This window comes from Thamnophis elegans, chromosome 11, assembly GCF_009769535.1.
Source record: "Thamnophis elegans isolate rThaEle1 chromosome 11, rThaEle1.pri, whole genome shotgun sequence".
In the NCBI taxonomy this organism is placed as follows: domain Eukaryota; kingdom Metazoa; phylum Chordata; class Lepidosauria; order Squamata; family Colubridae; genus Thamnophis; species Thamnophis elegans.
In genome coordinates this window covers 41107280-41179368 of record NC_045551.1, presented here as the reverse complement: position 1 = coordinate 41179368, position 72089 = coordinate 41107280, and the positions used below count along the sequence as shown (strand labels likewise).

The 72089-nt window shown below is 39.9% G+C and overlaps 1 protein-coding gene across 1 annotated transcript; it reads left to right on the top strand.

Annotated features, from left to right (window-relative positions):
* Positions 1-43088: 43088 nt before the first annotated feature.
* On the top strand, positions 43089-47207 carry LOC116514636 (uncharacterized protein K02A2.6-like). Its single transcript, XM_032226253.1, is given in 2 exon segments — positions 43089-43484; positions 44037-47207. Coding segments are annotated over 2 exon segments (3567 nt in total).
* The last annotated feature ends 24882 nt before the right edge of the window (positions 47208-72089 follow it).

Below are 72089 nucleotides of genomic sequence, written 5' to 3'. Positions count from 1 at the left end.
ACTCTGTGCATGTGTGCTCCCGGTTCCCAGCTAGTAGTGAAGGTAAGAGAAAACTATTACTGAACTGGATGTCTTGAATTGAATTGAATTTATTATATTTCTATGCTGCCCTTTTCCCAGAAGGGACTCAGGGCGGCTCACAACCCAAGTCGGCGGGGGGGGGGGGGATAGGGGATACAAATAGGGAAAAAAAGACAGACAAACAATACCACAATTTTAAAAACAACTCAACAGACACACCATTCAAGCGGGGACAGGAACTCATCAGCCCCAGGCCTGTCAGAACAGCCAGGTTTTAAGGACTTTGCGGAAAGCATGGAGGGTGGTGAGGGTCCGAATCTCCACGGGGAGCTCTTTCCAGAGAGCCAGAGCAGCCACAGAGAAGGCCCTCCTCCGGGTGGTCGCCAGTCGGCATTAGCCAGTGGATGGAATCTGTGGGATCTAATCGGTCTGTTGGAGGTAATTGGCAGCAGGCGGTCTCTCAAGTACCCAGGTCCAATACCATGAAGATGGATTATATTAACAGAAGGCAATAGTGTGATGTAGTTTCAACAAAATCAAATACAGTCATAATCTACATCAACAGAGATATGATGTCATGGTTAAGAGGAGTCATTTTCCTTCTCTGTTGTAACATGATCAGCCCATACCTAGAAGATTGCAAAAATGCAGAATCTAAAACTGGAGACAAAGTCATTGACATTGATAACTAGAGTATTTTTGTTGTTGTTGTTAGATGTGTCAACTCATTGTCATCCCATGGACAACATTCTCCCATGCCTTTCTGTCCTCTACCACCCCCAGGAGTCCATTTAAGCTCACACCAACTGTTTCAGTGACTCCATCCAGCCACCTCGTTCTCTGCCATCCCCTTCTTCTTTTGAGTATGTTCAGAGGAAAGCAAATGAAATAAGAGGCCTGGAAGAAAGAACCTATGAGAAAAGGTTCAAAGTGTGATGTACTATAGTAGTAGTGCTTAGCCCATAGGATGAAAGGTAGAAGTTTCCACCTCCCTTTCCCAAAAGTCTTCTGGTTTTTACAAAACTAGTATTGCCCTTCCGCCTTGCTGTAGCACTTGATTGTTAACATCATCATAAATTATCTTCTTGGGTGATATTTAGGTCTCCTCCAGTACTACTCCTGTGAGAGATAGAAATCTCACAGCCTCACTGCCTTCTGGCAATTACCATGGATTTTTAATAAATAAATAAACCCTATAGCACTACTGCATAATCTACATAGCTTTGAAGCAAGTAATCAGGCAATTCCTTTGAGGAATTAGGCTTAGATCAGAAGTGATAATTTTTTTACAAAAAATATTTTATTAGGAATAAAGGAGGGAAATAAAAATTAATCTTGCTTTACCAACCAAGCATTCTGGTGCAAAGGACATAAAATATATAGTGCTACAAAAATCACAAAGAGGAGATAAAAGACTTGGGTAGGTCATAAGAGGATATTGATTTATTAATATTCTTCAAGCAATATTTTTTGCTGAAAAAGAAATGCCAATTTGTATCAGAGTTATTAGGACACATAAAGGTTTTAACTAGTATAAACGCCTGGCATATACATGTGGCACCTCTGTATCACAATCCATGCCTGGTACCTTTTCAGTATGTGTTGAGATGTTGCAAGGAAGTCCGAAGGATCAGAGCTAACATCATGAAGCCATTCCTTCATTCTGATTAAAGTGGTGGCTTCCTTCAGATACCAATGTTCCTGCTTGCTTCTCTTAAACCTGTAACCCATAAGAAATCTGGAAATTATATTACTTAGCTATTTTTCTTGCATCAGCCTCCCAACTTCTGAGGTATAGATTTTACATACAAAGACTTTTCCTCTCTAGAAAGAAAAAGTGCTGAATTGACTTTCACGACCTGGATAAAGGTAAAAGGTAAAGGTTCCCCTCACACATATGTGCTAGTTGTTCCCAACTCTAAGGGGTGGTGCTCATCTCTGTTTCAAAGCCGAAGAGCCAACGCTGTCCGAAGACATCTCCATGGTCAGGGGGCTGGCATAACTAAATGCCAAAGGCACACAGAATGCTGTTACTTTCCCACCAAAGGTGGTTCCTATTTTTCTACTTGAATTTTTACATGCTTTTGAACTGCTAGGTTGGCAAAAGCTGGGACAAGTAACGGGAGCTCACTCCATTATGCAGCGCTAGGGATCAAAACTGCCGAACTGCTGACCTTTTGATTGACAAGTTCAGCATAATAGCCCCCAAGCCACTGCGTCCCTTCATGGCCTACATACATGTAAATATTAACTGTCTTTCTTGAGAGAAAGGCACAGTGAAGCTGTTCCAGAAGGTAGAATAAGAAGTAAAGGGAAAGGAAATAAAATGAATGAGATAAGAGAGAAAAATCTCTAATGGTAAGAGCAACTGAAGAGTGGAACAGGCTATCTTGAAACTCAGCTTTGTTGGAGATGTTTAAACAGAAACTAGATGACCATCTGTTAGAGATTTTCTGCATGTGGGTTCTTGCACTGGGCAAGCCTTTAGACTCAATGATCTAAGGCAGCAGCCCCCAACTTTTGGACACCAGAGACAGGTTCCATGGAGAGATGTTTTTCTGCAGACCTGAGGGGGCATGGTTTTGTGTGCTGCCTGCATCCTGAGGAAGGGGTTTCATTTGTCTGAGTGGATCAGTTTCTGGTGTTGATCCATGGACCAGGGGTTTGGGACCTCTAATCTAAGGTCCTTTCCAATCCTTATGTTCTGTTAATATGCTCATAGGGAAGGAAACATTGGACATGCTTGTGGACTGAGCATATTGCTTACGAATCGCCTGGTTTATGCATAAGGCTATACCAAGTTTGTTTGAACCATGTTTTGTTGGACACAGTATAGCAACCTGGTTTATTACAGTTGGAATAATATTCACATTAATCTAAAGCCACATGCATAATGCTATGACTTAGAACTATGTGAAGAATCAAGCTATTTATAAGACAGTGACATAAAAATCAATTGCCTTTGTAAGTTGGCCATTGCTGCTTCTTAGAAATAATATAATGTATCATTCCATGGTGATGATTAAACCACTGACAGTGACCAATTTAATTGCTTAAAATGGATGAATCAGAGCACCCAGCTAATAATTGGTTCAGCTCTTTACCATTGGCTTGTCCCTTTGAACTTTGAGTGGAATCAAAGCCAGAGGTTTTTAGAAAGAACTATTTTAAGGAAATGAGGAAGAGAAGAAAAGATGCAAAAGAGAGAGAAAAAGAAACCGGAGAGAGAAGAGATGAACATGGCTCAAAGGTCAATCATATTCTGTGGTTTTAATTACAAAACAAATTACCCATAGTTTACATAAATAGTGCATGTGTTTACACAACATACTAACTCAAAACTTGAAAATTACTAGTGCAGTAATCAATTCTTTAAGTTCACATAATTATCTATGTTTGTTGAATCTGAACAACATGCTGAAGCCCAAAGTAACAACTGTATTTTAGTCTAATGTGTTGTTGAGACCAGCCATGACTTTATGCAATCTTCTAAACTTTTCTGCTCTAGAACTAAGGCCCTCTTACAGTCCATATTTACATCATGTTAGATTGTTCTGTATTACTAAGTTACATTGCAATTTCTATCTAGATCCTGAGTAAGCAAGCAAGACTTAATGGGCAAAATAAAGTTCTGCAGAAGTGAGTTAGGCCAAACTGCAAATTGATATGAAATAAAGAAATATTTGGCTAAGGTCCTCTCCTTTAAAACCAGCCAGAACAATAAACATGCAACTGACCTATCAGCCAAGTATTCCACTGTGCTTTTGAACTTCTGTTTATTCACCACAGGATCTCTTCCCTCATCTAACTCTTTGAATTCCTCCTTCATTTTGCACTTGCATAGTTTTTCATAATACATCTCCGAACAGACTCTCAGCTGTGTCAGCCTTCAGGTAACAGCTCATGATAGGCTGGAACAGACCCATAAAAATACAATGTGTAATCTTGAGAACTTCCTGCACAGGAAGGCATACGTTCAGACCAAATGGCACCAGGCAAACAATGTGTCCTACAATGACTTAATGAGAACAAACAAATCAGGTGAAGAGTTAACATTCTACTAAAAATGTTCTCATCGGTTCTGAATGGATTAAGAGTTAGGTCTGCAGAAAATGAAAAAAAGTTTTCTTTTTTCTTCCCCATAAATTAAATTCACAGGGGTGTTAAAGAAAGTGTTGGATTTCCTTCCCAAGGTTAGAGAAACACTGAAATAATGTCCTTATACCGTCACTTTGAAATGGGTAATTGCAGCATTGCTGTCAGCCTTGATTTCAAAGCTTAAAGTTTCTAACTTTTCTAAGCACTGGAGTTTCCTTTTTTGTCAAGTAGTAGTCACCCTGAACTTTTAGCAAGATATTTAAGGACTGTTGTACTGTGCTATGCGTTGTACATGAGTTGTGTTACTTTGTTTGGAAACTGCTGGTGTGGGAAAGTCCTGCAGTCAGTTCATTTGCAACTCCGAATTTACTCTCACTACCCAGTGGATCACCAGGGAAAGTGTATGATCCAAAAATAGGTTTTTCTGAAAGGTTTTTTTTTGGGGGGGGGGGGATGTAGCAAAGTCTTTCTAATACCAACAGAAACTCAGGGCTGAATTTCAGAGAGAAATAGTTATACTTTGTCACGTTAATGATATATCTGATCTGTACTTAGACTCAGAGAACAGTCTGATCTTTCAAGGTACTAAAAGTAAATTATAAAGTGAGATACTGATGTTTGACATTATAGGCAGCCTTTCCTTTTCTAGTTTAGTTGGGTGTCTTCTCATGATAGCTCCTGAGTGGTCTGTACCCCCACGCCACTCCTCAAGATCTGCACTGACTTTTATCTTGCCGATTTTTCAAAAATTGTTAAAAACCAAGTTCCATGCCTAGGTTTATAATTTTGGTCTAGTCGCTTCAGCTTTTATTTATATTTATTTTAATAGGATGACCAGAGTCACTGTGTGGTTCAAATAAGAATTAAACTACCATAATCTGCAATCAGCATAGTTTAAGGGCATAATAACTAAATATTATACTATATGTTGTATGTACACATCTGAAAGGAACTACATTGGAAAAGGGGTGGAAAAACTATTAAGGGTGCCTATATGGATGCTGTGGCTCAGTGGCTAAGACACTGAGCTTGTTGATCAGAAAGGTCAGCAGTTCAGCAGTTTGAATCCCTAGTGCCGCATAATGAAGTAAGCTCCCATTACTTGTGCCAGCTTCTGCCAACCTAGCAGTTCGAAAGCATGTAAAAAATGCAAGTAGAAAAATAGGAACCACCTTTGGTGAGAAGGTAACAGCGTTCCGCACTCCTTCAGTGTTTATTCATGTCAGCCACATCATCACAGAGACATCTCCAGACAGCACTGGCTCTTTGGCTTTGAAACAGAGATGAGCACCACCCCCTAGAGTCAGGAATTACTAGCACATAAGTACAAAGGGAATCTTTACCTTTACCTATAAAATAATGCAAAGTTATTTCTATGGGTCCTACACTTACACTTGAAAGTGTTCAGACTAAAACAAAATGATCTTGTGGGATCAGGATTTCTCATGCTTGAGCCATTTTGAATGGCAGTCCATTCAGCTGCCCTCTGGGATTACACATACTGTACCAGAAGCAGGTTTCTTAAAAATAATTCATGTTCAATTACGTACAACTGTTTTGGCAGAAATGGTCATGAGTAATAAAACATTATTACTGGTTGTGCAACATTCCTTTAACTCCTAAAGCTGCACTTCTTGAATGTTTGGGGAGGAGGAAGGGGAGAAGAGAATTGTTTTTGAAATGGTTTGGAATTAGATATTGCATTAGAAAAACTACACCATCATTTTTCTAAGGTTTCCTTTGATCTTCGGTTGATAAAATCATGTTGAGCCTTTCAGAATAAACTACTCCCAAATCTCCTTCTAATCTTGGCATTTTGTCAAATTGCAAATTAAACTTTTCAATTCTTTTTCTCTCAACTTGCTCCCAATTTTATATATTTCAATCATTTTTCTTCTTTATTAACTTTTATTTAAGACTCTTAATATCTTTCCCATCTAAAGGGCAATGACATTCCACTAAACTAATCAAAATATGTTTTTAAAAAACCCCATATGAGCAGCATTCTTCCTCTAGAGTGCCTGTATATCCAAATTAGGAATGTATTTGTGTTATTAATTTTCAGGGCTTGTAAACTGCTGTAAACATACCAATTCTGAGCTGCAAACAATTTCTCAAATATATATTGTGGGTATAAGCCAGACAAGATAATATAATATCAATAATGTATTTAAAATCAAATGAACAACAATGCAATTGTGCATAAACTAGGAATAAAGTAAAGGTTCCCTTGCACATATCTGCTAGTCGTTCCTGTCTCTAGGGGGCCGTGCTCATCTCCTTTTCAAAGTCGAAGAGCCAGCGCTGTCCGAATACATCTCTGTGGTCATGTGGCAGGCATGACTAAATGCTGAAGGCACACGGAACACTGTTACCTTCCCACCAAAGTGGTCTCTATTTTTCTACTTTCATTATTACATGCTTTCAAACTGCTATGTTGGCAGAAGCTGGGACAAGTAACGGGAGCTCACTCCATTATGTGGCACTAGGAATTTGAATCACCAAACTGACGACCTTTCTGATCGACAAGCTCAGCGTCCTAGCCACTGAGCCACTGCATTCCATAATAAACTAGGAATATGAACATCCCAAATCAAATAATCAACTCACTGATTAGGTAGAACAATACTGTCTCGTCAAATCTTTACAGACTTCCTTGAATGGAAAATATGACATAAAATAATAAGGTCAAGATCTTAATTACTTAGTCTATGTATATTTATCCACGTTTTTGAAGATATTTTCTGTACAAATTAAAATTTGCAATTTGTTCCAAGAAATTTTTCATTTTTAAAAATCCCTCTTCAGTGGTAGTGAATGTAACTAGATAGAAAAGTACAATTCTAAGTATATTAGTGAATACCTGTGATCCAGTCTTTGTTTTCAATTATATTTGGTTTCTTCCATGTGGTAAGATTATTTTTCTTTTCCCACAGAAGCATTCCACAACTGACTAACCTCCCCTCCACCTCCTTTTAATTTTGTCACTGTCAGCTCCTGGGGCTATCTTATTAAATAACATTTCCAGTCCAAAACAATCAAGGTTCTACAATATCAAGTCACAGTGATCTAATTTCAGCTATTTACTGATAAGTAGAGATAAACTGAAAAAGGTAGCAGGCAAGTTACTGCAATTGTCTTGATTTGTCATCTGCTTGATATTGTTGAATCTAAACTTAATTAGAGTTGTCTAAATTGATATAATGTATATCAATGTTCCTACCCAGCATTTGAAGGATAAAGTAATACAGAACAAAAGGCAAAATGAGTCACTACATCTTATAAAATAACATAGAAATTATAAAATTGACGTTGGACTAATGTAGATGCTGCTTTTATTTGAATTTGATATGATGGAGCTATGTCATTTGATTCTTAATAGAGTCCTGATGCTATAGCTTGTACATGGAGGCAATTATTACTATGGATCATTATACAGTCAGCCAGATGTTCAGACTAGATTTGGCATTTTTTTTCACCTATCCAGTGCTTCTCAAGGATTGGGATAGGCAGATCTGGATGTTTGGGGTGTCACAGATAGTGTCGCAGGATGTAAGCTGTTCTGAATAAAACTGCCTTTTGTAAAAAATATCTAAAGATAGTCATGTAACCCATCATCCTTTCAATGAACAAATGAAATATAATGAAAATATACTGGGCAATTGAAAATTTCCTGGGGTTGTGATCAACTAGATGAGGCCAGTAAACTTAAACACAGTTCAAGACAAGTCAGAAAGTTTGTTAGGTTCTGCAGCTAAATGGTTGACAGTTGTTGCAGGTGGTTCCATTCCCCAATAAATGGCATAATGGTTATGATTCTGAGAAGTTTTCTTCGATAGAGTCAAGCATCTTGGCCTAAAGTGTTTTTTATTAGCCTGGGGATAATATATCAACTGCAGTTCTTGACTTTAGAAGTACTTCTCTATCTTCTAATAAGTTCTTCTTCAGAATACAGAATAAGCAGGAGACTCTATACCATTCCAGACAAATGGCTGTCCAACGTCTGGTAAATTGGTAAATGCATAAGACTCTACCTCTGCAGCATCATAGCCTCTGAGAGTTTGCTTATACATATATTTCATTTTCCCAGCTGAAAGAATCATTTGCTTCCAAGTTAAAAGGATTTGGGAGGGCACAAAGGAGGAAATTGCCAGAAGTCTTACTAGATGGACCAAGATTAGGCGATTCTGCTCAAGACAACAGCATATGTTTCAGTGACCAAACAAAGTCTGGAGAACACTTAGCTCTACTGAGCTCGGTAGGAGGAAATCAAAACTTGAGTCAACCTTGGTCCTCCAAGAAGATGAGAAAAATACTGTTATTATTATTAATAAAAACAAGACTTCAGAAACCCAAATTATATTTTTCCAAGTCAAGCAACGTAAATCTGCCCCACCTCACTTCTGTTATAGAATCCAGGTTTAATCTGTTCTCAGGGCTTAAAACTAATTATTGGTTAAAATTCCAATTCTATAGGGTCTTCATTGTTGAATAATGATGATATCAGCAATATTTGTATTTGGGCCATAATCTGCATAAATTTAATTCAAGGGTTATCATTCTGAATCATGACTGGCCTTCAATGGAGACTGCCCCAAAATTAACAAGTGGGGACCAAGTCGATAAATCAGATTTAATTTGCTTTGGAATAAATAGTTAACATTATTGAACTGTTGGGCATTGTATTACTGAAAAATACAAAATGGTAATAAGCTTTGGAAAAGTTGAGAAGGTTGTCTTCAAGCATTTTGTGAACTTGGATTTCTAGATTATATACCACTTCTTCAAGATATGACAAGTCCCTACTTTATCAACCACTTGAATCAGATTACCATAATCCTTTCCTGAGGTCACAATGAAGAAAACCAGTGGCAGGGTTTCCCCTCATGGCAAAGGAACCATGCAACAAAATCAAAGCTATGATTTATTTGCTCATTAAGGTTACTTAAAAATACAAGATGAATACCTTTTTATTTTAGGCTATTTTGGAAAAAAGCACCAAGGCTTCATTTTGTAACTTATACCCAGGAAACAGGAAAGAATCCAATTTATCTTGCCATCAATTACTACAACTTTGCCTCTAGTTTAATACAGTCCTTAAGCAAGTATGATACAAGCTGGCAAACAATAATACAAGTCTCATTCTGCGCCCCAGAAATTGGTGCCCCTTTCAAACATGCTGCCTCTGTGGTATCCCTGCCAAAGTTTGGATACCCATAGCTTGGATATCTATTTTTGATGTGCTTGTGGCAAAGAAAAATCAGGGTCTTACCAACAATCTGTATTTTAAATTATTAATCTTAAGAACATGGGACTTTCAAGTTACAGTGAAATTTCCCTTGATACATTGACTTCCTCTTAAGTAGATAGTTTACTTTCCCAAGCTATCTAAATAAAGTTAAGTTGCCGGTTTTCCTGTTAGTACTTTTTCCTCCCTTTTTGTGCATGAAATGGTGTAAACAAGACCTGGCTGCAAAATCCTATTAGTTTTAAAGAAGAAAAATTACTTAGACCTTACCATGATGTATGGTGTGTCAAACAAATCAACTTTAAAATTAAGTCTTCAGAAGGAATGGGGTTTTTTTAAAACCAAGGAGAGGTTTCCTTTCGATCTCTTCACTGTTGTGAACCAGCATGGCAGTGATTCAGAAGAATAGGAAATAGTTTTCCCCATTCATTTAGGCAACTAGTAAGATGCAAAATAGGCTAAATCAAAACCTGGACCTCTTTTCTATTATCTAGTCACTGACTTTACATAAAGCCCTTTTAGTAGGATTAGCACAGTCACATAGCCAATTCATAGAGAAATACCATTCCTAAATTCCCATTCTTCTTTCATCATATTTTGAGAAATACAAGAGAAAGAAATCAGTATTAGGAATATTCTTGTCTTGTTTTCCTTCCCCTCCTCTTCTCCATGAGAACTTTAATTAATGTCTTCTGTAGAAGGAGGCTGTTTTTGTTCTTGATTCTTTTGTTCTTGAAGAAGATAATGTTTCTCTGGACTACTGTCAATCTATACCTAAGATCAGAGGTGGTTACCACTGTGACATACAGAAAGGGACTGTAACTGCATAATTTTCCTGACCTTACATCTTAACAAATGGAATGTTGCAATAGAATGGAAGTTGTAGGTTTAATTGTGAATGGAATAACTAAATGTAGTTAAAAAGTGTGAAATGATATTGTGTAGTTTGTTGCTGGTATATACTGTATAAGTAGGGAATCCATCATATAGTGATAGTTACATGTTATGCTCATGAATAATTAACATTATAACTAAATAAAATGAGATCAGATCAGAGAAAAATTCTGCAACATGAAGTAGTCCAGGGGAGAAAGTTATTCTATTAAATGAATTGAGGGAATAAGTGTGAACAATGTGGAAAAGTTGAAAAAAATATTTGACTGATATGGAGACACCCCCCTCCCCCCCCCACACACAAATGCATGATAATGATTGTATAGTGAATATTTATTTAGTAAAACATAAGCTTTTTCTGAGTATGGTATTTAAGCCAAGGTCTACTCATGCATACAAACGTAATCTATAGAAGCATATGATTCATTTTATATGCCATAAAAAATAAGGAACAAATGTGGGACAATATTTTTTTAAAAAAAATGCTAACAGCAGAACTTGGGGAAAATAACTTGATATGGAAGGGAAAAATGGAAATATGAATACAGGGGTTGTGTAAAAATATACTGAAAGATACATTTCCCTCCATATATGAGTGAAAAGCAAAGGGAAGGAAAGGGGGTCTGGAAGCTGCTTGGAACAGAGTAAAAAAACACTATGTTACAGAGTGCCAGAGAGCACAAATGTAGAGCAGGAATGTCAAACTCACGGCCCAGGGGCCGGGTGCATCACACGCTGGCCATGCCCCCGCCCAGTTTAGTGAAGGGAGAAAAAGTCCCAATATATCATGCCTTTGTGATGCCACAAGTTTGACACCCCAGATAGAGTCACACTAACTGGAAATATAAGACCCAGAACATTAAGCCTGCTGTGCATCAAAAGTTAAATAGGGAATGGAAGCTTATTATATTGCTTGGGGTGGAAGTATCATTTTATTTGTAGACCATTTTGTCAACTCTAAGGACCATGGTCATTGTCACTCACAACCACTACCACCATTCTTTTGCAGCCCATGTTCAGAATGGAAATAGCTGTTTATTAGTCACTCCTTCCTGCTTCACCCCTCAATTATTTTCCATATCTGCTGGCTAATTAACAGGTTGCAGGTATGGAAAAGTCAATCAGACTGAAGCAGGCTGATGAACACCCCATTCTTTGTGCAACTCTTCCTCCATACTTTTTTCCCATTTGCAAGGCTAGTTTTACTACTAAAAGAATAAAGCCAATTGGTCTGATACATTGCAGGTGCAAAGAATCAGTGGTTGGTTCTGGATCCTGTCGCAATTGGTACGGTGCAACGGGGCAGGGCATCCACCGCGGGCATGCATGCTGTGCACACATGTGCATACCACCGCCCTACGATGCCCCAGCTGCTTGGCGAGGTCACACAGATGCCATACACTGTGAGCACATGTGCAAGTGGCCCGTTTCTCTCAAATAGAAGTAAGGAATGCTGGCGGGTGGGTGGGCCCACCAAAACACCATTCTGGTACAGTGGCCGCTGCTCCCACCTGCCACTGGTACGCCCGTACTGAGCCATACCGCCCAGAACCCACCACTGCAAATGATGGATGAGGACGAAGTTGAGAAGAGTTCTCCCTGTGCCATATGCCCCTCCTCTATGCATACAACCTATTGATGAATGCTTTCAAAAATCTGCTAGACCTATCTGAGAAATAGTCTGACTGACAGATCACAGAACACATCTTCCTTTATATCCTGTCACTGGGACAGTTTGAAAAGCGGCTAAACCTTCCATCTCATATAACTGCCTACACCATATTAAAGAGGTTGATTAGAAGCTATTTTCCTGCTGTAAGTAATGGAAGAGAAACAAAGCCAAGAATCTACCAACTGTTTTGCTTAAGTTGTCCCACATTAAAACAATAAGGGCATTACTGCTTATTGACCTCATTCCTGAGATAGAATAGAGCATGACAGATCAGGCATTGTGATATATGTCAGCATACTTTCCTGCTGACTCATGCATTGGAAGAAAGCATGTTAAAGTAGCCATGAGAAAGAGCCAAAGACAGCAAGGACCTGTTTGGATTAAAGAAGATGGAGACAATGCAGAGCAATGTTCATGCTAATCAAAAACTGATTTGGTGATGGGTGAAAGGGTTAAACAAGAATTAGTACACACTTAACACTGCTGGCCCAAATACACTTAATGGTAACTTCTTTGAATTGAGCTTGACTTCTGGTCTAGGCTAGATCTCAGTTATTGTGATCATATAAGAATGAGTAGTAAGATTGCCATTGTCACACACAAGATGTTTTCATATTGATAACAAGCCAGTTGCTATCCTGATTAACAAGTATTATCAGTAAAGCTACTGAAAGATGGTAAAATTGCTTTGAAGGCTTCATGCAGTTGATAGCTGGGATCTCATACCTTGCTTTAATCTGATCTAAAGATGTTAGACAGGCATTCATTATCTTCCTCTCTCTTTGCTTCCAAGGCTACTTTTTCTTTCCAGACACATTTCTAGAATTGGTAGATAATACCTCCGTTTGGGTCCATTGTTCCCCCTCATCCTTCCCCGCTGAAGGAATTTGACTGGCAGCCTCTTGACAAAAACAGAAAACACATTTCAAAGACAACCTTTAGAATAAATGTTTCCCCTTCTCACACTTGTTGCTTCAGGTGTTGTCAGAAAAACAAACCTTGGGCTTGTTCTTAATAAAGATTGTTATTAAGATCCCCAAAGCAGATCTGAGATTGCCCTTCCCTACTGAGCAAAGAGCCTCAGCCATTTATTGATGCACTCTCCACAAAGGGATTGCATTTCACTTTGTTTGAAGGACCGAAGAGCCATTATTATTTTGTTTGCAGGAAACAGTGTGGAGCACATGAAAGGGGAAAGGAGGGGAAAGGACAAACCTCAGGTCCATTGCTTTCCTAACTATTGACTATCTTCGAATAACCAGAAATATTGATTCAATTCTGATGCAACTTGGCCATATATTAATTTTGCTTCTTCCTCCCTTTTTCTAAAAAAAACCCCACCTCTCAATCAGATGACATTCAGAGACAGTAGAAGATGGGCAATATTTTACAAATGTTCTTCCACTCCTCTTCCTATTACAAGGATTTTAATAACATTTCTGGCTCCAGTACATTCTCCTCTACTCACAGTCCATTAGCCAGAACAGATACTTAGACACATAATAAAATTAAAACAAGTCTAATATCTTCCTCTTATTTCAACTCCTCCAGTGTTGGTTTCTGAGTCTTCTGCCACTATTTAGTACCTTCCACATATGTTATCCACCAACCACAAATCAACATTCCCACCAGCTTATGAATCAATTCCTTTTTTCCCCTTGATCCTCTCACAGTCTTTTAAGGAGGGCTATTACAGTCTTGGGGGGGGGGGGGCATGGCACATTTATGTCCATTTACAAACACTGCAGCTGTTATTGTCACTGCCAATTCCTTGAAAAACCTAAGGACTGTAGAGTTCTCTCAGTGCTTAAAATCAGAGCATCCAACATTCTGGCTTTTGCACTGAAAGGTCTGTATATACAGTACTTACTGAAAGAAGATCTTTCAGGAAACTGAACTGCTCTCCTGCAAGACCAGTGTCTGTAAACCTTCTCTCTATTATAGGTACAACTTGCCTTCCTCCCATTCCCAAAAAATCCACACTAGCTACAAAACTGAGTTTTTAGACCCAGATTTTTTATGTACGTGATCAGCCTCATAGCTACATGCATGAGTTGATGTGGATATCACAGTCTCCCTGCCTTACTTACTGCCTTACAAACCATATTCCCATGCTCTCCATCTAAACTTTAAATGACAATGGGATATTCAAACACCCAATTTTTAGTGACAGAATCAGAATCAGATAACTGGGCCTTAAAATCAGAATTTTTTTCAAGGGTTTTGAAAAAAAAAGAGAAGTAAGTAAGCTAAGACAGTAGGTAAGATACAATTATATCAGTTTCTAGCAATTCTAGACACGGCATGGTATCAAGTAGTGTTGAGTGCCATTTTTTGAAATTTCCCCTACAATATTAAGATGCCCTGGAAATTTTTTTGCTGCCATGTCCCAATGGCATGCCTTAATACCATCCTGTCCATGAGTGACAGATGCTTAAGTTATTCTTAGTTTTAAAATAGCCTCTTCCCTTATTCTCAGCATGCTGACAGATGAATGGCACATAACCGTGATGTCGAACCTATGCCACGTGGTTAGGTTAGGTTTATTGGATTTATATCCCACCCTTCTCCCAAGGACTCAGGGCAGCGTACAACATAAAAGAAAATACATATTACAAAAATTAAAAGGGACATTAAATAAAGTATCCAAAAAATTTTACAATAAAATTTTAAAAATTAAATTAAAATTAACAACCAAATTAATCCTATATTTTATTTTATTCAGGCCAGGCTGGCTTGCTGGAAAAGCCAACTTTTTAGGGTGCGTCGGAAGGACCGGAGGTCGGGGATTATGCGAAGCTCTGGGAGCAACTCATTCCAGAGAGAAGGCACTCCCACAGAGAAGGCTCTCCCCCTGGGGATCGCTAGCCAACACTGTCTGGCCAATGGCACTCTGAGGAGGCCAACTCTGTGGGTTCGCACTGGATGGTGGGAGGCTACTGGTGGCAGTAGGTGGTCTCGCAGGCACCCTGGGCCTAAACCATGGAGTGCTTTAAAGGTCATAATTAGTAACTTGAATCGCACCCGGAAGACAACCGGCAACCAGTGCAGGCCATCTAAAAGGGGTGTAACCTCCCGGGAAGCCAAAACTAACCAAGAGGGACACAGGTCCAGAACACAAGTGGCAGCACTGAGTCTCCCCATAATCCTGTCCATGCCCTTGGGGGTCACAGGGTCAAACTCATCCCAGATAGTCTCTACAAGATTCATCCCCGTCGACTCGCCTGAATCTACACAAAGTCCAAGCCTGTCCAAATCTGAGCAATTTTATCCTGCAGATATTGAACAAATTCTTCAGCCCTACCCTGCAAGGGGTCATTCCCAGTTCCTTGGTTAAGTAAGGAGCGAGTCACCCTAAACAGGGCAGCTGGGCAGTTATCTGCAGATGCGATAAAAGAAGAAAAATGTTGCCGCTTTGCTCCTTTTATCACCACTAAATAGGATTTAATATGAATTCTTACTAGGGTTCGATTGGATTTGGACTGGCTGGCCCTCCAACCATTCTGTAGGCATCTTTTCCAGTATTTCATCTCCCGGAGCTCCTCGATAAACCAGGGAGCTACCCGGGATCAACACAGGGTCAGAGGCTGCAAAGGCAAAATATGATCCAAGGCCCCAGTGGCCGCCCTATCCCAGGCTTCCACTAGGGTTTCGGTCGAGCTGTGAGAAAGGGATTCAGGAAAAGTCCCAAGCTCCATCATGAACCGTTCAGGGTCCATCAGCCACCTGGGCAGAACCATCTAGTGGGTTCCGCCTCCCTGTGGCGAGGGGTAGCAGTATGGAAGTCAAGCCTGATGAGGAAATGATCAGACCATGACAAGGGTTGGATAGAAATATCCCCTAAGTCTAAATCCTAATCCACTGCCCAGAGACAAAAATCAGGTCGAGCATGTGTCCCTTGTTATGGGTGGCGTCTTGAATTAACTGAGTTAGGTCCATAGCTGTCATGGAAGCCATGAACTCTTGAGCTGACTCGGATGTCTCGCCAATGGAAGGCAGATTGAAATCCCCCAGGATCATAAGCCAGGGGAAATCAACCACCAATCTGGCTAACACATCCAGCAGCTCCGGCAGGGCTGATGAAACGTAGCAGGGAGATAGGTGCGTATGTAACAAAAAGGGCCACCTGAACTCCAAGGCCCCATTTCACAAAAAGGGACTCACACCCACCTATCTGAGGCACAGTGACCTCCTGAGGTCTGAGACTTTCCCTAATAACCACCGCTACTCCCCCCTCATCCCTGCCCTGGGCTCTCGGCTGGTGAAACGCCTGGAAACCTGGTGGGCATAATTCACTAAGGAAACCACCTCCCTCATGGCCCAACCAGGTCTCCATAATGCACGCCAGGTCCGCTCTACCCTCTTGTATAAGGTTGTAAATGAGTGGAGCCTTATGTACCACGGACTTGGTGTTAAACGACACCAGCCGGAGACCAGGTTCCTGTAATCCAAAGCACCCAGGGGTGCGACAAGGATGATGAGGGTCAGAACGCGCAATCGCTCTTAAACAGCGAACCTGTGTCCCCCGAACATAATTTGGCCCTCCGGTCCCACCATATCTGCCTCTCCCACAAACAGTAGAGATGGTAAATCCCCCAATGGAATGGCTTAATGTTTTCCCCGGAATCCCAACCCTTCCCAGCACTCTCGACCTGCACCCATTAGTTAGCTCTGGCCTGTAACCTGGCAGACTCCCCCCCCCAAGCCTGTATGAGCCATCCGGATCAACCCCCCACTCCCCTTAAAATTTGATTTAACAACCCCTGTAAGAAACCCCTAAGAAATCCCTTCTTCGCATGCCATCTTTCGGGATCCCAAGATACGTCATTAAGGAAGTGTCTTGATAGGCAAGAAGGCCATCCCTGGGAAAGGGGGAATTCTCTAAGGGAGTAAAGTTCTGTCTCAGTATAATGTAGAGGAGAGTGTGGCATCAACCAAATGGGATGATATCACTGTGAGATGGAACGGGGAGATGACATGTCCACGGTGGGGGGGAGCCGACAGTGTTCAAGGGGGTAACGGGAAGCTTATGTCCATCATAGCATTATGTCCATCACGTGTGCCAGAGGTGGCACGATGATCCCTCTCTATGGGCACGAGTGCCATCGCCAGCTGCTCTTCCAGGTTTCATTGCGGGCATGCATGATGGAACCTGGATGAGACAGTGCATGTGCACTATAGAACCTGGAAGAGCAGCTGGCCACCACGCGCATGCCAGCTGCTCTCTTCTGGGTCCCAGTGCTGTGGTGCTCTGGCATACACACGGGCCAGTTTCAGTAGTTGGTCCTGGAAAGATTAACCATCCCTGGCATATAATATCCATTAGGCTTCATCATCATTATCTTGGAGCAAAGTCAGATGACTACAATGATTGAAAAGACAGGCTGACAAGGTTTGGCAATAGGAACAGCAGGTTTCAGGGCAATACATTTTTTTGTAAGTTCAAAGTTGATAGATCTTCATTATAGTAGCTGGTAAGAGAGAGCCAGTTTGATGTAGTGGTTATCGCCCCAGACTAGAAGCCAGAGACAGTGAGTTTTAGGCCCATCTTAGACACAAAGCTGGGTGACCTTGAACCACTCCTTCTTGTTCAATCCTAGGAAGAAAAAAGCAATGGGAAACCATCTCTGTAAAATTATAAGTTATGAGGGACAACGTTGTCCTAAGGTTGAAATTGAAGTTTGCTCCTGAGATTCTAAAACTTTCCTATTAGCCTGAAAGCAAAATAGCATTCAAAATCAAATCCTAAGAAACACAAATGAGAAAGAAGTGCTTTTCCTCTGCATTCTTTTCTGGGGACTTTTATTTATGGCAATCTGTCATTTTCCCCTTATGATAGCACAGCTTCTTCAGAGGGTATAATTTCGAGAGCAGGGGATGGCTCAAGAGAAACTCTTCAAATAAGAGGAGAGCAAGCAGAGGAGTAAGAGCAATAGGGGGTCCCCTTTTCCTCATTGCTTTTTTCTACAAGTCAGGCTAACTTTGTTTTCAAAATGTCACTTTTATTAACTTCTAACCCATCACACCTTCTTCCACACTAGATTTATCCAGTGAAGCGGGGTGCATTCTTTGGTCCTCCCCTCCACCTCTTGTTTTAGTAAGCTGAATGCCTCACAGAAAGTTCACAGGGGAAGCAGTTGGAGAGATGGTGTTAGTGGATAGGGTCAGAAAGAGCTTTTAACTTATTTTAACATCGCAGCCCTTTTCAATTTTGACTTTTATCTGCTCATCTGGACTTTTTGTTTGCTCATTCATCCATTGGTTTGAAAGGGAGGGGGAGAACTAAATGGTGTGGAAAGAGATTGGTACACCCTGTGCCTCAACCCACAGCACTGCACTGAAGATACACACATTCAACCCCACCTACTCCCAGTGTGATTCTCTCTCCCTGGTGGCTAAAAAAATGTTCTTGTAGCATTTATAATCAACGAGAATTTATTGAAATACAATTCTGGCAAAAGCAGGAGTTTCTTCCCTGAAACCATGGGGCTTATTTCAAAGCAAAGAGAAGTCTGACTGGGCTAACTTGTAAGTACACTTAAAGATCATATTTCACATCTGGCAGTGAGATTGATGAGAACTTGACTGTCAGAAGAAGGGTGTAATATAAGTCCAAATAACTGGCTAATCTAACTTCAGGAAATCTCAAGGTTAATAATCAACACTTCATAGAATCCAGGATCTCTTTTTTTTTGCCATAGATAGAACTTATTTATTACTTTGTTCATTCTTCATAGATCCCTTTTATTGCAACTGGTGCCAAGGCAGCTTATTCAGTTACAGAATCAAAACAATAAATGGCCTAATAAAGAAAGCTATGAGAGCTCAGCTGACAGCAAGATTTAAATTTCCTGAAACTTGAGTTCAACTAATGTCTAACTTAAAATCACCCAAGGCATCCTCCACTGCCTCAATTACAATGAAATTAGGCAAAATTATGAATGTGGGTGAATTAAAGAGCCCGAATCTCAAAAATCTGAACTGACTACTAACAAATATGTTTCCAACATATAGTAGTCAGGTGCTATTTTTGTTTGTCATCATTTAAACTCAGAAAGGAATGCTTAAGTTCTTAACTGTAGTTCTCATCTGATCTTGTTTTGACTTCTTTGTATTCTATTTTATGGTGGTTTTGTTTCACTGTATTTTAAGCTATGTCACATTATGTCCTATTTTTGCAAACATAAGCATATTCACTTACTTAGCTAATAGTTAAAAGAGGGTAAGAGTGACAAGATGAATAACAGAATAATAGAGATGAAAAGGACCTTGGAGGTTTTCTAGTCCCACCCCCTGCTCAGGCAGGAAACCCTATATCAGACCAATGGTTGTCCAATCTCTTCTTTAAAATTTGCACCCACAACTTCTGGAGGCAAGTTGTTCCACTGATTAATTTTTTTAACTGTCAAGCAATTTCTTGCTTCTTTCCTTGATTAGTTTCCATCCACTGTTTCTTGACCTGCCTTCAGGTGCTTTGGAGAATAGCTTGACTCCCTCTTCTTTGAGGCAGCCCCTTAGATCTGGGGTGTCAAACTTGCAACAACACATCATCACATGACATATTGCAACTTTTCCCCCTTCACTAAGCGTGGGCATGGCCAGTGCATGACACATGTGGCCCGCAGACCCCGAGTTTGATACCCTTGTCCTAGATGATATTGGAACACTGCTATCATGTCCTCCTTAGTCCTTCTTTTCATTAAACCAGACATACCCAATTCCAGAAACTGTTGTTTATGTTTTAGCTTCCGATTACCCAATCATCTTTGTTGCTCTTCTCTGTACTCTTCTAGAGTCTCAACATCTTTTTTACCTCATGGTGACTAAAATTGAATGCAGTGCTCCAAGTGTGGCCTTACAAAGGCATTATAAAGTAGTATTAGCATTTCATGTGAACTTGATTCTATCCCTCTGTTAATGCAGCCTAGGACTGTGTTGACTTTTTTGGCAGCTGTAGCACACTACTGGCTCATATTTAAGTGACTGTCCACTAGGACTCCAAGATCTCTTTCACAATTAGTACTATTAAGCCAGCTACCACCTATAGCTGTGCATTTGGTTTTTCTTGCCTAAATGCAGAACCTTACTCTTTTCACCATTGAATTTCATTTTATTAGATAGTGCCCAATGTTCAAGTCTGTCAAGATCCTTCGGTATCTTAAGCCTACCTTTTGGACTTTTGGCTATTCCTGCCAGCTTGGTGTCATCTGCAAATCTGATGAGTTCTCCATCTATCCTTTCATCTAAATCATTGATGAATTGGGGAGCTTTCTTGGAGTAGGTTTGTGTTCATGGATTTATTTATTTACATTTAATTTTCTGGGATGCCCAACTCCAGCAATTATTAGTTTTTAGTGTTTGGATCATGTTAAGGCTTAACATGATACAAATAGTAACAATCAATAATTAAATCCATCTACCCCTCTCTTCTCATCCATCCTGCTCCCTTAGGCAAATTAATCTCTCTCCCTATTATCATAACTCTACTAAATTTGCAGCTGACTATAATCTGCATTTATTCAATTTAGTTATTTATTTATACTGTGGCTCCCAAAGAAGCTGGTTTCCTGCCTTCGTTGTGTTCACTGCCTAGAAGAACATTAAATCTCAGCCAATGATTTCACCCCAGTCCACAGAAGGAGTGTGTGGCCAAAAAAGGCACCTCACTTTATTTGTAATTCATTGCAGTGCAAATAAAATATGCTCCAGGCTGACAATCTAAGTACAGTGTTCTACTGCGTACAAATTGAAAATGCACTGCTGTGCAACAACTTGAATCTTATATGGCCATATGGGGAGTATTTTCTATCAGAGGGGAAAAGAAAGAAACTTCTGTGGATCAAACCTTCCCCCCAATTGTCAGGTTCAAAAACTTACACACACACACAGACACACACATTTTTATAATTGTAGTTTTGCATTATACTACCATAATACCACAGTGACTCTTGGTGGTTTCAAACAATAAATTATTATCATTACTTTTTATTAATCTTCTAGTCGCAGCCTGGGACTGGAAAAACTTAACAGTTCAATCCTTACCAAGGACCTAAAATCTGTTAAGATAGCATCTGAATATTATTATTATTCATCACACAGTCAGCCAGATGTTCAGGCTGGGTTTGGCATTTTGATCTACTTATTAAATCCTTTCCAAGGACCTGGGATAGGCAGATGTGAATGTTTGATGGTGTTACTGATATCATTGCAGGATGGAAGCTGTTCTGGTTACTGTTGTTGTTGTTGATGATGATCTTCAGTTTGATTCACGGTCATTTGCACAGCCACAGTGCAAATCATGATATTTTGTTATTTTTTTCTAGTTATTTCTCTTCAAGTCATGTATCACCCAGTATTGCAATATCAGTGAACCAGTTTTTTTTCCCCACCACAGTGATATTGGATGTGTTGTGGGTCAAATGCCTGCCTGTTTTGATCTCAAAGTTCCACCGGATTTTGACCTGTTTATTTTCAAAAACTTTGTCAATTTGGTATTCCCAGTATTTTTTTTCTACATTCAAACCCAAGCTTCTGGCAAGGCTTCCAATGTATGTTTTTGACAACTAGATCATGATGTTGTAGACAATCAGTCTATGAAATTTTCTGCAGCCACTGATAAGGTGCTCCTCTGTTTCATCATTAAAACTATTTCTTTCCACCAATCCTGTCATTTTCAGAAATGCAACATCTGGCAAGTACATATGCATATACATATACCTTATTTTTTGGAGTATAAGACACACCAAGTTTTGACAAGGCAAATTTTTTTTAAAAAGTTTTTGTACTCTGCAAACTCTCAAAAAATGACCTGTTTTTTCACAAAAATGGAGCCTTTTCCCCAAAAAAGGCATGAATGGCCTTTAGGGGGCTTTCAGAATGCTCCTGGGGGGGGGGGGGCAAAACTGAGAAAAAAACAGCCAGTTTTTCACTCATTTCTGCCTTCCCCGGCCCACAGGAGATCTCTGAAAGCCTTCTAAAAGCTTCTAAACAGCCACTTTGGTGAAGGGGGCAGAGTTTGGGGAGGCAAAAAAATGCTGTATTCAGTCTATAAGACACACCCAGATTTTTAGCCTCTTCTTTGAGGGAAAAGAAAAATACAGTACTATATAGATATATATATATTCTATATCTATAGAAGCATGCAACAGGCAAACATTTGGTGTAGGAGAGAATCTTCATAATTTATTTTAGACAAGCCATGATCCATTGGGTCACAGTTTTAGACCACCCCTCACCTAAACAGAGAAGTAGAATGACCATGGATGGGCAAAAAAACAAGCAAACAGGAGCAACAGGAGCAACTTCTGTCTTCCTGCTGGCTTTCCCCTTGACTTTCCTTGTAAGAAGCAGTCAGGCAGCATTTGAAATGACAGTCACTTGACTGAAGCACCATGACAGCACTGAACCATCCATAACTTTGTCAAATTTCAATGCTGTAAAAGACACGGGTACTGGAGTTTAGTAAATTAGTCCATTGCTAGGGGTATCTCCGTTGGGAGACAGAAAGTAGTGCAGCGGAACGTACAGCGAGAGAGAAGGAACGTTGCTAGTAGAAGAAAAAACACACGAATAGAGTCTCAGATACTGCTAGTAAAAACAAGTAGCTTTACTGCTAACAATAGCTTCACAAGCAGTGATAGTAGATGTGTGTCCAAACACAATTCAAAGTACAAACATTTGCTTACAGTTGCAGTTCACGTTCCAGTCATCAAGCGAGTAAGTAGTCATCAAGCATAGGACAAGCATTGATTCAAAAACTGTTGCCCTGTGATGCCTCAATTGAAGGTTACAAACAGGCACAAGAATTTTAGTCGTATGTATAGTAAATGAATTTGGCAACCAGTGTGATAAGTTAAAGAAGCTTGACAAGATGGATGTCAGACTCAATGTGGAACTAAGCTCTTTCCTATCTAATTTCTATGTATCACGTTAACTACAGGAGCATCTTCTCTTCAAATAACAATAGCATCACAAAAGTAGAGATTGTAATATAAGAATTATATTACAGAAGATATTGTAATATAAGAATTGAGTTGTGAAATAAAGGTTACATGTTACTAACTACATAACTCTAAGTATGAAAACTCAGCATAAGACAACTAGCACTTTCTATAGCAACTATCTGAACATAATCTGTGTTCATTTCACATGGGTATAATAGTTCTTTCAATTTTTGCTATGTTCTTTTCAGGTAGTTCCTGATTATGTACTTGGAAAGACAAGTAAAAACATTCCCTAAATGAGACTTATTTTATTTTTCAAATTTAAAAACTTTTTTTAAAAAAAATCTGCCTTTAAATTCCAATTTTCCTGACAGTGAAAAAATATGCTCCCTTGAATTAAACTCAAGTCCTGGTGACTACCAGGTCCTACAGTTTTATTGGCAGCAATACATAGATGTTTTGGTCCCTACCATCTTCTGGTTTTTTCCTCTTATACAAACAGGTACAAAAATGTTTAATTTTTCAAATTCAGTAAAAGTCACCTATGAGCTGCTACTGCCATATCAAAAGCAGAATGCTAAGGTAATAAAATAATCACTACTGTGCAGAGAAGTTATTGTGCTAAAATCTCATTCATAAAACATGTCTGGTTATACTCACGTACTTAATAAGACATTTCCAACATTTTAATTTGAAAGATATATTCTGAAAATAGGATAGTTTTCTTGGATTTTCAGACTACACACAAATATTGCAGTTATCTGACGGTTTCCCATTCAGCTACTAAATAGTATCAATTATACCATATCTGGAAAAAATACTTTTTAAATTTAATACCAGTAGATTTTATGAAATATTTTACAAACTGTATATATCTAAGTATACTTCAAGAGGTATTCAGATCATCTTTAGGGGTGAGAATATGACATTAAAGCAATGACACTCAAGTGAAAATTGCATAAACTCACAAATAAAGAATGTTATTCAAAAAATTAACTGAAGACTACTTTGCAATTTGGAGTACAAAAATTGGATATGGCTTTAAGTATTACGTATAAGTATTATGATCAGAGTCAATAAACATTGTTTGGATTACCATGTCTCTGTAGGGTCCATGTAAGTCAGAGATGCATCTTCTGCTCTAGTAGGTTCTGAATCTAAAATCTCCTTTCATTAGGTTCAACCAGATCGGAAAATAGCAGGTTTTGTCCAAGCCTTCTTTTGGACAGATTAACTCTTTTTATTCTCTAGTGGTCCTGGATTAACCCTACTGAAGTGTTGTTTTGTTCCTCTTTGTTACATTTATCCTGGTGTCTCTATTCACTCTTCTTTTTGTCAGACAGAATGGTACAAAGTACAATCCTTAGTCAGTTTTGTTTTCAGAAGTGCGTTCATCAGTGGACATGTTTTTTTAAAAAAAAAAATTGATTCAAATAGTCCATCAGCAACTAACCACATCAAAGCAAATAAGATTTGGAACTATTCTGAGGACATTTCATGTTAACTTCTTAATTAGCATCTTTCAGATATGTAAATTTCCCTATTTTAACATGGTCCTTACAATGCTGTTTAAGCATTATTTTGGTCTTCTAAATCAACTGTGTCCATCTCATTTTCTAATGGTGAAGGAAGGCCATTTTATTCTGGCATTAGAAGGACAAGAATTTCCTGAAAAGCTTTGTTTTAATAGAAAGAATTAAAGAAATTATGATGATAGAAAGTAGCAAATTAACAAACGCATTCCCATTTTCTAAACATATTTCAATATTTCAACTCAAAATATTTTAAGTGTTTAAAATAGTTCTTTTGAAAAAGAAAATGTAATTTATATTGATACATGCACCCTTTACTATGTTCTATCTTTTATTACAAAACAGTTATGCTTTAATGGTCATAATACAATTGCTACACACATCTATTTAAAAAATACTAGCATTGCCAGCTTCTTCTATTTTGAACTGCTTCCTTATCTGATATTAAACTTTTAACACTGTTAAATATCTATGATAGGTATTTAGGAAAGCAAAATGACCAATAAGATTGTAATACATTGAGGGAGATATACTCAGTTTTCCATGCATCATTTGGCTTGCAATCTTTGATAGCTTATGCTAATATATATTTTTTTACGCTTTAAGGCGCCAGAAGATTTTTTTATTGTTTTTGTACCAAATAATTTAATTACTCATCTTCAGATTGCTTTTTACCAATTAAAATGCTGTTCTTAAACCAATGGAGAGAGGAAATGGCGGGGGAAAGGCCAGCAATATTTTTTTTGTTTTAAAGTAAAACTTTTTTAAAATTGTGTACAATTTTTTTTTATATTTATTTATTTCTACAATTTTTAGAAGAAAAGAAACTAAATTGAAGTGGTGAATACATTTGTGAATTATATTGTAATAGATAGTATTGTAGTATTAAGATGTGGTCTAGAGTGTAATAGTTTGCAATGGCTAACTGTGTTACACATTTCTAATACTATGTTGTATAAAATTATTTGGATTCCATTTTTCCAGTAGCTGCAATGATTCATATCTTGAGGAAGCCTTGGGAAAGCCAATGTTTTTGCAAGATATGGAAAAGCTATCTGATTCATTCATTCAAAGAGCAACAAAGATAATTAGGGAACTGGAGGCTAAAATATTTGAGGAACGGTTGCAAGGATTACATATGTCTAGTTTAGTGAAAAGAAGGTCTAGGGTGACATGATAGCAATATTCCAATATCTAAGGGCTGCCATAAAGAAGAGGGGGTCAACCTATTCTCCAACTACCTGAAAGCAGGATAAGAAGCAATGGATGGAATGTAGTCAAGGAGTTGTCTAATTTACCATGTATGATCATGGAAGCACACTCATGGATAAGATGACCCTTGAAATTTCAACCAAAATACCATGAAAAATGGGTTATCCACAAATGAGCCAATTTTTAATCACAATGACAATGGGGGAACTGCTGTGTTACACTATTATTTAAAAAACCCACATAATTTTTAAGGCTGTGACAAGACAGGATCCACAAATAAGGTGAACACATTTTGGAAGGGTGCTCTGGAACCTAAATTCCCAGTTTATCTGCAAGCATATACAGTATGTTAAATATTAAACTGAGTCTTTTTAATCTCTAAATCTATGAGACACTAGAAATGGGCTTCTCCTCGATCTGATGAGTCCTGCTGGGAAGCAAAGCCCAAAGCAATAGCAAGATCTCGGTCTTGTTAGTATTTTAATTTTTCACATTGTACTCATTCAGTGCCACCTATAGCTTTAAGAAATTAAATGTAGGCAGTGATCAGAGTACATATAGCAGTTTAATGTGTGACCAATGCTAAGCAGCTATGATGGGACCACAAAGGGCAATAGCTCAAGAACATTGATTCCTGTCCCTGTCTACTGAAGTGAGCATAGGGAAAAGCTCTAGAATCGTTTCAGAGTTGCTCTGTATAACAATATGCAGAAATAAAGTCAGCAAAGACTATCTGCTGGTGAACACATCCTTAAAGAGCCTGCCACTGATTTATATCACAAAGAAATTTTTGGAAATTGATCTCATGCTGCTGAACCATGACAAGGAAATACAAAACACAACATCTGTGGAACAATCTGTTCAAGATCTTCTGTGGTGTCACCTGTTACTTATCCGGTAGTTCTTTTGCCCAACCATAACTGCTGCTGTTTCTTGTCATTCTCATCACCCAGAAAGAGAAGGATGGATAATCAGGGAACAGGAGTACCAATATGGCTGGTGGTGAAATGTGGTGGCTTCCAGAGTTTTAGTGAGATGGTGTCTCCAACTTCTCAAAGAGAAGAGAGGAAAGGAAGAGAAATCACTATTGCTGTCAATTGAAATTATTTTTATAATACTCCTCATATGTTAGTAGAGTACCTCATAATTACTCAAAGCGTAAATTCTCTCCTTGGTTGAAATTATTTAGGATTCCAGGTTTACCATGCTGTTGAATAGCCAATATGCCAGAGTGACCTTCTGCTTTCCAAAAAGCATTGATGTGCTACTCTACCAAGTGATAAACATTGAGGTTAAAAGGGCTGATGTGCTCCAGTGAGCCTTGCAAGCAAAGCAGCAGGGAGCAGGGATGCTCATTTTAATGAGAATGGGGCCAAGCTTTGGAATTGTTTTTCAACCTTGCAGGAAAGTTTGCAATCGATGACATGCAAAGGAACTAAATAATAGTGTTGAAAGCACCCAGCAAGCCCATGGCTTGGTTCCACTTCTATTGTTATTGCAGGAAAATTAGAAAAAACATTGCCTTCCTGCAGTTAGATGGGTTTTGCATAGTTCCCCCCAACTTAATCCCAAAAGTTCAAGCTACACAGCTGCTCTCCCCTTCTTGTGACGTATGGAACTCTTCTCCTTGGGAATATTAGAAGAGCACCTCTGTTGCTTTACAATTTTTGTTTTGCTAAGTGCTATATCTGTTAGTCAAAATTAGTTTCGAGAAAACTATTAAAACCAGGCATTTCAAAGGTAACGCTACATTTTTTTTTTTTATCTGTCCTTTCTCCTAAAGGATGAACTATAGTGACATGGACCATTATATTCTAACTACAATTCTGTTAAGTAGCTCTACTAAGACAGCCTGAATTCCCCAAGGTCACCAAAGACATGTAAGTATTTGTCCAATCCAAATACTAATAGTTCTTCTACAATTCAACACATGAGCAGCTAGAGTTCTAAATCTAAATCTTGTGCTAGAGGTGGCATGCAGAGGCTGTGGGCATACACCCCATTGCCAGCTGCTCTTCCAGGTTCCATTGTGTGCATGCATGCCAGAGAGCTGCTCTCTTCTAGGTTCCAGCGCTCACATCTTCACACAAAGACCAGCTGGCTGGTGCGCATGCACGGGATGGAACCCAGAAGAGCAGCTGGCCACCATGCACATGCACATCAGTCAGCTGATTTCTTCTGGGTTCCGGTGCTCCAGTGTGAACGCGCACTTCAGTTTCACCACTATAACTATCACTGCTATATAGACACGTTTGCTCAGAAATACGTATTAAATTAGGAGGCAATGATTTCCTAGAACAGAGTATCTGCACATATCACCATTGAAACTCACAAGTAATCTAGACAGAATACAGTGTAAATCACTGAAACCTAAGCCTTAAATTAAATCTTATTTAAATGATAGCTTTTTTTAAAAAAAATGTGTTATATTGCTTTTTAATTAATAACAAAAAAAAAGAAAGCAAAAAGAGCAAAGCACAAAAATAATTGTGATGGTCATGCATATATTGATGAAGAGAAGGATGGAAAAAGAATACATAAAAAGGGTTTAGAACTTGAAATATATATGTATAACACCTTTGGTTCAATGGAGAGTATCATGATCTAAATATATTAAAGCTCCACTATTTCTGGAAACAATTACATCAGTTAGAAAATTATGGAATGAAATGTCTAATTCAGTGGTTCCCAACCTTTTTTTGGCCATGCCCCACCTAAGCATCTCTAAAATCCTGGTGCCCCCTCCCATGACACATAATTCTTACTTTATTCAAAAAGTGAACTCTACTTACGGGAGGAAGCCTAAAAGGCCATTAACTTGGTTTAAAAAAGGTTCAAATTGCCCTGTTAAAAAACAAATTGGCCTCCCCCCATGGAACATGGGCCCCATTTTGAGCACCACTGGTCTAATTAAAAAGTGATTTTTTTTCCTGCTCCAAATTGACTTTGGGGAAAACCCAAATTTTAAAATTAGAATAAAATATGGTGATGTGGGAAAGTTGGATGGAAGTAGGGATACTGATTTTGGGCCAACTGAAACATGATGAAGATGAATTTTTAACATACTTTATGCTCGAAGATTAATAATATCTATCAGATATAACCCAATATCAATATTTACATTTACAACATTTGTTAACATATTGTTAAGACTAGTAGTATTTTCAGCTTCTGAAACACCTGACATACTAGAAAAATTTGCTAATTTCTTTAAAAGCAAACCCTGAGTTTGTTATCAATAAGTCAGTTTTATATGAAGATTTTAATAAAGAATATAATAAAGAATTAGAGATTCCTGTATTGTCTAGTCAATGGGAGAGTGTCTTAACTTCTATAACAAGAGTGTCAATGGACCTCATATTATGATTTCAACATCAAAAAAATAATATTTAGAATGCATTAGACTCCATTATATTTATATAGGAAAGGATTGTCAAAAACAGTATTTTGTTGGAGATGCAATAAGAATAATGCTTTTGTATTTGCTGAAAAGTATGTTTTATTAGCTAAATAACTGCATTTGTTTCCAAGTGATTGTGCACGGGCTTACTAAATAAAGTATTTAAAAGGAACCTGTTCACTAATTAATTTTAGTGGAATAATTATTTAAGTAGCCAATCAATAATTAAAGTAAGTCTGTGAGATTTAGTGTTACTTACAATTTTAGTAAGTAAATTTCTCTTTTAATTGTTTTATGAGGCAGTCAGTTTTCATCCATTGCCCCAAAATGCAAAAAAAAGCATCATGGTTCTTTGTGATGGTGTAAACATTTGTGGATATCCATCTATTTCAGTTTTGATTGATTTTCATTCTATTATGGAAAAGCAAAATCTGTCATAGAGCCAACAATGATATTGTTCTATATGGTATTCTTGAAACTCAAGATTCCCACAAGAGGTATTGGCAAGCTGCACAGCCAAATTTTCAAAAATATCTATCCTATCTCTCAGTTGGCACCCTATTTAGGCTGGGCAGTGCTGAACCATGGTAAAAATGTTATTTATTTATTTTTTGTTAGTTTTATATCCTGTCTTTCCTTGCAGATCAAGACAATATAACTAGCACTCGTCATTCAAAATTTCCCAAAACAACAACCTTCTGAAACACACTAGGCTAAGAGAGAGGGAATGGGTCAATGTGCCTAGGGAGATTTCATGGCCCCTGAGTTTCTCGTTTTCTATGACTAGAGTTTGTTTCAGAGTAGAAGGGACTCACCTAATGTCCCTAAATTAAACTATGAATTGACAAAGATTCCAGACTCTCCCCCACATACAAATTGCATAAAGAGCAAGACAAAAAAATTGTATGCCATTTTTGTGTGTCTTCCCACATGTGTTTTCCAGTTTGGATCTGTTCCCATGACACTTAAGTGAGTCTGTGTTTTGCATTGTTAATTGATCTAACAGGCTCAGTCATTGTTGAATTAAACTAACTCTGTTCTGTGAGACATGCTGTGGGAATGCCTAAACCTAGTCTGTTGATTAGTCCTGCATTCTTAATCCTCCAGGAAGAGCTGCTAGCACAACAAGCAGAATAGTCAAATAACAGAGTTGAAAGGAACCTTGGAGATCTTCTAGTCCAACCCCCTGCTTAAGCAGGAGACCCTATTCTATATCAGACAAATAGTTGTCCAATCTCATCTTGAATCTTGTGTTGATTCACAACTTCTGGAGGCAAGTCATTCCACTGATATCACCATGATCAGCCAGCAAGAACATCAAAGTCTGACAGACTGCAGTGCCTAGCGCTGTCTTCTTGGCTAGTGAGAAAGAGCTAATGATTTCATGAAGTTTTGTCCAAGAGTACATTGAGTATAGGGGCACCCTGAGGAATGAAAAGAGTTTTTGAACTAATTAGCAGGATGATGTGCTGTTAGATCCACAAGTAAGAAATTTTATCTCGGCTGGTGATTGATCAAGAGTTTTAGCAACTAATCAGGGAATAAAAGTTCAGCTGTTCAAGACTGTTAATGTCATAAAAATATAGAAGTCCAAAACAGAACAATCTTCATGAGAATTGCCCTGCTATCGTTTTGGCCAAAGCCAACTTCTCAGAAAAACCGGGTTCCTTTTTCATTAAGCTGTTAAAACCCAAAACAAAACTGTAATGCATCTGTACAGCTAATGAGACGTACACTTTAGATGTACATTGAAGAGAGAAGTATGTCTAATGTACATCTAAATATGTCTTAGAATCTACTGCACCATAGTTGCTGCTTTAGTATATGGTTTCATATTGTGACCCTTTAAAATAATTTATTTGTGTTTTTAATTTCAAAATCATGAATTTTGTGCCACTTTTTAAGGGATCAGGTGAACTCTCAATAGTTAGTTTTTGTTCTGAGAATTATATGAAAACCCACACATTAATATGCCCTACAGAAAGAAAAATGGCTTTTCATCAGCATCAAGGATTTCTGTGTTAAAAGATATTTTAGAATTTCTTCTTGACAGTAAGGAATTGGAACATATGGTTATGATATTTGGGTATACAGAGTTTTTTTTTACCTTTGGCAACTCTAAAATTGTATTATACTCATCTTTCATATTTGGTTCCTTTTTAGTCTGTCACTGAAAATTCAGACAGTTGCAATTAGCCTCTATAGATATTTCATAAAATATAAGGAGAACCAGTATGTTTTGGAGTAGACCCCAATGTTGGCATATATATTTCATTTTATATCACTTTCCTTAGGGATGTTTCCACAATATTCCAAATCCCAAAGATTTCCTGAAAGTTAATCTAGTTCAGGGTCATGTGATTTCTTTTCAGATCTCATTTTAAGAGAGTTTAGAGATAACAATGGCTTTTGCTGCCTGTGAACTGGAGAAAATCCTGTAGCTCTAGTGAGAACAATAAGAGGAATTTTAGTGCAGAAGAGCTGTTTGCTTAATACAATGGAAGTTGGTACAAATTGGACTTGCAAGTGTCAAGTAGACAGTGTGGGAAAATCTATATTACCACATCTGAGTCAACAAAGTGTTGAATGCAGGAATGCTGACTTAACTGTAACTACAAAAACTATCTAACCAGTTTCAATAATGGCTGAGAGGGAGTTTCAGAAGGGTTAAGCAAAGCAAACAGATTCCAGATAATGATGGGGCAGCAAAGTTGGCACTTGAATTATTAGAAATACCACATATTATGCAATTAGAAAGGCTTTGTTGCAAACAGCTGCAATATTGTAACTTTGCAATTGAATATTATCTAAAAACTAGAGAAGACATATCTGTGCCTGGAATAATTACATTAATGCATCTTGAAGGTTCAAACAAGCAAAGCTTAGACAACACAAGAGATGCCTGGTCAATTTTCTTGAGCTATAAATTAAGCACTTAAGTACATTGGACAAATCATTTCAGAAAGTGACAAGAATTCAATAACACTAGGCTAATTTGGGTTAACAAATCAAATCCAGTTTTCTGCTAAAGAAAGTGAACTTATTTAACCCTCAATGGTCAGTGGAATATCAATGCACTGATATGATTATGTCTGCATTTGGGTGAATTGGAGATGGAGAATTAAGGGATGTAAGGAACTGACATGGATGTAGACAGACTATGTATTATGCACTTTTTGCACTTCTGCTTTAACAAGAGAATTTCTTAGGGATTAACTAAATGTCGTAAATTTTATATAAAAACCAGGAACATGTGTGAGGTGCAAAATATATGAACAAAATTAATCAAATTAAGCCTACATTGTGTTATTGGCTTGCCAGGTTCTTCCTTTTCCCTCTAAATAGCACTGGTTAGGGACACACATTTTCAATACACATCTAAGACTAGTATACCAATATATTATTTTAGTGGCAGGTTTGTTCCCATAGCAATCCTGCATATGTTTCTTCTCTACTGAACCATCACATAAGAAGGTTGGTGTCATATGAGTAATTGCATTATAACTGTCCTCAGAAAGGTATAAAGCCAGATGGCACAGACATAGGAATAATTCCCAGTTCATCAATTTATAAAAAAATAATATTCTTACATTATTTGAGTATAATGATATTTATTTAGGGGAAATTCTGTAAAAGACAATTACACTCTAGTTTCATATTCAAGTGGGATTGTGGTATAAATTTTATTTAAATGCATTTATTTATTTAAAACATGGCAGATTGTATCACACATATTATTAATGGACTATATTACATATATACCGTAGGTAAAGCAGGAAGGTTTGAATTTTGGGAGGGGGGGAATCAATTGAATATTAAGGCATTACTTTGCTTTTTAAGGCAATGTTAAGCTTCACTGGACTGGACGTTGACTGCAGTTTTCAGGTGTTTCCTGCCTCAAATTGGTGATCATTTACCCTTCCAATTTTCCTTATTTGAGGTTGGAGAGCTTCCAGGACAGAAAAGGAAGGACCTGGGAGCCCCATTCAGTCTTAGGACCTACATTGCCCATTGAGCCTCAATAGATAACTGGCATCCTTAAGACTACTATGCTTTCCAAAAGAGGCCTTTATTATTTTGAAGCTACTCTTTCATTGTCCTATTTTCCTCCAATTTCCGTGGTCTGAATTCTACCAAACAGGCTTCTTCAAGGAAAAATAGGGCTATTTCAGATTCAAGAAACTGAGATTCAAGCAAAGTCAGTGTCACAATCTTTCACTTTTTTAAATTAGCTCATCAGCAAATGATGATCTGGCACCATCACTGAATCTGCTGGATTCACATAAGGTATTAAATCCTGGTACACCAAGTACAATGATTTCCATTATCTTGAAGAGTCTTTCAGCTTTTCATTTCATTGGACAACTATCTGTCCAACTGTTCAGTGACAGTAGTTGCTTGATTTGGTGCTTTCTTTTCACATGAGTTGCATAATTTGGGGCTGAAACTAAAATGCCCAAGTTCAGATTTTTCCTCATTCATAGAAATTGATTGGAAGACTTTGGGATGGGCATTCACGCTTCACTCCATAGAATTATGAGTGTGGGAGGAAAAGGAAGGGCAATTACAATGAGTGTGTTATGAGTAAAAGACAGACATGAATCTAAAAATAAATCCATTAAAATTCTCCTTTAAGTCTAAAATACTGTGAGTTTTTATAGTAAGTTATATTCCTCCTGATCTGTTTTTGAATTCTTCATTTTGAAGGGAGATGATTATTTATTTTGGAAATGTTCCCACTGCTTTTCCCAGTTGGTTAGTTGCTGTTTCAGCTGTAGAATAGTTGACTCTTCCATTTCATTGGGAATGTATTCTAAAGACTTGGGGCGAAGTAATTGAATGTATGGATGACCTTGGGGAATGAGAGGAAGAGATCTTGCCCAGGAAACAATCAGACAAGAGAGACAGGAGCCCCCAGTGGCTTAATGGTCAGAGAAGGAAATTTAGGAAGGACTCACTCTAATGGATCAAGCAGTTAAAAGTGGCAGCAATAAGTCTGTATTTCAGAGTTTCAAGATTCTTTTAATGTAGCCTGACAATAAAATAATATTAGTTCATCTGGTCATGCTTCCTGCCTGGTTTACCTGAGAGTACTGATAAGGAGCAAGAGAATCCACAAGTGCCACCAATCAAGCTCATGGCAACAATTAGACCTTCTGAGAAAAGAACCATTTCCTCCCAAACATTCTAGATTTGAACCCTGTAAGATGTGGAATGGCCAGTACTTTGTATTGTGCCCAGAAATAAATTGGCAATCATGGCTGAACCTACTTTCATTAAAAAAATTAAAGTGCCTCGATATTTAGGAATACCCTGCATTATCCCATAAATATGTGTGTAATGTTTCACACTATTTAATCCCACCTCCCTATCCAAATTGGAGTCAGTTTCTAATATTAATTCTGGCTGCTGGTCTTTATAAGAAAAAATCTGTTTGCCAGTCAAGTAGCAGCATGAGAATTTCAATCTCCTCTTCCATCAACAGGCACCTTTGTGCTATCCAGATAGCTAGATAATAGCATGAATCACATCAAGACGTCATCACATTTTATGATGCACTGACATCTTTTCTTTAGTCCATGCCTCTGGATCAACATGAATAAGCCAATGTATTTTGAACAATGCTGCACAGGTTGTCTTTCAGCTCAATAAACAACCAAGAATACCTGACATTTGTTGAGAATGAAGGTTCTTAGCAGAAATGCACACAATCTATTCCAGGCTACATCTCTTTTGAAAACTTGGTGATGGATCAGAATTAAGATCCATCTTAATTCTACCAGGAGGCTACCAAAGGTAGAATTGTTTGCTGGAAATCAAGTATTCCAACTTGCACAAGGTAAAAAACAGATCCATCATTACAAACATTTACACATTTCAGATATTTATAAACACATAGACAATACTTTTATATTGGTAAGAAATAAATGCAGTAGTCAATCGTTCATAGATGATTTTAAAAAATAAAGTAAATAATAGATCTTTTGTAGGTTATATTTCCCTCTATCAAATCCTACAATTAGTAGGGAAACATAGCTGATAAAATTCTACTGAATCACATGCTACTCACAAATAAATATCTGTGAGTGATTTTCCCTTTTATTCTTTTTACGCTGAGTTATGCCAGCATTCAAATAGCTGCTTTTCAGTGACTGATATTTATCTTTAGACTTCTTTTGACTGCCAGTCCAATCTGTCCTTTGGCAGAACTCCATTTCATTTTGGGCTTCTCTGGAAGAAAAAAAAGCTGTAATTTACCCTTCCTCGGCATTTCTACAAACAGGAGAATAAATGCCACACTTGGCTTTTGAAGTGCACAATTAAGATTTTTCCCACAATTCACATTCTTTTTTTCCCCCTTTGGCTTTCCAAAAATGCAGTTGTTGCAGAACAAGCTATCTTTTATCCCCATTTCTTAACTAGTAAGGAAAACACCTTTCTTCCCCTCTTGTAGTTGGTGGAATGCTGGTATTTGTACAATTCTGGTATTTGTATTAAAAAAAGCAACGCTGCTGAATATAAGAAAAGCAATCCAAACTGTAACCAAATAGGAGATGTCTGAGCCATAAATTGGATTGCAGTGTAAATGTAATTATTATGCTTACTGATAATGGGATGGTGAGTTTCTAATCTCTACCTATATTGTTTAGCAGGAAACATACTAGAGACATGGTATATAATATATCATTGTATGAAAGGATTTAATAAGCATCTAAATATCTTTTGCACCATAAACTGTGGAGCTCATAAATGCTTCTCCATGTGGCAATGCAAGATCACTTAAAACAGCTCAGATATCCAGATACTATAGCATGTAACGGTCTAGGCATTTCTGCAAGGGTTAGTGAATCCCTAAGTGATCAGAAATTCACAACTCTCCATAGTACAAAGTTAAACACATAATTCTGCAAATCTGAATTTGTACTTGAGTGCAATTTTTAACAGATTCAGAATAACAAAAATGATTGATATAATGGGTTATAGTTTAGACACACTTTCGTTTAGTACTTTATAACACTTCTTTGGTAGAAATAACCATTTCCAAATGTTTCCATCAGTTAACCAGGAGCATTTTTATTCTTGCTTTTGGATCTTTTCCCATTCTTCCTTAAAGAAGTCTTTTAATCTTGAAATATTCTTAAGTCACCTTGCATGTGGTGCCTATTTAACAACCCCTCAACCAAAATTTTCAATAATGTTCAAGTTGAGAGATTTTGAAAGCCATTCCAAAATCTTTGTCTTTATTTTCTATTGGAAAATCATTTTCTTTTGTCTTTTTTTTTCTTTCTTTGTGTGTGATTTGGATTATTTGCTTTTTAAAAAATATGTAATCCATTTTTAGTTCCCATTTTTCTCAGAATGTACACTGTTAGGTTCTAGAATATGTAGATATTTAATTAAGCTCCTTCCAACACCTGTACAATATTTCATGTGGACTAGTTTCCACACAACTCCAAAGCCTAATCTAGGACACAAAATTAAAAGTGTAATGGTTCTTCAAATGCTTTACTACCTTTTTTTTTCTCTAAATGAATCTTGCATGCTTGTGGCTGAACACTTCAGTTTTTGATGTAGCTTTCTATGCTTCTTTCAAAAAAACACCAAAAATATTTTCAGGCTACAGATTTCCATAGACAATGATTTTATGATGAAGTTAGAGAAAAGTTTTCCTTCTGACCAATGGTGAAATTCAATTTTTATTTTACTACTGTGGATGTGGCTTGGAGGGCATGGCAAGGGAAGGATACTGCAAAATCCCCATTCCCTCCTCACTCCTAGGGGAAGGAAATTGCAAAATCTCCATTCCCACACCACTCTGAGGCCAGCCAGAGTGACATTTGCCGGTTCTCCGAACTACTCAAAATTTCCGCTACCAGTTCCCCAGAACCTGTCAGAACCTGCTGAATTTCACCCCTGCTTCAGCAAGCCATTTGCAGTGATCTGTAAATTCTGTTTTCTAGAACTGACACATTGTGGAATGTTCTAGAAGAGATTTTTCTTGGTCTTAACTTCCAAATTGTGCCTTCAATGACTTCCCTTTGTTAACAACATTTCTCACCATTGAAACTGTTACCTGGAAGCATTTAGAGACATTCTAACATCTGTCATCTGCTTTATAAAAGTGACTTATCTTCATTTTCAAACACTCATGTAGCTGCTCTGAAGACCCTGTGACTGTTGAAAACAGACCAAATAATAATCACACCTGAGAGGTTAGAATGATCCGAATATTTGTTCACCTGTGGAACTGTCTTCACCTGAATAATTGTATGGTATGCTTTATGAATCAATCACTTCTTGGAACTTTATTAGTAATTATACTGTGCAAGGAAAAATGTAGCACTGGATCAAATGTCTGCCCTAGTCATATTTACTGGGATTTTTTTTTAAAAAAAATGTAAACACCTGCCTATACATACATAGTTAAGTTCAAGTGTGCAGAATCCTGAGGTTGAGACAGCTTCTGTTCACTTAAAAAAGTAAAGGTTCCCCTTGCACATACGTGCTAGTTGTTCCCGACTCTAGGGGACAGTGCTCATCTCCGTTTCAAAGCCAAAGAGCCAGCACTGTCTGAAGACATCTCTGTGGTCATGTGGCCGGCATGACTAAAAGCCGAAGGCACAAGGAACACTGTTACCTTCCCACCAAAGTGGTTTCTATTTTTCTACTTGCATTTTTACTTAGCGGTGCTTTCGAACTGCTAGATGCTTTCGAACTGCTAGGTTGGCAGAAGCTGGGACAAGTAACAAGAGCTTACTCCATTATGCGGCACTAGGGATTCGAACCACCAAACTGCTGACCTTTCTGATTGGCAAGCTTAGCGTCTTAACCACTGAGCCACCGCATACCTTTTTCTGTTCACCTAGGGAATCATTAAAACATACAGGAGTGCCCAAATAGTTGTGCCCAACTTTGTGGCAATATTTTAGTGATATTCTTAAGCCCTATAACTTGTAATGATGACTACAGAATTGATTACCACATACCATATTTTTCGGAGTATAAGATGCACCTTTTTCCATCAAAAAAGAGACTGAAAATCTGGGTGCATCCTATACACTTAATACAGCATTTTTTGCTTCTCCAAATTCAGCCCCCTTTACCAAAATAGCTGTGCATAGCTTTTAGAAGGCTTTCAGAGAGCTCATGAGGTTTGGGGAGGGCAGAAATGAGCAAAAAATAGCCAGTTTTTTTGCCCCCCCCCCAGCCCCCAGCAGCACCCTATAAGCTTCCTAAAGGCTATCTATGCACTTTTTTGACAAAAAATGGGCTGGTTTTCACAAAAAATGGGCCATTTTTTGGTCAGTTTTTTTTAGGGGGGGCACCCCCCCCAGGAGCACTCTAAAAGCCTCCTAAAGGCTATTCATGCCCTTTTTTGGAAAGAAATGGGCCATTTTGGGGAGGTTTGCAGAGTGCAAAAACTTTTTTTAAAATTTTCCTTTTCAATACCTTGCTGTGTCTTATACTCCGGTGCATCTTATACTCCGAAAAATATGGTACATTTTTTATATCTGTTCAATGTTTCCCAGCTAAAAGTTTAAACTAAGTGTAAATCAAGTTAAAATGCCTTCAGTGGGATATTTAATGACTCCTTCCAAACACTCTTTGCAATGGTAGCTACATTTGAGTCTTTCTTCTCAAAATATAGAATGCCTTGTTTTGCTCTCCCATAATTCCCATAGCTTTCTCTTTACTGCCGTCAAGCTTACAAAAAGACAGGCTTAAAATAAATGAAAAATACGCATAATTTTTTTAAGCTCCTAAATTTCATTGACATCAGTTTGGGTTGTTCCTGTAGTTCTTCCTTCTTGTGGTATATCATGAGCTTTAGAAGATCTAACTGATTTAATGCATGGATTGAATATTAACTCTTAGAATAAATAGGTTCACTAAACAAGGATGACAAGTTTCTATATTTAGTGTAATTTCATTACGGAAGAATTAACATGAAATATTAGGAAAAAGTGAATCAAGGTTTTATACCTTAGTATAAAAACAGATTCTCAGGCAATGAGTCTGTGTGCAAATGGCATGCTTATTCAAAATCCTAATAGAGATATAACTCAGTACAATTTGAATTGATTAGATTTCATACTGTAGCAGAATAAGGAGTCAATTTTGATGAATCATTTGCTGCTTTCATCAATACAGAGAAACAATTACAAAGGCAGGTTGTTCATAAAAGGGACATACTTCATAAAAATGAAGTATTATAAAAGTTATTTTTCATACTGATAAAAAGTTAGTCATTACCATAATAATTAACAGATACATGGTGCCCTGCCTTTACACACACACACACACACACACACACACACCAAGCTTTCAGCCTTATACTGAAAAGGCATGAGAAAAGAGACATGATTTTTGCCACTATGACTTGTCTAAAGTATATAAAAGTAAAAATAAAATGTGCATCTGAGTATATAATGAATTTATAGCTCAGCTGAAACAGAGAAGATCAGAGTAGAAATTTGTTTATTTATGCCTGGATGTTGTCTTATCAGGAGACCAATAAATATCATCAGGAACCCTTAGAGAAAAAGAAGGACTAGGGGAGACATGATATCAGTGTTCCAATCTCCAAGGGGCTGCCACAAAGAAGAGGGGGTCAACCTATTCTCCAATGGACCTGAAGGTAAAACAAGAAGCAATGGATGGAAACTAATCAAGGAGGCAACCAACCTAGAACTAAGGAGAAATTTTCTAACAGTGAAAACAATTAAACAATGGGACAATATGCTTCCAGAAATTGTGGGTGTTCCAAAACTGGGGGTTTTAAGAAGAGATTGGACAACCATTTGTCTGAAATTTTATAGGGTTTCCTCCTTGAGTGGTGGGTTGGAATACAAAACCTCAAAGGTTTGTTCCAACTCTTTTATTCTGTTATGTACTAGTCCCCACTCACCCAAGGTTAGAAACTTTGGCTAGGCACTCTTCATTTGTCCTCTAATGAAAATTACTGCATCTCCATTCCATTGTGTAGCCACTATTGAAGTGACATAAACATTTGTTCCTGTTATTTTAGCACCACAGATGGTTAGATGACACACTCTAGAAGACAATATAAATTGATAGTGGAGAAATGAAGCCTGTCTTCCAGCCTTACCTACTTCACAGCACTGTTGTTGCAGAGATGGCAGGTCTTTGCCACCTCACCCTCTTAAAAAAAAAGGCAGGATATTAATGACATGCAATAAATAACTAATAAGTTGCTATTCTTAAAGGCATTAGTTTAATTGTGCAGAGATACTATGGCTCCCAGCAGTGATCTGAGATATAGGGGGTGTATAAATAGATATTATTTTTCTGGCAACCTGTTCTAATCTGAGTAAGAAAAGCACATAGTGTTAAATATGAATCAGTATTTTTAACAGAGAGTTCCATTCTATTTTGAAAAACATAGAAACACATGGAATTTATCCATTTTGATTCTTCTTGGTCAAGAGTAACAAGGAGCACAAGAGTTTCTTGTCTAATTTCCCAACAATCCTGGCAAAATTGGTGTAATAATACTGTCTTCTAAAGTCATTTTCAGAGCTGTCTACTTTGTAATGCAACATATTATATAAAATATCAATTAATATAGGCAGAGACTAGATATCAGACAAGATAAATATTGGAGGAAAATATACATAATGAAAAAACTTATAATTAATTAATTTGTCATTCCTTATAGTACTACGTCTAGGTTTCTCTTATCCTAGTACATTAATACTAATATTGTTCATCCTGGCTGTTAAAACGCAAAACAAAATTGCAATGAAAGAATAATTTTAGGGTTTCTATTTGCTGATAAATATTTTATATAGCTTCAGTTGGTTTGGCTGAGTAATTTTAAACAAATTCATTCTCTCCATTCCCACAAAAAATAACTTACTAACTGCAGGTGTCCTTTTCAAATGAAAAACTAAATAAAATTGACATCAAGGAAAGACTTGCTCTATGGACCCAATTTATTTTGATGCACCTGTATGGAATTTTTAGGGCAACAACATTTTATTATATTTGCCCCTCTGGTTTGCTAAGGCCAAAACATAGAAATGTGTTCTGGAGAAACTCAGTATAAAGTGAAAGTATAAATATGTTGGTGAAAAGGTCTTTATTTCGCTGAGAAGATAAATAGATGTTTATGGTTTAGTCTGTAATTCAGCATCTTCAGTCCTGTGTCATGATTTCTTGATCTTTTCTAATCCTAAGAATAACAATAGCATACCATAGGAATCCAGTTTACTTTTAAACTTGTCCTGTAAAATCAATCCAGTAACCCAATAGAGCTGAAATTATTCTTGAGCCAGTAGTCCCAAAGGTGTTTTTTCAGGGGGCAACTGGACTTTCCTGTTTTTTCTTTGAAGATGTTTTGCTTAGTTCTTAGGAAACCACTAGTTTGTATATTTTTCAAGACTTCAACATAGCATTACACACCATATAGTAATTTCTCAAATGTTTTCACTGGATGAGATAAAATATACTTGCTGCCAATGAAATAGATCTTAAAAGAATCTTATAATTCTTATACACTTTTGTGCCAGGATGGAAACCAGTGGTGGGTTTCAAAAATTGTTCGAACCTACTCTGTGGGTATGGCCTCCTTTGTGGGAGTGGCTTGCCACCCATGTGACCGGATATGAAGATGCCGAAGACACTTGTCAGAACCACCTTAAATTACCTCACACACAGCACTGGCATGCATAAGAATATGATGTTAACTTGTTTTTTAAAAGGCATCTTTGGTTTGCGTTAAAACAACTTCAACACACGCAATGTTCTGATTGCACCACAAATGCAGTAGTCATCCTTACCTTTGACAGAGGCACTGAGTTTTATAAATATGAGCATGATAGTGTAGAATAATCATATCCAAGGACCAGTGGTGGGTTTCAAGAAATTTTGGATCCTCTTCTGTAGGTGTGGCCTGCTTTGCGGGTCCACTGGTGGAACCTCTTCTAACCCGTTTGGTAGATTTGACGAACCGGTTCTACCAAATAGGAGAGAACTGGTAGGAACCCACCTCTGGTGGAAACATACAGTATATGCCATGGGCATGATTACTTCTGAAGGATTAAAACATTTCTCCTAACTACATGGAACAGTTAAACTTGCTGTGTACATCTTGTTTGCCAGTTGTGGGTTTAGCACTATGGAAAAATAGCATTACTTGCATTTTTTTGTGATCAATAGCCAGTTATTTCCCCCAGAAATTTTGGACCAGAGATCTAAAAACTCTTTAGGGCCATGTGGTTGTAGTGGTATCTGGGAATGGCCTTGGGAGACAGGAGGAAGAGTCACAAACTATACAACTATACAACCATCATGCCAAATGTATCTCAGCCCATAGAAAGAAAGGGAGAGTGGGAAGCATCTTGCAAGATAAGTATCATCCCTTCAAGGTAGTTCAGGCAAAAGCGCAATCTATGAGTACTAACACTGTCTTTGTTGTAAGGTTACAAAAACTAAATGAATCTTCTAGGTCTGAAAGCATGTTTCCCCTTCTTTGCTTTTATTTTTCAAAAAATTTGGAGGGTTCCTTCTAAAATGCACTCCTACATACCATTACATCTTATATCTTATGCAGATATATTTTTATTTTTTTATAACATTAATAATTCATTGAAAAATTACCCCAACTAAATTTTATTTATTTAAGAGACTGCTAAACTGGTTATCATAAAATAAGAATAAATATTTCCCCCAAAAAGTGTTGTATTCTGAGCATGCGCTGACTAAGAGTTTAAGCGGGAAGCGCTCGACAGCTGATTGGCTGATCATTTGACAGCTCCTGTATAAATAGGGAGCTGTCCAAACGAGCAGCGTGCGTTACTATCTAAGCCGGTTCTGAACTGTTAGCTTGTACTTTGAGGGAATAAACTTGTTAGCCTTTTATTCCTGTCTCCGCCTCAGTCCTTCTGGCTACCCACAGGTCCTTGGTACACACCACTGGCGACGAGGGTGGGATTGCCAAACTGAGGTGCGAGAAGCTGAAGTCACTTACTGCTGAAGTCACTCGCTGAGTCACTAGAACCGCGCTTAAGTCTACCGCGACGAGACGTCGCTGGCTCTGACAGGAATGGCCACGTTAAATTTCGCGCCATTCAACTATGGCTCTGAGACATGGGAGTCTTACACGGCTCGGTTTGAATGTTTTTTGGTCGCACACGACCTCACCGAACTAACGGACGAGCGAAAATGCATGTTTTTCCTGTCCGTCTGTGGCACAGACGTTTTCCACACTGCCAGGGCTCTCACAGCTCCTGAGCCCATCAAGGCCGTTCCGTGGCCCGTGCTGACGGCGAAGCTAACGAGCCATTATGCTCCATCTCCATCCAAGATAGCCCGCCGCCACGCGTTCCACCAGCGGAGCCAAGCTGAGGGGGAGTCCGTCAGTGCCTACGTTGCAGCGCTATGATCGGCCGCTCTTCACTGCGAGTTCCGAGATTTGGATGAGGCCCTCCTCGACCGTCTCGTGTGTGGCCTGAGGGACTTCAAATTGCAGAAACGACTGCTGACCAAAGCAGATCTCTCATTCCAAGCTGCTTTCGATGAGGTTCGGGCTTCCGAAATGGCCGCGGCATCCCTAGCTACCATCGCGAAGGCCCGGTCCGCCACAACAGCGCAGTCTGCCAATGCCTTTAACACAGCTACCGGTCTGCCAGACTCAGGAAGCGAAGATTCCGAGTCTGAAACCCAGGATGAGGACATTAACCGCCTTGAGGAGGCGAACAGAAAGAGCTGGCATCGGCAGAAGGGCGACCCTAAATCTGCATGTAGTGGTTGCGGAGGCAACCACGAAAGAGCTGAGTGCAGATTCAGGCAAGCCCTCTGCCAGCGGTGTGGCAGAAAGGGCCACATCGCTTGGGTGTGCCGAGCCGCGCAGCCCATGTCCTTTCCAGAATCCCAAGCCGACCGGTCTCGACAACATCGGACTCGGACAGAGGGCCCCAAGAAGGCCAGGATGGACTGCCATGCCATCCTCCGAAATTCTACCCAGGGTCTCTCGTGTCACCAGCTGCAAAAGAAGATACAGCTAACTGTGACTGTGGAGGGGAAACCGTGCGAGATGGAGCTAGACACCGGCTCCGCAACCTCCATTGTGTCATGGAGCACAATGAAGCGCCTTGTGCCACAGCTGTCAAAACGCCAATTACAAAACTGTAATCTGACATTACGGGACTATCAGGGAAACCTGATTCCAGTCATCGGCACCCGCAAGGTCAGAGTACAATTCAAGGGGTTCGACGGCCGCTTACCCCTCATCATAGTCGAAGGCCGGTTGCCCAGCCTTCTCGGCCTTGACTGGTTCCAGTCCCTCGGTCTGCAGATCAGCGGCATCCACAACCTCAGCGCATCTGCCCTCGATTGCCTGGTCAACGAATTCCCTACTGTGTTTGATGGCTCGCTAGGCAAATACACAGGCACACCTGTGTCTTTCAACCTTGACCCGTCAGTGCAGCCGGTGCGATTGAAGCCACGCCAAGTTCCCATCGCTCTCAAACCAAAGGTGGATGCCGAGCTGGACAAACTAGTGGCTCAAGGCATCCTCGAACCAGTGGACCATGCACGGTGGGAAACACCCATTGTGTTACCCATCAAACCAGACGGCAGCGTGAGAATCTGTGCTGACTACCGCTGCTCTATCAACCGCGCGTTGCCATCCAACGCATACCCGGTGCCAGTGGTCCAGCACCTGCTACACACCTTGGGCGAGGGGACTGTTTTCGCAAAGCTCGACCTTGCCCAAGCTTATCAACAGCTGGTGGTGGACGATGAAGCAGCTGAGGCACAGACAATCATCACACACCGGGGCACATTCCGTTGCCGCAGATTGCAGTTTGGGGTGAGCATTGCCCCAGGCCTGTTCCAGAGCTTGATGGAGCGTCTGCTCCATGGACTCCGAGGCGTCGTCCCCTATTTTGACGACGTCCTCATCTCAGCAACATCAATGGAAGAACTGATGGGCCGTTTGCGTTTGGTCCTCCAGAGATTTCAACAGGTCGGACTTAAAGTCAAACGAGACAAGTGCCAAGTTGCGGTAGCCCAGATAGAATTCCTTGGTTTCCTCATTGATGGCAGTGGCATCCACCCCACGGCTGCCAAGACCAAAGCCATCGTGGAGGCCCCTGCCCCCACTAACAGAGCTGAGTTACAGGCCTTTTTAGGCCTACTTAATTTTTACGCTGTATTTCTGCCCCACAAAGCATCAGTCGCAGAACCGCTCCATCGCCTCCTGGACTCAGGCGCACCCTGGGTTTGGGGCCGCCGAGAGGCATCCGCTTTCCTAGCTGTCAAGCAGCTCCTCATCTCCAACGATGTCCTCGTACAATACAGCGAGCACTTGCCTCTCGTGCTCGCTTGTGACGCTTCCCCCTATGGGGTGGGCGCCGTCCTTTGCCACCAGTTACCCAGCGGAGCAGAGGTGCCAGTGGCGTATTTTTCCCATACGCTCTCTGCCTCTGAACGTAACTATGCCCAAATTGACAAAGAGGCTCTTGCCATTGTGGCTGGGGTGCGCCGGTTCCACCATTACTTGTACGGCCGCCCATTCCAAATTGTCACCGATCACAAGCCCCTACTCAGGTTGCTGGCCGGAGATCGCCCTGCCGCTCAGGTACTCTCCCCACACATGACCCGCTGGTTTGTTTTCCTCGCCTCCTATGATTACCAGTTGCACCACCGGCCGGGAAAGCAGATCGCCCACGCCGACGCCCTCAGCCATTGCCCTCTGCCAGAGGCCCTGGAAGACCCTGCTGCTGCCGCACCCGTGTTCCTTATAGACGACCTCAACCTTCCACTCTCTGCTGCCGACATTGCCCGGTTGTCCGCAAAGGATCAGGTAATATCCCGGGTACTAGACTGGGTTAAGCGAGGGTGGCCGAAAGACCCCATAGACCCCGTTTTCCTTCCCTTCAAATCACGCCTGGCGGAGCTATCCGTCCAGCGCGGCTGCTTGCTGTGGGGCCATAGGGTAGTCGTACCGACCTCACTGAGGACTACCGTCCTGCGGCAGCTGCATCACGCTCACCCCGGAATTGTCCGGATGAAGGCCCTAGGTAGGAGTTACATCTGGTGGCCCAAGCTTGACCAGGACATAGCCGACCATGTCGCCGGCTGCCCGCAATGCCAGTGCGCCCAGGCACTGCCGCCTAAAGCCGAGCCGCGAACGTGGGAGCCGCCATCCGCTCCCTGGTCCCGGATCCACGTTGACTTTGCAGGCCCCATTCACGGCCGCATGCTATTCATTGCTGTGGACGCCTTCTCGAAATGGGTCGAGGTCGTCCACATGTCCTCCACCACAGCAGATGCGCTAATCGCGACCCTGCGCCACCTTTTTACCACCCATGGCCTACCCGACGTGTTGGTGTCCGATAACGGGCCTCAACTGACAGCTACCAAGTTTGAGGCATTCCTCGCTTCCCAGGGCATCCGACATGCCCTCACCTCCCCTTTCCACCCCTCTAGCAATGGCTTGGCGGAGCGCGCTGTGCGCTCCGTCAAGGAAGCTCTATCCAAAATGGACCACCTTCCCTGGCAGGAACGCATTGACGCCTTCTTGCTAGCCCAGCACTCCACTCCCTCGCCAGAGTCCAATACGAGCCCAGCCGAGCGTCTCATGGGACGGCGGTTGCATACAACCCTGGACCGGTTGCACCCTGCCTATTCCACTCCAACACCCTTGGATTCCCAGAGTGGGTCCCGCTCCTTCGTCCAGGGGGAGGCAGTGTACGCCAGGAATTATGGAGGGCATCCCTTGTGGCTACCGGGCGTAATAACTGACCAGACCGGGCCTTGCTCCTACAGGGTCAGGCTCCTCGACGGCAGAGTCTGGAAACGCCACTGCGACCAGTTGCGGAGCAGGCGCCAACCACCAACAAGCCAGCAGCCGTCAACCGACCTACCCACTCTGACAACTCCGACGGACGACGCAGGGCCCAGAAACGAGGAGGCCAACAGAGGACAAGCAGCTGGAGCCCCAAACCGAAGCGGCGACTTACTTGGTGGGCCAGCACCGTCCTTCGCTCTTCGACGGCCCGGGCGATCTCCGTCCTCCGATGCAGAGTCCTCGGGCGAACAACCAGAGCCTCCAAGCGGTGCAGAAGGGCCTAGGGCATCCGGCCGCATCAGGCGGCATCCAGCATACTTACAAGACTACGCCTGCGCAAACTTAGGGGGGAGGAGTGTTGTATTCTGAGCATGCGCTGACTAAGAGTTTAAGCGGGAAGCGCTTGACAGCTGATTGGCTGATCGTTTGACAGCTCCTGTATAAATAGGGAGCTGTCCAAACGAGCAGCGCGCGTTACTATCTAAGCCGGTTCTGAACTGTTAGCTTGTACTTTGAGGGAATAAACTTGTTAGCCTTTTATTCCTGTCTCCGCCTCAGTCCTTCTGGCTACCCACAGGTCCTTGGTACACACCAAAAAGTAATATACTCTTTACATTTTAAATTGTTAAAAAAATATCAACATTAATTTTGAAATAATCACAACTTAACTTCCGATCACCATTGTTACTTAGAATATGCACATTGTGTACTTCAAACAGAAAACTTACTTTGGTCTGTATTAAGCATCATAGATATATTCTACGTAGGAAAATAAATCTAAAATCAAATAACTTTCAGGCAGGCCTGCTATCCCTGAGACACTGATTCTGAAGCTGAACCTTGGTTTTATTTATTTAAATTAGGCTGGACACCTGCTGCTTTCTCAAACCATCTACCTTCCTCAGAGTTTTGTTCTCATCAGGGGCTCTTGAGTTGGCATTGAGTCTCATGGAAACAGGATCTGTGGTTTTCAGCTTTCTGCAATCCCATCAAGACAAGTCACTGAAATGTTTGATAAGCCACATACGTCAAAAGTGCTAATGAAGATGGGAAATGAATAACTCACCTAGTGTGCTTTATAGCATATGAGGAGCCTAATACAATTGTGCATCCTGCCAAGAAGCCAAATTCCACTGAAACATGGAGCCTCTTTTATTAAAGAAACCATTTACAATGGAGAACATTTTAATATCCACAGGTATCCTGTGTGGGAGAAAGCTGCGCAGAACTTTCTCCAATCCATCTGGCAACAATATTCATTAACTGTAAGAGATGTCTTACACACATGTTTTGTGTTAATTTTCAAAACTGCAGTATAGCTCAGGAGGCAAGTCAGATCCAAAATATCACTAATGAGTAGGGAATAAATGTAGGGAGTACCAAATAAATAAATAATTGTGCACTTTGGGGCAGAAAGCTTTCCAACAACCCATCAGTTTAATTCAAACTAAGTGCGGCTGCTAATTCCCAACAGAACCATTTTGGAGAAGTCTATCCAAAGAATCTGCAGAGTTCTCAGCCCCACCACATACATACATTCCCTTGGCCATTTTACAGGACTTTGTGATGAATTCTCCCCCTTTCTGGTGCAAATGTGGCTTCTTTCAGTATCAGATGTTACTAATAACTTCCTCCCACCTCTTCACTAGTTCTTAAACATGTTCTTTATATGACATGTTGTAACCCCCATTCAGCAGCCATGCTCATATTCTTCAGCCCTAACATCATAGAATCAAGGGCAACGCAACTTGCAAAGTCTTTGATGCACACCTATGCTGGTAAAAAGGTTGTAAGATTGACAGGTCACCATGGAGACAATTGTACAACTACCTCAGCATCAATCTCTGCACCTTTGTGCCTTGATGTGTAGTAGAATAATTTCTAACAATACCGAGGGGACCATTCAGCGTACAAAAGTTCATGCTAGCTTTTTGATCATAAGTGAACAATGATGGATTCTGGGGAAATCAGTCTCTTCTATTAAATTATGCTTCAAAGAGCCCTTTTTGTAAAGGACAATTTAAAAAATTATCCCAGTGACTTATGAATCCTGTACTTCTTTATATAACAGAATAAAAGAGTTGGAAGGGACCTTGGAGGTCTTCTAGTCCAATCCCCTGGAGACCCTTTGCCATTTCAGACAAAAGGTTGTCCAATCTGTTCTTTAAAACCTCCAGTGATGGAACAATCAGAACTTCTGAAGATAAACCTGGTTAATTATTCTGACTGTGAGCACATTTCTCCTTAGTTCTATGTTGGTTCCCTCCTTGATTACTTTCCATCCATTGTTTCTTGTCCTGCTTTGCTTTGGAAAATACGTTGACCCCTTTCTTTTTTATAGTGTCCCTTAAATATTAGAACACTGCTATCATATCACCCCAGTCCTTCTTTTCATTAGATTAAACATACCTAATTCCTGTAATCATTTTTCATAAGCTTATCCTCCAGCTCCCTAACCATTCTTGTTGTTCTTCTCTGCATATGAAATAAGGTCTTTGGAAAGTTGTTTGATAAACCATTAAAGATAATCAATGGTCTGGATTAATAGATGCTGTTATGAACTGCACATGAAACATAAAATTTTATTCCCTCCCTTTAGGAGAGAGATATGTTTTATAACAGATTGAGGTTACCCAGAGAATCCTTTTGTTCAGTCTTTCTTCTCTTCAGTTTGTAATCTTTCATATGCATGCACACATTTATACACACACACACACACACACACACACACACACACAGAGTGTATGACTTCACATTATGCCATTTCAGCAAAAGCAAATAATAGGAAGTAAAATGCTTGATATGTTCCAATATAGAAATGATTAAAGACAACCTGTTCTTGTTACTGTACTTTATCATGAAATATCTCTGTTGCTCTCAAGATATAATCTATATGTATTCCTGAACATTCCTCCATTTTCTATAAATTTCTTTTGTCTTCTTTTTTAAAATGTATTTGCTTCTCAGTCATCTCATAGACAAGTCCTTCCTATTATCACTGTGAAGTTAGTGGTCACTCTAAAATACTTTGCCTGCTTCATACCTTTGAGGGTATACACTTAAGGCTACCTATCTTGGCAGAATCTTGCCAGATAGTATGTTCTCTGGCCCCTATTTATTCATTTTTCAGACAAGAAAAATTCAGACAAACTTTCTAGTCATGCATGATTGCAGATTTTTGAGAGTACATTAATTTTCTGTAGGAAGTAAAGTTTTTTACATGACTGCTTGTTAACCTCTAGGCATATCCAGGTGGCTTCTTGAGGTTAACATGTATTGACTTGCTCTGATTCCTGAGTTACTCCATTTTAGTCTGCTCCAGCAGAGGAACAAAGCTGTAAATATTGTATGGGTAAAATGAGCTGTGTTTTAGGAAGGAAGGGAAGAAGAATCACATTTCTGAACACATTCTTGTGATTCCTCTGCAAATAGAAAACTATCATGCATTCAGATAAAAAGGGTACTATTGTTTTAAATTTATTTTTATACTAACCTTTTTAAAAAACCCATTGAAGCACAATATACCTATAATAAATCAGTAACATCTAAAGATATTCAAAATGAAAACATGTTAAAATTAAAGCAACATCAATTATAAGTAAAGAAGTCAAGATAAAGAGATACAGTTCAATATACTGTATTTCATTAACAATAAAATATATTTCTCATGTACCTGATACTCAGAGCTCTTAGTGTAGCATTAACCTTAAAGGACCACTCCTGTGAATCTTAAATATTAGACCGGTGATCCTATCTAATACTTTAATTGCTTTAAAAGTTAAAGCCAGTACATTGAATTGAGCTTGGGAAATAACTAAGAATGAAAGCAAATCTGTAAGTGCAAGTAGTCTTGCAAAGTATGAGCGTAATAGAGCCCAGAATTTTGGACATAAGTCATTGTGGTCATTAAGCAATTACATGGGTTCTTAGGCAACCTCAGGGGGTGGGAGAGACCTTGGAAATCCCCAGAGTCCACCAGAAAGCTGCCACATGTCAGGAAGTCTCAACTACTTAGATCTACCAATACATGGACCTTCTCTCTTTGCTCCACCACACTTAGGTCCAGTTACCTTTCCCTGCAACTGTTGACAGGTGTGCCCAGCCAATATGAGGCTCAGCTAGAAAGCTAGAAAAATAAGTCTTCTTCAAGACAAGAGAAGCAATCTTTCTCAAGGCTGCCCAGGAACAGGAACTTCCATTGCAGGAGATTTAGGCTTTCTTTTTTTTTTCTTTTTTTTTTCAAATATATTTTATTCATTTTCACATTCAATTTTACAGTCACTTATATACTGGATATTTGCTATAAGAAAAGAAATAAAATAAAATAAAAAAAAACACAACTCATCATCATTCAGCATAAAACAAAACCCCACCTGGCACTTCGATCCTCCATACACCCCATCTTCCCCCTCCAACTTTCCTTTCCTCCCTCTAACACTCCTCTTTCCTACATTCCCTTCCCCTCAAACCTTCCTTTCTCCCCTTCCTCCTAGCATCCCCCTTACGCCCTCCTTACATTCCCCTCTCACTCCCTCCTTGCTCCTCCCTCTTCTTTCCCTCTACCTCTCCCCTTGGTGTATTCCTTTATTCAACTCTTATTTATTAATATTGAGCTGTAAAAATAGAAAATAGGAAACAAAATATAATAAGAAAAAAACCCAAGGAAAAAAAAATATAAAGAAAGAAAAAAAAAGAAGAGACAACCGTATACAAGTGCATTCTTCTTCTTATTGAAACTATATTACCACCCACCCACCCGCCCCCTATAAGTCCCCTTCCCTAGTCCCCCCCCTGACTTCCCAGGGCCCACACCTGGCACTGCCCTCTGTCAAACCCCTTCTAAAGTATCTTGTGATCCTATGAATACAAATTATAAAAAGGGAAAAAAAAGAGAAAAGATAAAAGAAAAAAGAAAGAAAAAAACTCTTTGTATTAAGCTCAGCCCCCCATCTTTATTAATGTTTAAACAGTATAAATCATTCTATATATATTTTATTCTCGTCTCTTGCTTCTTTGTTATTTACCCCAACTTCCTGTAGACTCTCCAGTTCATCTTCCTTAACCTTATATTCAAATAAAAATTTATACAAATTTATACAAAAATCAGTATGCAATCTGGCTCAAAATAATCTCATCAAACTTTCCCTTCTAGTAGGATTTAAACAGTGTGGAATTCCACATATTCATATAATAATTTACGCAAGAATCAGTTTACATTCTGTCTCAAAATAATCTCACCAAGCTTTCCCTTCTAATAGAGTTTAAGCAACGTAAATCATTCCGCATAAATTTTACCCTCGTCCCTTACTTCTCTGATATTTACCACTACTTCCTGTAGTCACTCCAAATGATCTTTCTTAACCTTATTTTCGAATAGTAATTTACACAAAAGTCAGTTTGCCTTTTAACTCAAAATAATCTAATCAGGCTTTCGCTACCCCTCCACCTACCCCGCGTTACCCGGCTCCCTTCCTCCCAAACCAAAGTTCTCCTGGACAATTTAAATTAAAGTTCAGACATATAAGTCCCATGAGATATATGTTCAACATCCACTCCATGGCTAAATCCTCGATCTCCGCTCTTCTGCTTCTCCGGGAGGGGGAGAGCTACACCCTCCGTCTTGCAACCATGTGGTCTGCTGCTTGCTTTCCCCTTTGCCTTGTCTTTCCTCTTTCCTCCGAGTGAGTCAGGAAGTCCCGCCTTCAAGGTCTTATAGTAGAAATCTCGAGCCTCCGAAACGGAATTAAGACGAAGTCTTTGATTCTCAAATGTGACCGTGATGCCAGCTGGTGCTTCCCATTTATACCGTATCTGGTGGTTTCTAAGCTCTTCAGTTAGGAAAGTATAGTCTCTTCTTGCTTTTAACATCTGGGATGGTATTTCTTTGAAAACAGTCAAATCCTGACCATCAACTCGCAACCTATTATTGTAAAACTTTTGTATGATCGCATTTCTGGATTCTTTTGTGGAGAAATATATAATTATGTCCCTCGGGAGCTGTCGCTGTTCTGCTACCAACGAATTCTGGCGATAGATTTTCCGAATCTGCCAATCAAAATTAAATCCCGGGCTTCCCACCGCATGGCTGAAGGCCTCAACAAAAGTCTGTTTCAAATTCTCTCGCTCCTTTTCGCGCAATCCTCTAACTCTTATTGCAAATGCCTTCCTGTTAAAATTTATCATAACGAGCTGTTCTTGAGTATCTCTAATTTTTTGTTGTAATGCTTGAATGTTAGTATTTAAATTAGAGTTAGCTTCCTCCAAACTTTCCAGTTTATTCTCCATTTCAGCGGTGTAATCTGTCAGAACAGACATGCCTTTAAACATAGTCGCCTTCAGTTGGGCAATCTTAATCTCTAAATTGTCATATAACTCCAATACAAATTCTTTAATTTCCTGTTTAAAGTCATTAAGCATTTGAAAAAGAAATTCCTGTGTTAAAAAATCTCCAGTAGAGGGCGCAGGAGACAAGGGCAGCAATTTTGTAGCAGAATCTTTAAGCACATTCGTAGAAAGACGCTTCGGCTTTGAGCTGGGAGCCATTATAAATAAGAGCTAAAGATAAACAAATAAACAGCGTTCTCGCTTCCCTTGCTTTCCAAAAAGAAAAAATTGTTTATAAGTTTTGGGTAGTTAATGAGGAATAGTCTCCAAGAAGGTAGAGCCGGCTAAGTACATCTCCTATCAGTCACCAACGGAGAAAAATCGCCATTTTGTAATGCATTTGAACAAAGAAGCCTCTAAGACAAACAAGGCTGGTGTTTAAGATAGTAATAAAAATAAAGCCTCTCAGGGGTGGGACCCGCTCATATTGATCATAAATCAAGCAGCTTTGCTTTGTCCTGAGAGGGGAGTCCCCTGTCTAGAGCTGCAAAAAAGGCAGCTGAGAAGAACTGGCTGGAGATAAGAGCTCAGCTAACGCTGGGTCTAATCTCCGTCCACAGCCAAAAAAAAAGAAAAAGGCTGTGAACTACGAATAGACCCTAGCCACTGAGCTTCTCCCTGCCCCTTTCTAGCCCAAAAGGGGTGATATCTTTGATCTTATTTAGATATACAGACCAGATCTCTGAGAGGAGCTCCGTTGAGCCCCCTTCGGCGACAGACTCCGCCCCGAGATTTAGGCTTTCTTTATTCACCCTTATGCACACCGGTTTAAAGTTCAGGGTACAAAGATATCGAAGCATACTGTCAGAGGGCGCACAGCTTTACTATATGAGACAACCCAGAAGCAATAACAGCAAGCAGAAGTTTGAAAGAAATAGTAGTTTTTAATCTACAAAAGAATATATACTATATATACAAATACTACAAGCAGGAGTCAAGCAGTCAGTAAATTACACCAGGGAAGAACACGGGGGAGGGAGGGGGGAGGGAGGGAGGGAGGGAGGAAAGGAGAGAGAGAGGGAGCCTCTTTTTATTATACAGGTTCTTAAAGGGATAACAGCCAAAAACCTTGCTGACTCATTCCCATCATTACATCAGTGCATCATTGTATCATCGTAACAGCTGGTTAGCTCTTAAATCACTATCCTGACACATACAGTACACAATTTGGTTATTGGTCAGGCCCCTACCTATGATTACTTCTTCCTATTCAGTAATTTTTGATAAGGTAGGCATATTTCTCCCAGTTTCTGTCATCTGATGGGGCCCAGGTGATGTGTTTCTCTGTCACTATGTCTTCTCTATGAATAGAATAGAATAGAATAGAATAATAATATCAATAAGTCAGGATAGTAAGGAAGGGATAAGGGATAATAATAATGCTACAGCTATACAACATAGGTAAATATACATAGACATTAGACAGTACTGTGAGAATTAGATGTTCAGCTATTTTTTTCTAATCTAAAATGTGTGCCAAAGCTATTGTATTGGTTTGGGGGTGTTTTGTAGCACCTAAAAGAAATTATCACTGGATAAAAACTAGCCTTTGTGGAACAAAATAGGATAAAACAGTTTTTGGGTGAATATAGCAAGTTTGAGTGCTCTCCATAAAAACAATACTGTTGTTCACTGAGGAAATCTAATTCTTTTTACTCAGTTACATGTCCATTTCATCTAAAGGAATGGTTAAGTTGGCCAATGAACATCAGAAAAAAACAGTCCGTATATGTATAAATAAATAGCTAATGTCATTTGGTGGCACCCAGGAGATGTGTCTTCTGTCACTATGTCTTCTCTGTTTTATAGCATTCCCCTAGAGATGGACCTGCATTGTAGAAAACTCTTATGGTCTGAGTTTTCCCCAAACATTGGATTGGGAGGTTTGGTCCCTATCCTGATTGTTCCTGGATCATTCTTGGTTGGTTGAAATGACTTTTTAATGCTCTGTCTTGGTTATTAGGTGTAGTTTTATTTGTTTTACATTGCCTGAATCACATGTTGATTGGGCAGCAAATTAAAATAAAATAAAAAATAAGAAAATAAAAAAATAAAAAATAATAAAATAAATAAAATAAAATAAAATAATAATAATAAAATAATAAAATAATACAATGATACAATGATACAATAATACAATAATACAATAATACAATAATACAATAATACAATAATACAATAATACAATAATACAATAATACAATAATACAATAATACAATAATACAATAATACAATAATACAATAATACAATAATACAATAATACAATAATACAATAATACAATAATACAATAATACAATAATACAATAATACAATAATACAATAATAATGATAAAATAATAATACAATAATAATACAATAATACAATAATACAATAATACAATAATACAATAATACAATAATACAATAATACAATAATACAATAATACAATAATACAATAATACAATAATACAATAATACAATAATACAATAATACAATAATACAATAATACAATAATACAATAATACAATAATACAATAATACAATAATACAATAATACAATAATGAAATAATGAAATAATGAAATAATGAAATAATGAAATAATGAAATAATGAAATAATGAAATAATGAAATAAAATAAAATAATAAAGTAAAGTAAAATAAAATAAAATAAATCTTGTAGTGTGCTCTATAAGGGGGTTGCCCTACATAAGTTATAGCTGGTTCAAAATGCAGTCCTGTGAAGAGTAATGGGTGCCTCTAGATGTGCTCATGGGTCACCACTTGCTGTGCAAACTGTATTAGCTACCCTTTGGCTTACAAGTACAATTCAAAGTGCTGAGTATTACCTATATCAGGGGTGTGAAACTCGCAGCCAGATGCATAACACACTGGCCACGTCCACTCCTGGTTTAGCGAAGAGGGGGGAAAGCCATGATACATCACGTGATGACGATGTGACAATGCAACTTTAACACTCCTGATGTACAGGGCGGGGCATAACCTTTTCCTAGGGGGTCACAGCAACACTTGTAATAACAACACAAATAATTCATACACCATTTGAAAGCCCATCAAAAACTGAGTTTATTGACACGATTTAATAGTCAGTATGACCACCATTAGCCCTTCGAACAGCATTCAAATGAGGTGGATAAGAACACAACAAATCTTCAAACAGTTCCGTTCGATTTTCCAGATTTTTCAACACAGTTTCCAAATTCATTCTCAAAGTTTCAACCGAATATCGATTTTGACCTTGCTCCTGAATCATCAGAGCTTCCACTTCATCCTTAATTATGGCCCCAATGTTCTCTGCCGGATTGAGATCTGGCGAATTTCCCGGCCAGACGTCATTGCCCCAAAATTCGAGCCTCTCGAAAGGCAATGCATTTTATTCTGTCAATGATCCTTTGTTCTTCCGAATCGAATTTTCCAGCCATTCTTAAAGCAAATTTAACATTTAATAGCTCATTCAATTCAGTTTTTTATGGGCTTTAAAATGAGGTGTCGCGGAAGTTGTAAACTGCTGTCGATCTTGCTGTGACCCCCTAGGAAAAGGTTATGCCCCGCCCTGTATATAGTCCTATATGGCATAGGGCCTAGATACCTTAGGCACCACTTATCTTCAGTCACTGATGCTGCCTGCCCAATGCAATTCAGCAGAGTGGATGTGCTCCAGTTACTATTAAATATAGTTATCCTGTGGGAGCTAAGAAGCAGGCCTTCTTTAGTGTGGCCCCTTCCTTTGCAACAGCATCCCCCTCCTCAGAAATAGGAATGATGTCCTCTCTCCTGAGATTCTTAGTCCTGAAAATCTGACTCAACTTTCAGGCCTGGGGTTGATATTTGCCATTGTTTAATGGCCCCAGTTTTATTTTGTGGGTTTTCTTAGCAGGGTATTTTATCTGGGCTGTCTGTTTATTTAGTGCTCTCACTCTTTTTCTGTTCATTTAGTTTTATATACCACTCAGTCTACTGGAGTTGGGAGCCAATACATTTAAACCAATAAAATATAAAAGATATGTAGGTGATATTGATCACTTTTTGATATTAAATGACAAAGATCAATATACCTGAATAGCATTAACTTACTGGCAATATCCCTCTCAGAATAACTTCTCCCAGTGGCCAACTGGCAGGGAGCGATAGAGGATGGCGGCTGCAGGGACAAGAACTGAGCCTCGAAAATATCAGCATTTTTCCTTTCATTTGCAAGAGCGGTGCAAGTCAGCCTCGAACTTTGGTCTCCTACATTGGGGCCTTTATACATCTTTGGGAAAGAGACTTTTGAATATACAGCCCGCTAACCTCCACCAGTGGGGTAGGACTACATGGCTACCGTTTATGAACTTTGGAGCTTTACATTCAATCCTATTCGTATACAGCCACCTTATATACCACGTACTTTTGATTTGGTGGCTAAGGACATTTCCCCAGGACATAAGAAGGGAGAGGAGCAGACCATCGCTTCCTCCACTGTTTCCATATTATTATATATTATAGCTGCGCAATTTTAAATAGTATGCTGAGTGTATGGGAGTTGGCTGGACTTGAATGAATGGCCCACTTTTAGTAATTGTTACCCTTGTATTTTATATGTTTTAAATTTTTACGTGGGAATTGTTAGTGTGGATAAATGAGAATGTTTGACTTGGAGGACCTGCTGGGGAAGGCGGGGGGTACCGGGGTGGTTGGGGGGACCATGGACATGGGAGTGGGTCGGAGCATAGCGGTCGTGACAGGGAGAGGCAGATACGGCGGGGACCTTAGGGCTGGCCATTACCGGGGAAGGAGGGTTCGCTACATTACAGAGATCCCTCCTTCCGGCCCTAGGAGTCCCACTCCAAGACCAGATGGCGCGAGTAGTCAGGACCCTGGTCTCAGGCTGTTGTCGCTAAATGCCAGGTCTGTTGTTCACAAAGCTCCCCTCGTCCGGGACTTAATTGTTGACGAGAGGGCAGACCTGGCATGTATTACTGAAACCTGGCTGGGCACAGAAGGAGGAGTCCCCCTGGTAGAGATGTGCCCAGAGGGATTTCAGGTGCTTCATCAGCCGAGAGCCCAGGGAAGGGGTGGCGGTGTGGCTATTGTAATCCGGGAGTCTCTGTTACCTCGTAGGGTCCCTGCTCCGGAGCTTGTCGGGTGTGAGTCTCTGCTGATAAAGTTGGACCTCAAGGGTCAAGTGGGTTTGCTACTAACGTACCTGCCTCCCAACTGCGTTGCAGCATCCCTCCCCTCGCTCCTCGAGTCAGTAGCCGAGCTGGCGGTTGAGTTCCCCAGGCTTATAGTTCTGGGGGATTTCAACTTGCCATCGCTCGGTGAACGCTCTGATGGGGCGCAGGAGTTCATGGCTTCCATGACAGCCATGGGCTTGACCCAAGTAATTCGGGGCCCAACCCATGCAGCGGGTCACATGCTCGACCTCGTATTTCTCTCGGAGCAGTGGATGTGTGATCTTGGTCTGAAGGGTAATGAGATCATACCCCTGTCGTGGTCAGACCATTGCCTACTGAGGCTTGACTTCCGGAGGCCAAACCCCCACCGTAGGGAGGAGGAACCGACCAGGTGGTTCCGCCCCAGGCGACTTATGGACCCTTTGAGGTTCCAGACGGAACTTGGGGTTATTCCTGACACTCTCGCCCACAGTTCGGCGGAGACTCTGGCTGCCGCCTGGTACTCGGCGGCGTCGGAGTCTCTCGACCGGATTGCGCCGCTACGGCCCCTCCGGGTCAGTGGATCCCGGAGAGCTCCCTGGTTCACCGAGGAACTCCGGGAGAAGAAACGCCGGAGGAGATGCCTAGAGCACCAGTGGAGGTCCGATAGGTCCGAGGCGAACCGAGCTCTCTTGACTATCTGCACCAAGGACTATTTCCGAGCATTAAGAACCGCAAAAAGATCATATATTTCTGCCTTGGTTGCGTCCGCCGAGTCGCGCCCAGCCGCCCTGTTTAGGATAACCCGCTCCCTCCTCAATAGGAGGGATGCGGGAGACCCCTTGCAGGGTAGGGCTGAGGACTATGCTCAATTCTTGGCGGACAAAGTAGCTCGGTTTCGATCGGACTTGGACTCCACCGCAGTAGGTCCAGCTGAGTCACAGGAGGATCATTTGTTACATCAGCTCTGGGTTGAGTTCCAGGAAGTTGCCTCTGGGGATGTGGACAAGGCCATTCGAGCTGTAAGTGCCTCCACTTGTATTTTGGACCCGTGTCCCTCCTGGCTGGTGGCTAACAGCAGGGAGGTGACACATGGCTGGATCCAAGCGGTTGTCACCGCCTCCCTTCGGGAGGGGCACTTCCCCGCCGTACTTAAAATGGCGGTGGTGAGACCCCTCCTGAAGAAACCATCGTTAGATCCAGCCATCTTAAACAACTTTCGTCCTGTCTCCAACCTTCCCTTTATCGGGAAGGTTGTCGAGAAGGTGGTGGCCTTTCAGCTTCAACGGGCCTTGGAGGAAGCTAGTTATCTTGACCCCTTCCAGTCCGGCTTCAGACCTGGTTACAGCACAGAAACCGCTTTGGTCGCATTGACCGATGATCTCTGGAGGGCCAGAGATGGAGGCTATGCGTCCATCCTGGTTCTCCTTGACCTCTCAGCGGCTTTCGATACCATCGACCATGGTATCCTTCTGCGACGACTGCGGGAGGTGGGAGTGGGAGGCACTGTTCTGCGGTGGTTCTCCTCCTACCTCTCGGACAGGTCGCAGTCGGTGTTGGTCGGGGGGCAGAGATCGTCCCTGAGGCCCCTAACATGTGGGGTACCTCAGGGTTCGGTCCTATCCCCCCTACTATTTAACATATACATGAAACCGCTGGGCAAGATCATTCGGAGGCACGGGATAAAATACCATCAATATGCGGACGATACGCAATTGTATCTGTCCGCCCCGTGCCAACTCAATGAAGCGGTGGACGTGATAAACCAGGGTTTGGAGGCCGTTAAAAACTGGATGAGTGCTAACAAACTGGTACTCAACCCGGATAAGACCGAGTGGCTGTTGTGTTTCCCCCCCCAATAATTTGGCTAATATACCAACGCTTAGGCTGGGGGGTCAAATTTTATACCCCTCAGATAGGGTCCGCAACTTAGGAGTCCTCCTGGACCCACAGCTGACTTTTGATCACCAGCTGTCGGCTGTGACCAGGGGGGCATTTGCCCAGGTTCGCCTGGTCCGCCAGTTGCGGCCCTACCTAGACCGGGGGGCTCTCACAACAGTCACTCGAGCCCTTGTGATCTCTAGACTGGAATACTGCAATGGGCTCTACATGGGGTTGCCCCTGAGGTGCATCCGGCGACTACAGCTAGTCCAAAATGCAGCCGCGCGAGTGATAGTGGGCGCACCGCGGTACGCCCACGTTACACCTGTCCTCCGCGAGCTGCACTGGCTACCTGTTGGTCTCCGGGTGCGCTTCAGGATACTGATGACCATCTTTAAAGCACTCCATGGTAGTGGATCTGGGTATTTGAGAGACCGCCTTCTGCCGATTACCTCCCTAAACCGTCCAATTAGATCGCACAGATTGGGCCTCCTCCGAATCCCATCTGCCAGTCAATGTCGACTGGCGACCACACGGAGGAGGGCCTTTTCTGTTGCTGCCCCGACCCTGTGGAACGAGCTCCCCATGGAGATCCGTACCCTCACCACTATCCAGACCTTCCGCGCAGCCCTCAAGATCTGGCTCTCCCAGCAGGCCTGGGGATAGGTTCCAATTACCCGCCCGAGTGTCTGATTGCTGAATGAAAGTTGTGTTTTATTATTATTTTTTTTGTGCACATATTGTTTGTTTTTGACCTTGCACCCCCCTCCCCTGTGGTTGTAAGCCGCCCTGAGTCCCCTCAGGGAAAAGGGCGGCATATAAATCCCAATAAACTCAATAAACTCAAACTCAAACTCAGTAGCTTTATATTCAAAAACACACATATAGAGTACTGTATGACAACTTCAATTAGATGTTATGGATCTGAGTATCCGTTACCACCTTCAGGACATAATATCTCAGGGAGAATAACAACCAATGCCTGGTCTGCCATGTAACTGAAGATAACATCATGATTGTTAATATCAAGGGTCAATGAGACTCCTAAAAAAACTAATGGGGCTTTATTATCCAATTCCCATTGTAGGTCAGCTATCAAGATGATCAAAGGAAATGCAGTCCTACAGCTTCATGAAAGTATTGTATATCCAGATAACAAAATGATGTTGGAAGTTCTGGTTATGTATATTCCTCCTATCTTTTAGTCTAACCTTCAAGGACCTTGTAGTAATTACAAGTATCCATAACTTTCTGTGCTGGAACAACTCACATCCACCTTGATTCTTCATTGCTTGAATATTTGTTATATTCCGTTGTTATACTCAGTGTATGTTAATATTTATTCATTAATATTGCTGGTTTATTGCAATTAACTATGAAGGAAAATTCAATAAAGTCAGTAAAGCATAGTGAAGTATAACTAAGAGTAAGAAACAAGTTAAGAAGCCAGAGGACAATTCCTTTTTTTTCTCATATTCCAGTAAAACAGTATTAAAGACATAACTTGCCTTTTTTCTTTTCTTTCTTTTCCTTCTCCTATCTCTCTCTCGCTCTCTTCCTTCCTTTCATTCTTTTTTTCCACAGATTGACTTCTTTTGAAGTAGTGTAGCAACCTACACTACTTTTGTGAATCTTATTAGATTCAAATAATGGCTTATTTCCACATGCATTTCACCACTTGACCCTGCAGTTGTGAAGCGATGCAACACAACTAGATGAACCAGGAGTTACCATCAGATACCATGGGAAAAGCATGTTGGTCATTTATCTTATGTTGCTTTGTGTTCCGGTACATCAAGCATGATGAGCTGGGCCTCCCCCCTGCTCCTTCAAGCTCTGATGACAACTCCCAACATTTCCCACTGTCGTGATTTTATCATCACCTCCATTATCACTTTCACAAGGTTAGAGGGTCAAATTGCTTCTAATGTAGAGAAAGCATAAAATGCCACACTGCTTCATCATAAGTTGTATCGCAAGTTGCTCTTCTATTAGAGAACTGAGGAGCTGACACATTACAACCTGTCTAAACAAGCTTCCCCTCTTTAGCTCATTTACTGTGGAAATCTGTGAAGAGGAGCACAGACCTTTGTTTCTTTCAATCTGCTGAATTTCTCGGGCTTTTTTAGATTGACCTCTTGTAAGATAATGAGCTCATCCACAACCAAGGCTTTGATTTAGGGGAGGGCTATTAGTTTGAAGAAAGAGAAGACTGCTGGTTTACAGTTCCTGCAAGGCATTAGGAATTCTGTTACAAAGCCAGTGTGATGTGAATTAGCATCAAAGTCACCATAATTATAATCATTCAATAATTCATTCACACTTCCATAGAAACTGAGCAAAAGGGAGATCAACACACTAAGGGAAAAAAGATATTGCTTTGCAATAGAAATTATGCAATATGGAATGGGATGGGAATGGGAAGGGGATGGAGAAGGGCAAGAGAAGAGAAGAGAAGAGAAGAGAAGAGAAGAGAAGAGAAGAGAAGCTGGAAGGACTTTGGAGGTCTTCAGCCCCTGCTCAAGCAGAAGAATCTATACTATTTCAGATAAATGACTGTCTTCTTAAAAACCTCCAGTGATGGAGCCCTCATGATTTCTGTTGTGGTTGTTTCACTGGTTAATTGTCCTCACTGTTAGGAAGTTTCTCCTTAACTCCAGGCTGCTTCTCTCTTTGGTTAGTCTCCAACCATTGTTTCTTGTCCTGGTGCTTTGTAGAATAATTTGAGCCCATCTTCTTTGTAGCAGCCACTCAAATACTGGAATACTGTTTTCATGTCGGCCCTAATTCTTCTTCCATCCTCCTTTGGTTATCTTAATTGCTCTTCTCTGAACTTTTTCCAAAGTTTCAACATCTTTTTTGTAATATGGTGACCAAGATTGGTTGCAGTATTTCAGGTGTGGTCTTACTAGGGTTTTATAATATTTCACGTGATCTTTATTCTATGCCTCTGTTTATATAATCTTGGATTGTATTGGAATTTTTGGCTGCTGCTGCATACTACTGGCTCATATTCAAATGATCATTCACTTGGACTCCATGTCCCTCACACAGTTACTGTTTTTGGATATGCTTAAGAGGCTCTCCAATTGCCTATATACATTCAGCACCTGCGTGCCAGAGTAGCTTTTTTCTAGTGTACTGACACTCAAAAGCTACATGCCTCATGTCACCTACTCATACTTGCTGTCTGAGGTGACTGTAAAAGTTGCTTATTTAAATTACAACTAAAATAACATTAAAAATAACTGTGCAAATTCCTGCAGATTTTCACATTTCGCTTTGTATATTTGAAAGAGGGTTGTTCCGTGAATTCTGTTAAAAATCCCCTACAGTGAAAAATACTGGTTACATGTAAATAATCCAATAGTGGCATATGGTTACTACATTAGCATATGAAGTTACTACATTAGCAAATAATAACTACAATACAGTGTAGAAATGGGCCTGTTTCTGGCCTCTATAACTTGAGGGAGGCCGTTTTTGCCCTCCTAGAGGCTCAAGGAAAGCCTCCGGAGCCTGTGGAGGGGAAAAATTTTCCCCCAACCGGCCATAGTGCAGGAGGCCAAGTAGGCCACACCCCCATGGCCATGCCCACCCAGCAACCAGGCAGAGAACCAGTTGCTAAAAATTTTCAATCCCACCTCTAGTGACATCACATATAAAATGACATAATTGTAGCTTCTACTCTATGTGTAGGGTGTGTGTGTGTGTGTGTGTGTGTGTGTGTGTGTGTGTTTGTAGATTGGTCGGCTGTTTCATATCATCCTGTGTGGCTGAGGTGCTGGCTGTGTGTACGTTGTTCTTTTGTGTTGTAATGACCCGTGTGGTGGGTGGGGTTTGTTTGTTGACTAGGGCTGGTTTCCCGATGACTGGTAGGCGGGAGGTATAGTCATGTTGTGGGGGTGTTTCTCTATTTCGAAGGCTTCCATAATTATTCTCTTGTTGAAGTGTTCTGTTTTGGAGATTAACTACACAGCCAATCAACCCACTTACAGCAACAAAGCCAGCACTCCACACACATATACGTATACCTATACCTATACCTATACCTATACCTATACCTATACATATACATATACTTATATATACATACATACATACACACACACACACACACACACACATACACACACACTCATTGAGAGAGAATGAATTGAAGTCAATACCTATCAAGCCACCATGTCCCAAATCTCCAAAAACTATCGAGGAAAGCAGATAGCAACAGTCAATAGTGTAGAAGGTAATCATTGAAGCTAACTTTACGGCACTCCAGGAAATGAAGTGTCTTAGCTTCCACCATAACATGGCCACCTGATACCATCTCTTTTTAATCTTGGGAGAAGAAAAAGAGAGACTATTGTAGCCGCTGGGGGCGGGGGAGGGGGCAGCTCTAGGATGGAATGTGAAACCAGTGGGAAAAGCAATAGCAAAAGAAAAAGCCCTTTGACCCTTTTGGACTGGACAATAATCCTGGTTAATCATGTGAAATGTTTGTACACCTACTGTAGTTTTTATTGCTTAATTGATTACTGTAAATCTGTGTTCATTCATTGTCTTGGCTAATTTTTCTATCCAAAAAGACAGTAATAATTGCCCTTGTTAATTAAAACACATTACTTATTTTGTGCATACTGTATGTACAAGGGTGGGTTGCTGCCGGTGTTACTGCTGGTTTGCAACCCACGCGCAATGTGAGTGCGTGTGCCAGACACGCACTGTGCACGTGTGCATAGTTCAATGTAAATTGTTCTGCACACTAAATTACTGTTGCAGTGTGTTTTACAAAAATGTCTGGAAGTTGCATATGTGGTTGCTAACCAGAACAAGATAGAGATTATATGATACTTATGCTGAAGATCTTGACTATTGCTGAACGTAATTTGAAGCATTGGTTACATTGCAAGACACCTATCTATTCGGAATAGCAGGAGGACCATTTCCTGTATTGTTCTCAGATAATTCAACATATTCCTTGAGCCAACATCCACACACTGTGTACATTGCATGGAAATAAATTTATGTTCTTGACCTTTGGTTCACGCTTTTTATATGTTCTCCAAAGGCAAAACTATTTTTGATAATATGGTAATACTAATTGTATTCTCCCTAGTATTCGCTGCGGTTCAAGTGTGCATTGAGTGCTCCTCAGTTTGCAAATGATGCAGTTCTGAAAACTTTAAAGAGACTCTCAGATTACCCCAATGCTTGATATTCCAGTTCTGATGGACTGCTATGATATAAAAGCTTTGCTTTAAAAATCAAGCACAATTATTACTCTAGCACTTTTATTGCATTGGAAGACTTTCTTTCTGATTCTTTCTGGGGACTATATCCAATATTATTCTTATTTATGATGGAATAGATAATCCAATGTTTTATGACTGGAGTGAAGAAGCAACTTCTGCAAGAACACTCACTAGACTAAAAATAATGTTACCTATTTGTGTACAATGATGTTACCTAGTTGGATAATTAAAAGTCTTCAAGCAATCAAGCTCTGAGAGCACCAAGGATTCCAAAGACCAAAAATATCTTATTATATCAGTTGAACCAAAGTGGTGCAGTGGTTAGAGTGCAGTACTACAGGCTACTTCAGCTGACTGCTAGCTGCTGTTCGGCAGTTCAAATCTCACCGGCTCAAAGTTGACTCATCCTTCCATCCTTCCGAGGTGGGTAAAATGAGGACCCAGATTGTTGTGGGCAATATCTGACTCTGTAAACTGCTTAGAGCGGGCTGTAAAAGCACTATGAAATGGTATATAAGTCCAAGTGCTATTGCTATAATACTAGTTTGGTGAATGCTTAATAAGCCTGCTTAATAATAGCCTTTCTGTGTCTCCTTAGAAGTATTATGGTTCATAAACTGTGGTTGTTTATTTAAATAGATAATCACTATTTATTTAAATATTATTTATTAAATAATTAATAAATACATTAAATTCTTACCCAACATAATCAACATAGTGTGCCAGCCTGGGATTAAAGAATTGATGCTAAATCTTCACACCATTTTTCACGTATCCAAGTTATGTTTTCATAAATTGCACATGGTGTTAAATTGTAGTATTTGCATTAAAAATGTCGTTTGGTTTATTATTAAAAAGCAAAATATATTCTAATGGCAGGGCTGCCTGTTTCTACCTAGAGCTTTACACATATTCTTAACTCTCCCACTGAAATCATCATGGGTTAGGTTTTTAGCTCCTTCAAATTGTTCCCCACCCTCCCATGATGTGAATGGAAAGTTCATTGCAAAAGTGCTTGATGAGTTATGGCTAATAACAATGACTTTGCTATCAACATGGTTAAACAGATATGATTTGTTTACTCCTACAACACCCAACTAGCAATTTCATTAGTTTATGCTTGGTAGCATAAACTGACCCTTCCATTTCCAGGTTTTGCTTGATGCATAAAGCTTTGTCCTCCAACACTTTTAAGTTGTTCTCTGTCTTCTAGCACCTGATGGCCCTGACTGCTGTTTATCTAATTATAGGACCAGCCTGAAATCTCCCATCTGTGGTTCCATGTAGCTTTCTTCATTTATATTAGAAGAAGTGTGTAGGAGAAAAATAACAATAACTTTGCAATAATAAGTTCCATCTTCCTCATTTCTGAGAGTCAGCTTCTTTTCCTCTTATAAACAAAATCTCTTGCTAGGGAGTTGCCTTTCTTCCAAGTAATCCTTTTCTGAGGATGGACTCCTACTTACAAAATGAAGAAGTAGTAGCTGGAGTCTTTCCCTTCCAGTGATGGCATTTTAGTCCTCTTTTGTGACTGTTTTTGTGACAGTGACTCATTTTACTTCACTTCTATAATAATGAACAACATAATCATAACCCAAAGGAACTTATCCTCTCTAATCCTCTTATGTACATGTACATAAACAGTCACATTGTATCAGTGGTGGGTTTCAAAATTTTTAGAACCTCTTCTGTAGGTGTGGCCTACTTTATGCTGGCCATGTGACTGGGTGGGAGTGGCTTGCCAGCCATGTGACTGGATGGGCATGGCCAACTTGTAAAATGTGGTGAAATTCACTTAACAACACTCTTGCTTAGCAACCAAAATGTTGGCTCAGAAACTCTGGCATTTGACGCACGCAAGTCTTAAAGCTGTCAAGTTACAAGACCATTGCACCCCTAACCCTTTAGAAAAAAAAACCAGGGTTGCTCAAACGTGACAGCTTTAAGACTTGTGGACTTCAACTCCCAGAATTCCTCCTTTCGCTCTTCATCTTGATGATGTGGGGACGGGCAGGGGGAGGGAGCTGGAACCAGTTCTAAATGGCCCTGTAGATTTGTGGAACCTCTTCTATAGAAGAGGTTAGAACTGGCAGGAACCCACCCCTGCATTATATATAGAAAAATTGGAATGAATAGATTACTTTTGTTTAATCATACACCTGTACCAGATGTATGATAAAATATTCTTTCAGCAAGTTATAGTATACATAGTTTTCTATTTTTGCTGTTATTGATAATCTTCAGTGTTTGATAAGTGTTTGGGAAGTAAATGAATAAGTGAATAAGTGAATAGCAATAGAAGTATATACCGCTTCATAGTGCTTTTATAGCCCTCTCTAAGCGGTTTACAGAGGTTTATGTCCCCCAATAATCTGGGTCCTCATTTTACCAACCATGTAAAGATGGAAGGCTGAGACAACCTGGAGCCTGATGAGATTCAATCTGCCAAACCGGTGGCAGCCAGTGATCAGCAGAAGTAGCCAGCAGTACAGCACTCTAACCACTGCGCCACCGCGGCTCATCAAATAAACTATAGGAATAGACAGTATCATGCAATGTACTTCTGTTCAAGGAAATGAATCTGTTACAGAACTTTCTATAGTAGCAGGGATTGGCACACTGCAATCTTAGTCATCTGTATAACTCAGAACATATGTTGCAACAGCCTGAGATAAAGCATCTTTCTGCTTAGCACTATATTTTCAGAGATTCTTAAGCACACACACTGTTGAACTTAGGAGAACTTATTAAGTGAACATGGGTAGAATTAGTTGCACTTTAATTAAATACAAGATTCTTCCTAACATTCCTCCTTTGTTAAGCCTGATCTAACAGTAGAACGTCCATACAAAAGTTTATTGAATTTCATACAATATCAACAGCATGCAGCTAATCAGACACATTTTTATGAACACTAAGATACCAAATTTAGGCCATTTCCTCCAGAGATGATAAAATTTCTCCACTATAGCAAAACTGACTGTGCTATAAGAAAATAGCTCACTGGTTGGATTCTTACTATAAACAGAAATAAAATGCCTACTATAATGGTGGTTGAACTTTGCAAAATTTTTCAAAAGTAGGGAAAAAGTTAAGGTGATCTAGCTGGGGTACTTGACATTTCATTCACTGGGAAGTATAAAGGGCTTAATTAATGTTTTCATTAATTTTATGAAAAGTAATTGATAGTATATCTGGAGAGCCAAGCCTATTTATAAGTTTCTAGAGGTAGATGCAACAGATCCAGAGGTGGGTTCCTACTGGTTTGGACCGGTTTGGCTGAGTAGGTAGTAACTCGGCTGCCCACGCATCCGAACAGGTTCTATTGGTGGTGTCTATGGTGCCACCATCTTGTTTTTTGCTTTTGCGCATGTGCAATTTTTTCAGTACCGCAAATGCATGCATAACGTGCATCAAGCACGTGCCCGAAGCGCATCCCGGAGCGAACCAGCAGTAAAAGAAGTCGGAATCCACACTCGAACAGGATCCGCTAAACCCAGAAAATCCAGTCCCACCATGCGTTGATGATGACAGAAGGATTAACTATTAGCATCCTTGTGTCCAAATGGAACTGCTAAAGTGCCTTTTTGTATGAAATATACAGAGCAGGTCTGCACGTATGTTCACAAGTGGTTCACTGGTTGTAAGCGTGCACACGCACATGCACTAGCTTCGCTTACACACGCCCCTTTGGGAGTGAAACGGAACTTCAAAGAAGCAGGTAATCAACTCAGGCAGCTCAAGTGACTAAAGCAGGGGTGGTGCGAAATTCAGCTGGGCAGCGAGGGTGGAGGGAATGAGCTAGAAAGTTATTACAAATGGATAGCTTAGCACAAGGGTGGGTGGGTGGGCCAAACCAGCAATCATAGCCAAGGGTTTGCCTGAACCCACGTGACCATGCAGCAGCCCACCACTGGAAGTATAATTTCTTAGACATAAAATATTGGTGGCACTAGATACGCAGTGAACATATTTCATTGAAGGTAAAATGGAAAAGTTGATATTGCATTCTGAGTGGTTTATTGGTATAAAGTCTTTTGAAATTTTGCCTGTATCATATGAATATTTAAAAAACAAAAACAAAAAAGCATCAGCTGTGGTTTGCAATATGTAGCAACATCTTTGTCAAGTCATCTATTTAGCCAAAAGTTATACAGTCACTTATTTAAAGAACTTTTAAAATGTGGCACATGGTTAGATTCTGTTCTAAATCGTTGGGTGCCACCATTTCTCTTATCCCATTGTGTGTCTTACAAAAGCTTAGCCTTTCATTTTATGTAGTACATATTAAAGATTACAAATAAATTTGTCATACAAACTGCTTTCTGCTTGAAGAACTTTAGCTGTTTTCTCTGAACTTAATTGCAAGACTGAGATGTTTTGCTGTGCCCTGGGTTGAGCTGGTTATTGCAGTGCTTGTCTGATACTGTGGCCTTTGACCGTCAGCTATAATTGCATTCTATTTCTTATTGTCTGCAATTTATTGCTTTGAGAGTCCACAGCATCAGTGTCACTGTTGCCTCTGTGAGGACCTACACTGTTTGCTTGTAGACTCCAGGATGGGTAGAATTAATTTTGGTTCCTTGTTTGCTCTTTGCACCTTGGTAGCCCTACCTCATATCTTGGAGAGTATTGTCAAACTCTAATAGCTTGAACAGATGATCAAGCTCTCAGAGCGATGGTAACTTTCTTCCTCCAGAAGATACTACAGAGAAGCAGTGGCCCTTGGCTGATTGAGCTGAGAGAATATCCTCGCTTCTACAGGTTTTCTTCCAAACGTGCTATTTGTACACTCTATTAATGTCAACGAGTCCTCAGTTTAAGAGGAGATGTAAGCAGTATTTTGCAGTTATGTCAACAGAGATCTGCGACTGGAGCACAGTATACATTTCAGACCAGTTACGCCTACTACCCTTCTGGGAGCTGTGTTGTAGCTTTTAGTGCTAAATAAACAAACAACACTTTCATAGAAAAGAGCTACAGTTGGGATGGGAATGTTACAAAAAGGGGAAGGAAAGTGATCTTGCCAGATTGAGGAGAGGGACAAGGATATTTCCTCCTTTCCCCCCAAAAAGAAAAGAAACACATCAACGTATGTTTAAAACATAAATACTTCAACTCCACTCCAGTCAAGCATTTTCTCCCATCTACAATCCTTAAGCTCATTTTGTTCTAGGAAGAGGGGGGGGGGGTGTTGGGGTGAAAGCGAGTCCCAGATAAAATTTTAAAGTTAAAATTGTTTATCTGTGACCAGAAAAGGGGGGGGGAGATTAAGAGGAGCAAGGTTGTTTAATACCAAATACCATTTTTTCTTAATGAGATGCATGGCACTTTGCCGTAATAAAGCTCTGCGGTATGCATTTCCATTGGACTAATGAACTAGTCCAATAATGAGCTGTTTTACTAAATGGCCCATTATTACAAATATTTCCCTGTAATAATGGAAGAATGTTTTTGATGAAAAACTTAGAAGTCTAAGCCCTTAAAACCTTTCATTGCACACCGCACTTGTAACTAACTTTTATTGATTTAACGTGTTACCCTAGTGTTAAGTGGATGTTTGGATTGCTGGCAACTGAGACTTGAGTACAACATTAGCCAGAGATAGAAAGTCATAGTTTCCAGAAATCCCCAATGAAAAAGTGAACATTAATAATTCAGCCCAAATATTCTACCCCAAAGGATTGCAGGAGCAGGGAGTGAGATAAAGTATCAAGGCAACTGAATACAATCTAAATAAACTCTTTCTCTTCAGGAACTACAGATAGTCCTCAATTTGCAACAACTTACAACTTAGTGACCATTCAAAGTTACAATACAATACAAAGTGACTTATGATCATTTTTCACATTTATGACCATTGCAACATCCCCATGGTCATGTGATTTATATTCGGAGGTTCGACACCTGACTCGTATTTATGACAGTTGCTGTATCCTGGAGTCATGTGATCACCTTTTGCGACCTTCTGACAAGCAAAAATCAATGGGGAAACAGATTCACTTAATAGCCATGTTACTAATTTAACAACTGCAGTGATTCACGTAACAAATGTGGCAAGAAAAAGTCATAAAATGGGGCAAAACTTACTTAGCAAATTTCTCACTTAGCAACATTAATTTTGGGGCTCCATGGTGGTCGTATGTTAAGGAATACCTGTACAATTTCCCTAGTCTCTTTATAGAAGCTTGCAAACATTTATCTACAGAATTTTCAATAACCAAAACAAATTCCGCTGAGATTTCTGATATTTTCTGGGTGCACAAAGTATTGTCTCTCAAATATCTCTTAGGGTGAGGAATAGCCTATATATGCCAAATTTCTATGTGTATCTAGAATGCTTTGACTTGGTCATGGCAGATAGATAGGAGCAGGCAGCCTCATCTTTGTGAAATTGGTAAATGAATATGGCCCACCTTTTAAAAGAAGGTTGTATGACAAGGCAATGTTTATTTTACATCTCTGTAAATTCAGGACTAATCTCAGAGCAATCTCTTCCGTAGATTGAAAAACATGGATTTTTCATCCCCACATGCCTCTTATATACATTTTTTTTTAAAAAATCCAGTAACCTAGAAAAGGGATATGTTAGCATTGTC